This window comes from Corvus cornix, chromosome 1 (genome assembly GCF_000738735.6).
Source record: "Corvus cornix cornix isolate S_Up_H32 chromosome 1, ASM73873v5, whole genome shotgun sequence".
Lineage (NCBI taxonomy): Eukaryota > Metazoa > Chordata > Aves > Passeriformes > Corvidae > Corvus > Corvus cornix.
Window position 1 is genome coordinate 73,316,692 of NC_046332.1, and position 72,089 is coordinate 73,388,780.

The window sequence follows — 72,089 nt, forward strand, 5'->3', positions numbered from 1 at the left end:
TTTTCATTTATTTCATAGCAGGGGCAAATATAGTTCTGTGATTTGGAGAACAGATCATGTAAGAAAAGGAAGGAGACAAGATGGGCCAACACAGTTGCAGAACAGTGCTTCACCAACAAACTCAAGTTTATATACTTATGTTTCCAAACTGCTATACCTAAAACTGGAGAGCAACATTCATTTTCTGGTGTTTAAAACAGTGTTATGATTTTGAAGGACTAACCTAACCGATTTGAGCAATATTACATGGACTTCTTTTTCCTATTCTACACACAAACTCATCAGTGATAAATTGTAACAGCCAATGATGCCTTGGCATTTTTATCTGAATTTCTTGACAATAAGAGATGTACAGGATGGCTCAGGATGGTTTTCAAGTTCAGTAGGATCTTTTTTTTTTTTTTTTCCAAAAAAGCTGTTCTGTGACAACCCCAGGGAGCAGACACATCACATGAAAAACATTTATGAAATTGCTCATTGATTTCTTTCTCAGAGGTAAAATGTTCTGTACTCACTTCCCTGCACTCTTCAATTCAAAGCTTTATGCAGAAGTTAGGAGTAAGAGGACTTTTTTCTCTTCTCACCCATCAAGAATTAATTTGAATGACTATAACTACTGTTTCCAGTAGGCACCTTGCTATTACCAATCCACTTTAATTCTTTCTTTTTTATTATGAAAGGATTAGCATTGTTCCTCAAGATATTTCCCACATGATTCAAATTCCTTTGAGTCTACCACTTATGTCCTCCCATTGCACCTTCTTTCATTTCTCTTCATCCTGGAGCACACTCCAAGTCAGCTTGTTTCATCATGTGAAAGAAATATCATCCACCCCATTGTAAGCAGACTCTAAAATGATGTGAACCGATTTGGTTAGTTCCTCAGAAAAGACTGCAACAACTCCCCTAAAATAAAACTCACTCTGCTTTAATGTCTTCTAGACCCAATGGAAGTTCCCATGATCCTGTTCCCATTTGTCATAGCCAAAGACAGACAAAAGGTTGCTTTACCTTTGAAACATGAGCAGCTAGAATATCAATTTTTTTTTTTTTTAATAAACCTTTACATTGTTTTGTTGACTTCCAAAGGTATTTGGAATAAACTACAAAGCAACTGTCCCATGCTAAAGCAGATTATATCCTTTAAGTAACATGATCTAAACTCTCTATAGGATGAAAAATTCCATAACCTCACAAATTATTGGATGCTTCTTCCTCATTGCCGTTCTGACTTCTTCAAATACATGCCTTCCCAGTTTCCTCTATATGTCATTTTTCTTGTGATGATCATTAACTACTTTCTTTGCAATTTGATAATTTTCTTTGTGATTTTCCTTTGAATGACTGCAGCTTTAATATAATGCTCAGTCTCACTGCAGCTGCCCTTCACAATTTCTCACCCTGAAGAGGGAGGACACACCAGATACCTGTCATCAGATATAATGCTGATTTGGGGATTGGTGTTGCTATGATGACCTCACAATGCACAGCTGGACATTTTCCTTATAGTTTCTCTGCTTTTCTATGAGTTAACCATGGCCTAATCTTGTTCTGTGTAGCCTTCTAAAAGCAAGACAACACAAAGAATTCATTTGCACAAAATCTACTTGTCTGGACAGAAAACATAGGAAACTTTTTCTGTTTCAATCTCACGTCGTTTCAGTTTACTGTATTTCATCATTTCCAAAATGTTCTATGACCCCCATTTTCTTCAAGACAAGGGTTGTTAATTCTGTATTTTATGTAATTCATCTTTGCTTTCCATATCACATTGTTGAGGAAAGCTATAAACATTATATTTCTATTAGGGACTTACAGCATGTCAATTTCTGCTGTGTCATGATTAACATATTTTTGTGCCTTTAGAATTTTAATTAACACTTTAATTATGTTTTTCATTTAAGCAATACTGGTTTAATAGCTGCTGACTATTGAACCAGTATTGCTTCTTTACAAGTATTGCTGAAAAGCACCACTTGGTTATGCCATCTGACTTTGTGGGTATGACAAACTGTTATGATTCGATTATAAGAGATGCCTCTGCCTCATTTAAGGTGTAAACAAGACCATATGCCTAAGCCAATAGTATGGCTTTTATTTAACAGTAATGTGACCTAGAGAGATAGAAACAGGAAGGCAGGCAGAGCCCAAGAAGAAGGGTGGGTGCAGAGAAGGAGGTTTAAGATTTGGATTTATTTCTCATTATCCTACTCAACTTCTGATGGGCAATTAATTAGATTATTTCTCCAAGTGGAGTCTTTTTTGCCTGTGGTGGTACTTGCTGAGTGATCTCTCCCTGCCTTTATCTGAAGCCTTTCATCATATTTTCTCATTCCTATCCAGTTGAGGGGAGAAGTGATAGAGTGGCTTGGTGGGCACTTGGTGTCCAGCCAAGGTCAACCCACCGCAAATGGAAACATTTTCTACGGCAGAGATTTCTCCAGATTATTTCTCCTCTCCCTGACATACTTTTCTAGTCATCCCTAGTCAAATATTCAGCAAGGAAAAGTGCCTTGCTATGCCTCATAGTTATCTATTAGAACTGTTTGTCCTTTCTTCCTATAATGATTCTCTGATGACTTTGAATAGTATTATTTCAGTTTTATCTCCTTGTGCCATTTTTCTTTATGTGTTTAAGTGTCCATGATGCTGCAAATAGCTTTGCTGCTCCTGACATGAATATTGAAGAGTGTTCCATAAAAGCTATTAGATCATATCTTTTCTGAGGCACAGAGCTGATCTGGAATTCTACGTTGATATTTTTTAGCATGACTAGACAGGAGTTTATGTTGCTTTCCAAGCACTGAAGACCTCAGGGTTTAAGATATGTTTTGATAATGTCTTTTCTGTCTTCTCTGGTCTGTAATTTCCATAGCTATGAATGCCTGCTGAAATGAAAGCAAATATTATATGCTGTCTGAAGTCAATTGCATCTTCTTTCTATGAATTCATGCAGCAGAATATAGATATGCTGCAGAAGTAAAAATGTGCTGTAATTAGAAGCCCTCTTTACCATCTCTGAAATGTAGAGCAGAATTCAGAGTAACTGGAACTTATCCTCATTAAAACTTATGATAATTGATTAAAGAAGCAATTCAGTTTTTTCTCTTGAAATGTGACAGTATTTTGCTTTTGGATTATTGTGCTGTTGACCTAATTTACTTGGGATGACAAGTCTAAAATTTGTGATGTCCAGCAGTCAGCAATAAATTATCTAGTAATTTCTTCAGGTATTTGGAGGGAATGGAAAATTAAAAGTCCTCAGTAGTGAAATAAATATCCAGTGGATATAATGGATAGAACCCATCTACAATAAAATATAATAAAATAACTTAAAACCTCTCCTCCATCTGCATATTCTCTCCTGATTTTTGAAGTTCTGTCCTCAGGCATAACCAAGAAAACTTGCTTCTGATTTACAGAAGCTTGACGATCATAGGTTGCTATGCAGGGGTAAAATATGTGCTATTCCTCTGTTTCTTAAACAATTTAGTGGAAACTCATATAAATTTATGTTAAAGACTACAAGAACCACTTAAATTTATGTCAGATTCAGGTCATCACTTCAAGGATTTCACAGTTAATTCACAATCTCTCTCTGACATGAATACAGAAAGTAAAAATCTCTCCGAATCAGATGATAACAAAAACACATTATGGTATAACTGATGCAATCATCTTGCATGCTCTTGGAATAAAATACACATTAGAGGGAAGAACTGAAAGTATTTTGATTAGCTGTAGGAAAAATACAAACTGTTGGAAACCCAAATAATTATAGCACCTTCTTGCTTGTATCAAAATGTTTCATCACCGGTTGTTAGGATGTTGATGACATGAATGTGTGGTATATAGGTATTGCTATTGCATATGCAAGGCTGATATAAAAATATGTTTAGCCTATGATCTTGAACTTCTCTTTATGTTCTTTACATAGTAAATAACAGAAATTTATTTTATGTTACAAAATAAATATTTGCAAATATTTTGTAATAAATTATTTGCAGAGTAAATTATGTGAAGTTTAAAGCACAGCATACTTATCATCTTCAATGTTAATGGCAAATGAGCACTTAATGAAACTTGCAGAATTCAGTTGTCTCTACAGTGTGCAATGGAAAAAATATTTTGGTAATCATATGCATATTTTAAAAAATCTTATACTGTGTAGACATTACTATGTTGAGTCAGTACAGAGAAACTCATTAATATATGAATTACTGAAGTTACACATTTTACAGATTTCTTTAAACAACTCTCTCCCTTCTATAACTTTCTTACAAATATTACATCAGAATCACATTATTCTAAAATATTTTCTTAACACTTAATTTCAAGTACTTCTTATAGCAAAGCCAGATGATCATTTGAGAAAAGCCATTTAATATCATCCTTTGAATTTACCTCAGTTATAGGTAAGGTAATAGGTTATAGGTTAAGGCTGTAGGAATAGGTAAGGCCCAATATCTGAGGGTATTAAAATAAATAAATAACAAGGTACAAGATATACTCACAAAGTACATGCATTGAATATAGATAATAATTTATCTGTATATGTGTTCTGGAGTGTATGTTATGTCAAGACCGTAGGCATGACTGTTTTACTCTTAAACATTTTCACCTCTCTGAAGCAAGCACAGTTTGACATCCTCCAATAGAGAAAGAGTGATCTTTGTAAGAGAACTAGAGTTAAGATAACAAATTATACCTGCAGGAGAGTGTTTTGCTACTTTTTTTCATCAATGTGCTGCTGCCCTTCAGTTGTTGGTACAGAAATCCAGCAGACAGGGAGACTATCAGGGCTTTATAGATAGGAAGTTTGCTTAAGCCAATCTGTGCTCTGCCCATTTAGACTTATCATGGTTGCCTCCATGTCATTAATAAAAAGAGACAACAATGGAAGTGCTGCCACATGAAAGTTTAAGAACCCATTGCTTTCCTTCACCTCTACAAGGCAGCTTGCCTACTGTCCAGACACAATAGAATTTCTAATCAAACTTTTAAGTAGATTATATAGCTCACTGAACCTGACTGTGCTATGGTATCCTTTTCTTCCTCTGAATCTCTAAATCCCCACTGCTTTCTTAACAGCCACGTAGCATAAACTAGTTGTCTCTGAAACTTACCCATTTTATTTCATTCAAAGACCTGCTATCTCTCTCTCTCATGCACTCTCCTATTTTTCTTCCTCCCTTTTTTTTTTTTTGTTAACAGTCAAGTTTTCCCTACATGAAGAAATTTCCCAAATAAATTAGGAAAATGCAAGATCCATCTTAATTTGATCCTTTAGATATAGGAGGGGGGAAAAACTGCATAAAAAAAGTTTTTCTTCATCTAGCATCTAGAGAGCCATTTTTATTTCAACATATAAAGTTAGAGGGTATGCATGTTTGCAGTAATCTTTCCTACATAGAATGTCAATTTATTGATACAGAAAATCTAGGAGTTATATAAAAAAAAAAAATAGAGATAAATAGCTGAGAAAAATACATATTCTTTTGACATAATGATAATACAGCATTCTTATTGATTGCTGGCTGGATTATCCTTCACATTTATTTGTATCTGTAATATATTCATATGTATTTAGATCCCTCAATTTTATTTATATCAGCATAGTCTCCTATAGAGAAACACTTAAAGGTTAGTTGTGAAGCTATGTCACAGAAAACACAAATGTATTCCACCTCTGACTTGTGACATAGTTAAAACCTTCAGACCTGAGGCTTAAGTCAGTGTCTGTTGATGCAATTGGAAAGATTTACACCAATTTTAATAGAAACAGTACTTTGCTTACAAAACCAAACATGCACAAAACTTGATGCAAAGCCATAGTCCCTGTCTCTGATTTATCAATTGACATTTACTACTTTTCTCTGGCCATTTTGTGCATCATAACACAGAGTTATTGCTTCAATGTTTCATATCAGCTTCATACTTACATATAAACTTTACCATTCACAATATAATATTATGGTTTCAAAAGTAAACTACATAGTATTTTTAGGAAAATGGTGTGTGTAATGTCAAAAAAGTATCTTCTTTCAGGAGTCCTTCTTATTTCTTTAAGGAAAAAAAAAAGATAATATCTTGTTACTTTCCAGGAGATTTTCAGTAAATGGTCTAATTATGCATCAGTAAGGATTTTTTTTCCTTTTTTGATAGAAATTCTCTTTGTTGAAGGAGCTTCTCTTTTCTTTTGGCAGGGGGAGCTGTTGCAAGCATCAAAGATTTGCATGTTTATGCTTCTTTCTTTGAAATAGATTTTATTGCACAATCTGATCCTGGAAAATATAAATGGGCTAGGAACTCCCTTCCCATTGGAAATATTAGCAAAAAAAAAGTGTGCGAAAAGTAACATAATTCAGGGGAAAAAAAGGATATGCTTAATATCAATACATCCGCTAATCGCTGTAAAAAATACACGTCAAGTTATTAACTTAATTTCCATAGGTCTACAGGTCTAATTTATGCTATTTCTTATATTGGATCTGTCGAGCGGGATTATGCCAAGCACTGAACACTAAATGGGAAGAAATAATCTTTTGAGGGGATGGGGAGGAGGTTGTAGGTTTTTTTGGGTTTTGGGGATTTTTTTTTTTTAAGCTAGTGTATCATTTGTGTGATCAGTGGGAGAGAAGCAGCAGTATTTGAAAGACCCTGGAGCATTTTTAAATTCTTCAAATTCTTCTGACACCACTCAGTGGCAGATGTTTAATTTAATAATATAGGAAATATGACATGTACTATATAAATCTTCCATGGGTTACCATCCCAAAGCCAGCCTATGACTAAATTTTGTCAAGTTAAATGTGTACCCAAGCCATATTCCTATGATAAATAATCACAGCTAATTATACACAGAAGTACTTCTATGTTCATGCTTAAACCAGTTTATCAGTTGCTGGATAATTTCATTAGGTATTAGCTATTTTTTGGATAATGAGAAAAGGTGAATATCCACTTGCTCCATTAAATCATAATTTTAACTCTTTCTACTAAAGTGTCCCTGACCTAGCTTATTTTCATAAGTTGAAATGCTAGCATCCCCATGCCCCAAAGTAGGAAATACTTTTGAAGGGAAAATGTCTTCTGTTTCTTTTAAAGTCTTTTTTAATAATGAAGATACAGGTCAAAAGAACTGCACATAGCACTGAAACTACCTGCAAACCATACAATAATTAATATCTATAATATATATAATATAATTATGATTCTTAATTATGTATCATCTACTAAATTATTTACTGTATTGTTCGTCTCTTTGATGCTGAACACTGAGTTGAAATTTTCAGAGAACTGTCAACAGTAGCTTCAGGATCACTTTCACGAGAAGTAGCAACTAACTTCCCGTCATATTTTCCCTCAGGCATATTACCTTGCACTTATCAACACTGAATTTCATCTGCTGATCCATCAGCAGATGTTACTCGTATAACATTTTAAAATCCTTCTGCAAGTCTGTACCATCAGCTTCAGATTTGTCCAACTGGAAAAATTACAAGTTTTTTCCCTTCTCCAAATCATTTTGGTTAAAAAAAGAACAACTAACACTGTTTCTTGGGCAAGGCTGTCATATACCTTGTTTGCCCTTTTTGTTCTTGGATCTCAGTTTCTGTGCTGTTGCTTGCATCCAGGTGGATTTTGGCAAGTATCTTGTTAGGGTAAATCCCTCCCACAGCAGCCAAGTCTGTGTTCCTGACCACGTAGGGTGTACGGAAGATGGGGAAGAAAAGCAAGCTTCCATGATCAGTGGGAGAGCAACAGCAGAAGTCATAAGACCATGAAGCATTTTTAAATTATGTAGAAAGTGTGGGAGTTGACTGTGTTAGTCTTGGAGTGCAAGAAAGATGAGGTTTGTGAACACATAAACTTCAGGGCAGGATACATAGATGGGGCGGCACAGTGGTACTGTGTAGTTAAGGATGGCGTCCAGAGGGTTGGAGAGTTGAAAGGGAGCTTAGAGTGGTAGCAAAACTAAGACACTACTTAGAACAGAAAAGAGTGGACATGTTTGAAAGGTTATGAATGAAGTACTTGGGAAATTAGATTTTGATGACTAGGAGGGGAGATCAGCCATTCAGAACCTTTCTGAGGGTGGTAGGAAGAAAGAAAATGGAGCTGTGAGATTAGTCAGAGAAGCTTTAGAATGAATACCTTGTTGTAAATCTCTTCATACTCTGATTTTTTGGCTGAAATAGCACAGATAACACTGCTGGAAACCACCCTGAATTACTAACCATAACCTTTATTTATTTTATACTTTTCAACTGGTGTTTAACTTATTCACAGAACTCACAGAATGTCTGGGTTGGAAGAGACCTTCAAGATCATCGAGTCCAACCCATGTCCTAGCACCTCAACTAGATCACGGCATCGAGTGCCATATCCAGTCTTTTTTAAACACATCCAGGGATGGTGATTCCACCACCTCCCCAGGCATTCCATTCCAGCACTTTATCACCCTTTCTACCTATATTTTTCCTAATATCCAACCTATATTTCCCTTGATGCAGCTTGAGACTGTGCCCTCTTGTTCTGTCAGTTGCTGCCTGGTGAAAGAGGTCAACCCCCACCTGACTACAACCACCCTTCAGGAAGTTGTACAGAGTGATAAGGTCACCTCTGAGTCTTCTTTTGTCCAGGCTAAACACCCCCAGCTCCCTCAGTTGTTCCTCACAGTGCTTGTGCTCCAAGCCCTTCACCAGCCTCTTTGCCCTTCTCTGAACGCACTCAAGCACCTCAACGTCCTTCCTGAACTGAGGGGCCCAGAGCTGGACACAGCACTCGAGGTGTGGCCTCACCAGTGCCGAGTACAGGGGAAGAATGACCTCCCTGCTCCTGCTGGCCACACTATTCCTGATACAGGCCAGGATGCCATTGGCCTTCTTGGCCACCAGGGCACACTGCTGGCTCATGTTCAGCCAGCTATCGACCAGTAACCCCAGTTCTCTTTCCGCCTGGGCACTGTCCAGCCACACCGTCCCCAGCCTATAATGCTGCAGGGGATTATTGTGGCCAAAATGCAGTACCTGGCACCTGGACTTGTTAAACTTCACCTTATCGTACTCTGCCCATCTATCCAACTGTTCCAGGTCTCTTTGCAGAGCCCTCCTACCTTCCAACAGATCAACACATGCTCCCAGCTTAGTGTCATCTGAAAATTTACTAATGAAGGACTCAATTCCCTCATCCATGTCATCAATAAAAATATTGAACAGAACTGGCCCCAGGACACACCCCTGTGGGACACCACTGGTGGCTGGCTGCCAACTGGATGCTGCTCCATTCACCAGCACTCTCTGGGCCTGGCCATCCAGCTAGTTCCTAACCCAGCGAAGAATGCTCCTATGCAAGCCATGTGCTGCCAGCTTTTCCAGGAGTATGCTGTGGGAGTCAGTGTCAAAGGCCTTGCTGAAGTCCAAATAGACAACATCAACAGCCCTCCCTGCATCTACCAGGCGGGTCACCTGGCCATAAAAGTAGGTCAGGTTGGTCAAACTAGCGTCTTTTTTACACATCATTCATCACCCTAAACTCCCATGACTTCAAAAACCCTTATACAGATAATTTATGAAACTGTCTGTGTTGGATTGACCCTGACTGGATGCCAAGTATACACCAAAGCCTATTACTCCCTTCCACAAGAGGACAGAGAAGAAAAAATATAATTAAAGGCTTATTTGTTAAGGACAGAGAGAGCTCACTCATCAATTACTATTACAGGCTAAACAGACTTGACTTGGGGATATCAATTTAATTTATTATGAAACAGAATCAGAGCAGGATAATGAGAAGTGAAACAAACCTTAAAAATACCTTCCCTGAACCCCTCTTTCCTTCCCAGCCATTTTCTCTCCCCTTCTGTCTCCCCCCCCCCCGCCCCGAGGTACAGGGAGATGAGGGAATGGTGGTTACAGTCAGTTCACCACGTTGTCCTGGCTGCTGCTCAAGAAGTCAGGAAGAGGAGTTCTTGCCCTGCTCCAGCATGTGGTCCATCCCACAGACTACAGCTCTTCATGAACTGCTCCAGTGTGAGTTGCTCCCAGGGTCAAAAGTCTCACCAGGAAACCTGCTCTGGCATGGGTTCCTCTCTCTACAGGTCTTCAGGTCCTTTCCAGGAGCCTGCTACAGCATGGGCTTCCCACTGGTTCCCAGTCTTGTTTTGGGCATCCACATGCTCTGGCATGGATCTCCTCGACAGGCTGAGGGTGGACCTCTGCATCTCTGTGACCCTCCATGGGCTGCAGGGGCACAGCTGCCTCACCATGGTCTGCACCACAGGCTGCAGGGAATCTCAGATCTGGCACCTGGAGCACCTCCTGCGCTCCTTCACTGACCTTGGTGTCTGCAGAGTTTTCTTTTAACACATTATCACTTTTCTCTTCTCTGGACACAATTAGTTCAGGTATTATCTCTGATGGGCTCAGCCTTGGACTGTGGCAGTTCTGTCCTGGAGCCGGCATTGGGTCTGCCTGACATGAAGGAAGCTTCTGGCCTCTTCTCACAGAAGTCACCCCTGTAGCCCCACCACTACGAAAACCTGGCCATGCAAGCCCAATACAGTCTTTAATTAGGTAAACTTTGATTTTATCTCTCCATTTAACAAATTGGTAAATGAGGGAAGTGAAATTATTTGCTTGGGGTCACAAACTTAAGTCTATCAGTCTAAGACTTACCAAGATGTTTTATTTCTCAGTTTCACTCACCAAACAGAATAATTAAAGCAAATGTATAAGTCAGCAAAGCAAAATTAAATTAGACTGAAAATAATTGAGTGACAAGCTCTTAAACCAATCCAGGAATGCTAAGTCGCTCTTACTGTTCAAAAACATACATGAAAATTAAATGTATGCTTATGTCAGAGAATCTCAATAGAGTGTAAGATTACCCACTGAACTAGAAAGATCTACTGTCCTATATTTTTTTTTAGTAATATTCTTAGGAAAATGCAAAACTTTCATCAAACCAACAGAAAAAAAAGGTAGAATTTTTTATTCTTATAAATTATTTTTAGTTTCAAGACCCTTAGATTTCTAATAAGTATTTTAAAAACACATTCCAAGAGTTTCCTTAATTGTAACAATATTATCATTTAATTTACTTTCTGTGAATGCAGGTGTATGGAGTTAAATCCAGCTGGTGGATGGTCATAAGTGCTGTTTCCCAGGACTCAGTTAGCGGGCAAATTCTGTTTAATATCTTTATTGAATGTCTGGATGAGGGGATTGAGTGCACCCTCAGAGAGTTTGAAGATGACCTCAAGTTCGACAGGATCTTCTGGAGGGTAGGAAGTCTCTGCAGAGGGATCTGAACAGTTTGGATTAATGGCCAAGGCCCACTGTAGGTGGTTCAACAATCACCATCCCTGAAAATGTTCAAAAGGCTTGTGGATGCAGCACATGGATACATGGTTTAGTTGGAAACATTGTGATGCTGAGTTAATGATTGAACTCAATGATCTTAGAGGCCTTTTCCAGTCCTAATGATTCTAAGATTCTATGATTTTATTTTTTGCTACAGTACTGAAGTCTTAAATTATCAATTTGTTTTATTAGTAACATCCTTTAGAAAAATAAATTAAAATCTGTTTTATGAACTAAAATATTATCTTATTTTTTCTTTCCTAATGAGGGTAGACTTAAGTAAATTACTGTTTTACATTCCTTTTTCTTTCCCAGAAAATTACTAGGAGCTTGGAGTTTGGGATTTACATTATAAAAAATATAGCACCAAGCCTCAGACAGCTGAAACAGAAGAAAATGTCCATGGAAGCTAAACTCTGAAAATTTCGAAAGTTTCAGAAGACTGTTCTGTCAAAAAGACAGATAGATCTGCAGACTTGGGGATGAGGATGAAGAGCTGTATTTAATGAAAGAGAGAGACAAAGAGCCTGAGCAAGAAAGATCACTTTTTTACAAATTATAAGCTTCTGAGTTTTCATGAACCAACAAGATGGGGTTTTCATATATTTTTACAGTAGTTTTGTCTTGGAGATTAGAAAACTGAAACATGGCTTGACCCTGAAAACAATATTGGCTGGCATTGTTAATGAAGTCCCACAACCCTGAGGGAGAATAATATGTACTGTTATCACTATGTTTGCTTGTATGTCACTGTGGCTAAAACTGTTGAGGACCCTGAACCAAAGGACAGAAGATAAGTCAAGTGTCCCCGACCAATTTCTCTCATTCTCTTAACTGGCATAATCCCACTGACTTGGTTTACATCAGCCAAAAATCTGAATTTTAAAAATGTGCTGTCAAGGGTATCCATTTTAAACCATAAATGTGAAAAACTTCGGAAATTATATTTAAAGCCTTAGTCCCACAAACAACTCACCTGAGCTACATTTTCCTAGTTTTAAAAAGATTTGGTTTGGATTTGATTGGCTTCAGATCTTCTAATGGTCTTTTGTGGGGAAAAATAAGGAAACTTAGGGTGTATTTAATTTGTTTTCACCGGCACTACTCACTATACTGTGGAATATAGAGCACTGAATGAGTGGAAAATTTTGCCAGAAAGTATCTGAGTGTACAGTCAGAGTAATTTGACATCTGTGGTTTAGCATTTTTATGAGTCATTTATTAAGTGCATTTAAAAATATGCTTTCCTTCTAATCTACCTTGTTTGTGTCATTATCTGTTCTCTGTAATTCACTCACTAGAAAGGGATCTAAATAAAAGCAAACCAAAACACCTGAGTTCAGCACCCCTGTGTTGATCAAGAAGCAAGAGCAATGCGCATCCTGAAACAGTGATGTCTGATTAGGATTACTGCCTTTGTGACTTACTTCCAAATTTATTTGTGCAAGACGCCACAATAAAAATCTCTGAAATCCAGGAGTAGTGAGATTCCATTGAGGGACTTTTGCTCTGACCTCTTCATCATTACTAGACATGACAGCATGATTTTCTTAAAAATTAATTAGGATGAAAGGCAGAATGATTCCACAATGAAATGGGGAGCTAAACCAAAGATTTTGCAGCATATGAATGATGTAAACACCATTCAAGCATGACAAAATAATATCAGTAAAAATAATAAATACTTCCTTTAGTTTCTATAGTCATTCTATAGTCATCATTTCTATAGGTCATCTGTGGTTTTATAACTGGCATATCAATTATAGGTGGGGGAATTTAGTTGCTAGATATAAAATATATCTAAGTTGAACCAAACATTTACTTCGAAGACTTTTCAACTTTTTTCAGTTCTTCCTTTTTTTTTGCAGGTAGACAATATGAACATATTACAAAAGCCTTTGTTCTACCAAAATAGACAAACTTGGCATTTTTTTACCAGAGAAGGGGACAATTACTGGGAAGGTATTTACTGTATAACTGCTTGAAATGTATTATTATTAAGACTTTTCTGTATTAACTAGTTGATTGGGACCCTAAGACTGAAAAATATTAATTCCATTAATATTTAATGGAATTAAATTCCATTAATAATTTAATATTAATTAACAGTGAATAATTTGCTTTGTACATCTGGTTTGTTCCTTTTTGTTTATTAGAAGATTTTGATGCAAGAGTGGCAACATAAAAAGTGTATGTGTAAAGTCTGTGTAAGGTTTGCAAGAATCATTTTGGCAAAAAATACCTTACAAAAATTAGACTTTTTCAGTATCCTTCCTTATGAACTAAGCAGTCTTCCCAGTGTTTCATTCAGCTTAGTTGTGGAAATAGAAATTCTGTTAGTTTTCCTGAGTAACTAAGTAAGATGAGGAAAATCTTCCAAGAAGAAACTTTTTCAGAAGCTCATTTTGAGCTGAAAATTGACAGACAGATGTATACTTTGTTACTGAAGAGAATTCTGATTCTTCAGGTGCATGAGCAGTCACACTGAAATCACTCTTAGAAGAGCTGAAGTGCAGGGAAGAAATCAGTGAACCCTCTGTACACAGTGTAGAGTTACCAAGTTTGAAAGAATGTGCAGAAATACCAGAGTCTAGGAGAAAGAATAAGATTGGGCTGGCTTTTTTCAGGAATTCAGTCTTAAAAGAGAAGCTGTCTGTAGCTAAGTTTGGTAAACTAAAAAGCTATTCTAAAATGTTAACAATTCTTAGGCTAGGTGTGTGGTGATAATAACTTTGTGTAAGTCTTGCTGTAGTGCCTTCCTTAGAGTAGCAGAATTTTATCCTGAAGTTCCCAAGAAACCAAGAGACCTTTTCTCCTAAACTGTTGTGTTTCCTGATGCAAATTGTCTACCGTACTTCTACAGTAGTAAAATATACAAGAAAATCTCATATGTAACAGTAATTTATTTTCTTCACAAGCTTGCTTACCTGTTTTCTTTCCTATGTCACAAGGCTATTTCTTACTGAACAGAACATTAGCAGTTCAATTTATTTCAAAGGATGGGACACTATGTACATGGATAAAGGTTTTAAAAATGGATCCAGATTAATGTGTAGTGCTTCTCTTATCATTACCACACATGACTCAGAGTCCATGACTCACTGGAGTAGGAAGCACAAAAACCATTAGCTAAAGTTGCTCTGGTTTTTATCTCCTCAAACCTTAGTGTTCATGATGAGTAGGAATAGACAGGGGCATGAACATTTCTATTCAATGCTAGCATGGCATCAAAATATGTCTAGAAAGATATTGAGGCTGCCTGTACCTTTTCCTTAGCACCCTCTGAAGTGTTAGACCTCACAGAAAAGTTATGGATTCATTGCATTCTACTGCCAAGTATAGGGTTTTACATATTGTCCTGACATATCATGGTAAAAGTTGATACAGATACATTGCTGCTGATAAAGTAGCAATTATGTTGCATATATTTGTCTGCTAAAAAAGAAAACAGTATTCAGCCTGCCAAGATTTCTCACTAAAAGTTTAAAAAATTAGAAATACTTGTTACTAATTAGATAATTAGGAAGTAGATTAGAAACCTCAAAAGAGACATGCACTTAAGCCTACTAGTATGTTACAATATATCTGTTTGAATTAATTTCTGTGGTATCATTAGCATTACGTATTAACTTCACAGTTTTGATTAAAATGTGCAATCTGAGGTACCATTAAGTCTAACACTTTGCATCTCACTGGATTTTTCATATAACTAATTAGCACAGGGTTCATGTTCACGTTTTTTCAATATGAACACAGCATTAAAGAAACATATCACTGATTATATTAATATACATGGCAGAACACCACAGAGATGAATTTTTCAATTTTCTAAAGGGTAAACAAAATAACAAATTTAGCAAAGCAAAAAAAATCTGTGATTTAGTACATTACCTTTGGACAATTGTGTCAATAAGAAAGAATTTTGATTGTTACACAAATTAAAAACCCTGCTCTGATGCAAGAATTAAAATAAAAGTCTCTTTACATGTCATTTATGAATAGTTTAAGAAGTTCAATAATCAGCTATTACTGAATATTACTTATTAACATTTTCAGTAAGCAAGAATAAAGTAAGTGGATACTTAGAAGGACAATGCAAAATGAAATGATACTTTTGTGGTTTTAAAGAGGTGAAAACCCCCAAATTTGATGACACAAAACCTGAAAATTAATATGAATAAAAATGTTGAATCCAGTCTAATATTTTTTCCTCCTCCCCATCTTCTTATGTATGTTACATTTCTTTTAATCCCAGCGTTTCCTGATTCCTAGCCCTCTGAACCTTGTGACATCCTACCATTTATCCCCATCATTCTGCCTTCTCCCATCTTGTACTTAATTTGATTTTCTGTCTATCCACTTATACGTATATCTGAATATGACTTACTCTACTGATTCCATCTGTTTTCTCTTCAAAAGTTGTAAATGAAGGTCATTTTTAAGTTAACATATCCATAAGGAAATAATAAAAAGAATTTACCTCCATTATTCATCTGTTATAGACACATGATGGTTAGTTAACAAATAGCATTTTTCCCTCTAAATCCTATGAAATTGAACTTATAAAATGAAATTGGTTTCCCCAGAAGTCAGTCACACAGCAACCATGCTCTTTTCTGGAGAAAATGAACTGTTTCCTGAGAGCAAACCTCAGAAATCAATTACAGTTTATGAGTTAAACACCTAAATGTTTTCTCGATTCTTTTAGTTTGAAATGCAGAAGACAGCTTTTTCTTAAACAGTTATTGACCTCAGAAGGAGCTAAGTCTCCTAAATACAAGTTAGACACCCAACAATCATTATAGAAATGGCCACAAGGGCCATTTTCTAAGACAATAATGTTTCAGATTTTATGTTCCTAATTAGGAAAGCTTGAAAAATTAACTAAATCCCCTTTCCCAACAAAAGGAGACATAAAAAAATTATAGAAAGCTGGAAGCTAGAAACATCTTGGGATGGGATTAATTTATCTGGGAGGGACAGCAGCATTTGGAACTGATCTCCAGAGGGATGGAAGATAGACTAATGAGCACTAAATATTCATAAATTTGTGAATATAGCCAATGTAGTCAATGAGTGTCCATGTATTTTACATATAATTAAGCTCGCATGTAAACAGATGCTAGGAAAACATCCCAGATTTAGTGTTCCTCTACTATCCAGGATGTATAGAAAAAAAGCCGAGCCTTATGAAAGAACACAAGCTGTTAGAGCTTGTGTAGTTAGAAATTACCTTTGCGTAACAGCAGGTTCTATTTCTGGGGCAGGAACTTCAAACCATGGAGAGATAGGATGTTGGTTTTCTTTTTGTTTTACATATGCATTGTTTGCTTCCCTGCCCTTAGGTACCCATCCATTTCAACCGCTATTGTTTGTCTAGATTTAGAACTCCCTCCTTAGCCTACAAATAGGTAGGAAAAGATGTGAGAAAGTAACATTCTGAAGGGAATGTCTGTTGGGTTGCTTCCATTTTTGTTTTACTTACACTGTATTAGGGCAGTTTCCTGTCCTGAAATACTGATGTATTTGGAACACTTCTGTTTATTCTTAAAGGGACACTGAAGATATTCAGTGCCCTTTAGGATACATTCTTACTAGTGGTCTAAATTGCTTACTAAATGTTATATATATAAATTCAAATCATAAGTGCATTCTGAATTCTGTTCTTTTTGACATTGACTGAATCTGTTCCAGTTCTTCTTGGCAACTGACTGGATTATGTTGTTTAAATGTGGTTTTCTTCCTATCCCTGTATCAAAACCTTGTTCATCCTGGCCCTCATTTGTGCTTCTTTGTGCCACAGCACATCTTTCATCATTTCACTTACAAAAAAAGATTAAACTATTCCAGGAAGTGGGAGAGTAATGCAATTGAATGGATATTTAGGAGGCCTGGATGTGCATGAATTGGCCCTCAGTAAATAGTTTGGCCCTACGCCTTTAGTCTTTAAAGCAAATTAAATCCTGAATGGCATTTGTCCAGGAAGCATGCTTGATGGAATCCAAATCCCAAATATTAAACATAGGCTGAATCTCTGAAGCAATTTTTTCCCTTCATAAATAATTTTAGGAGGTATAACCATTCTTTTCAATAGACAACTAAGGTTTCAGTGCTCTCCTAGCCCAGAAATCTAAAATGCTAAAAAGCTAAACTAAAAATTGATGATACAGAACTGTAAGGAATTAGTTACTATGTTCATCACTGGCTGGTGATGGTATTAGGCTTCTCTAGTTGAAACACAAACAAGCAGAATAGACAGAAAATATGAAACAAAATATGTTCTTGTAAATGAATCCATACCTTTAAATCATCTTAAAATTTATCACGGATTTCTCAGCACATATGGGTTTAAATGTTCTAAACAATTTTTTAGAGAAGCAGGAGTCAAGAGCTTTTATGTAAGAGACCTGCTGTAAGACACCTGCCCTAACATCATTTTGTCATAGGGTTGGAATTACTTGCTAAAGGGCTCAAAATATTCGATGTCTTTTATGAACTTGAGTGGTGAACAAACCCTGTTGTTATTTGACTTTCCTCTATTGAATATGTAACCTTTTAAATACGAGGGGTTGGTTGGCCCACATCTTAGTTGGAGCCATTTTCAGGAAATTTGTGTAATATTTTGACTTTATAATAATGCTGAGTGTTTATATAGGTATAAGTCAGGCAGGAGCTCTGGACTAGGAAAAAATCATAAGTACCTAAGGACATATTAAATATCAGAAAATAATTTGACAGCTAATTTCATTTAGTCAGTACACTTGAAAACAGTAGACTAAAGGTTAAATTAACATATAATTTCTTAGACAAGCAAAGTAATATTTCCTAATATTACTGACTAGTTTGTAAGTGGAGCTTATTTTTTTTCTGAGACCAAAAGACTAAGATTCAGAGACATAAATGGAAAAACAAATATACATTTTAAAGTTTATAAGACCAGCACCTCAAAAGAAGTAATGGAATTGTTTTGATTTTTTTTCTCTAAAACATTTTACCTGTAGATGCAATTCAGCAGAGCAAGCAAACACTTCTCTTACCTCTTAAAATAGTACAGTCTTCCACAAAATTTACAAGAAAAATAATGATTTGTTTTTTCTGCCATGTAAAACTCAGATGACAGCTTTGTTTAACACTCATTAGAAATCTGTTCCTTATCCCACTGTTGTTAGTGGAATAGAAGTGTAGCTGAACAAACTAAACTAAGAGTAGAGTGTTCCCAAAGATGACAGAATCAAAAACTTGGAGATGGAGGAAATGGAGAATGTGAAACACCTTTTTTGGGGGCATTCAGCAATTACATCAGGTCAATATAAAGGTATCTGCACCCTGAATTAAGGTGCTTATTGTACGAGTAAGGAGAGTGCCTGCTCCTCTAACAGCACCTGGTCAAAGGAACCATAAAACAAGAACATACAGAGAGAAACCTGGATAAAACACAGTAATGGAGATGGTGAAGAGACCAAACCTGATCAATCCCACAAATTGGGAAGGATATGTAGGTTGTGAAGGTGTTTATTTTTTTCACTTGGGAGGATAAAGAAAGGGAGGGAGACAAAACACAGAGAGACATAAACCCTGGCCAATTAGTGTCAACAAAGAGTCAGGAACAAGCTTGGTCTGTCACTCTAATTGATGGACTATCAAGAAACAGCAGACAAACCAGGAACTTGCAAAGAGGCTAAGCCACTATCCTTCATGTGTGATAAGTTGTGGCAGAAAAGGGGAAACATAACTCTTGTTTTTAGAAGAGGAAAACAGGAATACCTGAGGAACTGTAGTCCAGTCAGTCTCACCTCTGCAACCAGCAAGATCATGGTGCAGATTCTCAAGGAAATTGTGCTGACACATGGAAATTGAGGAGGGGACAGCCAACATGGCTTCACTAAGTACAAATCACACCTGACAAATTTGGTGGCCTTCTATAATAGGGTTATGGCATTAGAGCATAAAGGAAGAATAACTGAAGTCATCTACCTGGAGTCATGCAAAGCATTTGACACTGTCCCAGATGACATCCTTGTCTCTAACCTGAAGAGACATGGATTTGATGGATGGATCACTCAGTATCTAGAGAATTGGCTGGATTGTGTCACCCAAAATGTTGCAGTCAACAACACAATATATGAATGGAGAGCAATGAGTGCTGACCCTCAGGGGTCCACAATGGGACCAGTGTTACTGGAAGCTTTCCAGTACCTAAAGGTGGCCTATGAGAAAGCTGGAGAGGGACTTTTACGAGGACATCTAGTGACAGGACAAGACGTAACGGCTTTAGACTGAAAGAGGGTAGACTTAGATTAGATATTAGGAAAAAATTCTTTACTGTGAAGGTAATGGGATACTGGAATGGGTTGCCCAGAGAGGTAGTAGTAGGTACCCTGTCCCAGGAAGCATTTAAGGCCAGTTTGGAGGGGACTTTGAGCAACCTGGCCTCATGAGAAGAATTCTTGCCCATGGCAGTGGGGGTTGAAACTAGATTATCTTTAAAGGTCCCTTCCAGTGCAGAACATTCTATGATTCTATGCAGTCTATGGCTTTACGACTGAAACAGACAATGTCTGGGGCTGTTTTCTTCTTTCTTTCTTTGTCGTATTACCATCGTTACAGGAAACCAGTGTAAATTTACCCATTGTGCAGGTTCTTAGGTTGGTTTTCTGCTTTTCACTTCAATTCCTGAAGAAAAGAACATCTGGGGAGTTACAGACCCAGGTGTCTCATCTCAGTGCTAGTACAAAATTGATTTAGAGTGTAATTAAATTAAGGTTGGCATAATATCTGACTCAGTATCACATAGGTACAAATTCATACATGTGAAATTTATGCCTTTTTAACCCATAAGAGGTTACTAAAAAATTAATAAACAATAGATTTATGTCACCCTAATTGATGTAATTTATGTATTTTTTTCTGACAACGAGGTACATAAAAGTTCATTACAATTAAGGAATATCTAGAAGATAAAAGGCTAAGTCTTGTCACAGACTTTTAAACTGGTTAATCAGTAAGAAAGGAATCACAATGAAGTACTGTTCCCAGGGCTATCAGGTACAATATTTGATCCTGATCAGGCAAGAAACTAACGATTTATATTTAACACATTCTTTAAAGTTAGTAAGTGTTCTTATTCATATTTCACAATCAAGAAACTGAAATAGAGTGCTATGTCAAATTCAGCTCTTGATAGCTATGAAAGATGTGACAAGTCACACTTTTACAGTTTTCTCTCTCTGACAATAGAGATCGAGCTGAGACAGAGAAAATTTGTGAAATCATCCCACCATAAGATTATTTTGATAATGAAAAGGGAAATATGCATCTTTTCTCTCATCGTGCTACAAATCTAAGTAAATAAAAGAAATACATTGAGATTCTTTTAACCAAGAGTAGGAAAAAAGCTGAAATATTTCAGAAACAATCTGAAAATTACATCAAAATTGAACAATGGTGTGATATTAATATGTGTTTTATTTTATTAGAAATATGGTCTGCCCAGAAAAAAAAACCCAAACAGAAATATTTTTAGTGATTAAAAGTCAATAACAAAATGTATGTCTGATTTAGATTCAAAGCTCAGCATTTTTTATTGGAGTTAGAATATTACACAACATGAACCAATCTGAGCCACACATGCCAACTTAGAAATTTGCTGTGTCCAGTATGCCTTTGGAGTTAAACCTATGGGATTCCTTTTGTATATAGTTTCTTGGTAAATCCCAATTATAGTTCTGCCACATAATCTTTATTTGGCAAATAATTATAATTTTTATTAGTGCAAAGCACTAGCCTCCAAGCTTACATCTGGCCATAACAGGTCACGCTGGAGCCTTTGCTGATTTGAAATTATCCTGGAAAGCACTTTGCAGATGAAGAGGAAAGGCTCAGCTGCTAGCACTCTAGTTATACAACCTTCATCAGGTCTGGTATTTGAAAAATATAGAGTAGTTATTTTCATTTTTTTTTATGATGGACTTTGCTATTATCCAGAAATGCTGCTAGCATTTTCTGTAGTAGTATATCTACTGTCAGCTCATGATCTGTGAAAATATTTTTTACAGACTTTATAGAGGGTGATAAATGGCTTCCAAAAGGTTTGAAACTCTACAATATTTGTCCACCTTTTGATCCCAGGTTTCTTTAACAGTTTATTGCCAAATATTAATCTGTAAATAAAAAAGACTTTGATTAGTTCTCTCAAATATAAATCCATCACTTCTTCTTGATTCCAACAAAGAAAAATGCCATAATGCATTTCTGAAATGAGTGTTCTTCGGTGCTGTGATTTTTCTGATTGCGATTTTTATTTCAGCAGGCTGTGTCCTTAAAAAGGCTAGCATAGGTAACAAATACCTTCTTGGTCCCTTGTGCTGAGTTATTTGAATTTCATGGATTAAATAGGTCTGAATACTTTAGTACTTGAAAGCAGTTCACACAAATGTATTCTGTCTGCTGAAAAAAAAAGGACTATGATTGCCTTGGACGTTTACAATTTGATTTTACTGCCAGGGAATTTGTGGAGGGTACTACTCATTAAGACACCTGTTACTGGACATAAAACAAATAAAATTTATTCATAGTAAATGAGAAAGGTTATGCTGGAAAATTCTCACTGTATAAGAATATTTTATCTGTATCTCTATAGTCAGGATATTTGATGCAAGATGGGAAGGTCAGCTCTTCTGTTGTTACTGGTCCTGAATTTGCTATGTTGTTTCTTCATATGGTGTATGTTTGTTTCATTCACAAATTGTTTATAGTCCTGGGGTCTCCAGTGTAATCCTGTGACGTTTTTGTTATTGTCTCACACCATTACTTTTTACTCTGCATCCCAGGGCTCCATTTTCAAGGCCCTTTCTAGCATACCAGACCTATTTACATCTAAACCACACTTTTAAGTCAACAGTGAATGTTTCTGTCCACATAAATCATCAATATATTACTACTACTATTCATATAAAAATTGGGGTTATGCCACAAAATTATACAAAGCTGACCAAAGTGAAACAAATGAGGTAATAACAACCTGGTCATTAGAAAACTGTCATTAGAGTTCAACAAGCTAAAAAATACTCCAGGCAAGCCAAGAGAAGCTCAGATGCAGCCTGATGAGCCTCAGCCCAGTTGGTGCAAAGTTCTTGGCTTGTAATTAGCAATGGCAGTGCTGTATCTATGTAGCTAAATGGCTCCAAGGCAAGGTGACATCCTCTGGTTTTCTTCCTCTCTACACAAGGGCTAGCTTGTTGGCTAGTTCTGAATGCATAACACTTGATTCTGAGTCTAATCATGGTGCCCAGTGGTAATGTACTGGAAGAACACATTGCCATTGTGCTTGAGTGTAACTTTCAACTCAAATGATGCAAAAGAAATTGAGACAGTTGTGTGAAGGTCCAACAGAGACGTCACTTCTTTAGTTCACAATTCAGTGTGCATGTTGCTCTGTGCCATGGGGTGTGACCTTGAGGGAGAACACTTTGAAGACTTGCTTGTGCAAAGCCTAAATATGGGAGGACAGAAGAGAATGAAGGGAGTTCATGGACTCTCCATTAATGTATTCATGTTGTAACTGCTGGACTCTGCCTAGCAGGCTGCTGCAGCCTGAAAGCTCAGCGAGGGTTTCCTAGGGCCATGCGGTTGATCACATCCCGGAGCCCATTTCGGACAGCCCTGCGATTTGGCTCGGGCAGCCAGCAGCATTACAATGCAGTGGATGGTAAAGAAGGTAGAGAAGGGTCTCTCATGAGGGTTTGAGGTGGCTTTAATCACATCTTGTCCCCGTGATGTTCAGAGGTAGAGAGACAGTGTGATCTGGGTGTGGGGTGGTTTTGTCAGGGGCCCAGGGGCAGTCCCTGGGCGGGTTGGGGTCCAGGAGCAAATAGGGAGTAACCAAGGGAGTGGCCAAGGCTAGGGCAGGGAACAGGGGGAACATACAAAATCATGGGGTTAACAGGCCACCACATATTCATGCCTGATTCGTGAAAGAATTATTTTGAGAAGGGGTGGTTAGCTAAGAAATCAGGAAGCAAATTAATGTTCAATCAGTGTTGATGATAAGGGGATGAATGCTCAAGCTTGTTTGACTGTGTAGATGTATCCATAGGTCTCAATATAAGTCCGTGTCTTTTCACGTCATCAAGAACTCTGAAGTTTTGAAAGTGTCTGAGACACATAGTCAACACTTTGTTGCTCTTTCCACCTTTTAACGCCTTTGTCAGACAAGCAGTGCCAGACATTTTATATATTTAGTGTATCAAATGTAACAGTGTTATTAAAATTATCCATACATTCCTATCCAGAGGTCCATAAATAATTTCAATTATTGATTTTAATGGTATACCTGCTCCAACTGCTGCATTTCCATTAATGATTCATTAATGTTCTTGGATTTCCTGCTGATACCAGCTGAATGAAGAATATTTCCTGTAACATTGCAAAATAATCAGGAAGACAGAAAAAAGTGTGTATATTTTTTTCTATTTTAATGAATGTAGTCTTGTTAAATACATTTTATTAGAGGAACTGAAAGGACTATCAAATGTGTATGTGCATTGTCTTTCACTATTTCATTAATTTTAATTGTGGTAAGACAATCTGCTTTAAAGGAATGGCATTGGTGAGCACTTTGAAAGAAAGATCATTTGTTTAGAATTGCTTGATTAAGAACATTTGAAAGAGCACAGAGGCTTAGTGATGATAAAAAAAAAATTAAATGAGGGAGAGTCCTGAGGTGTATATCTTGAAGAATTTGAAAGATAAAAATTTCTTAGCAGTTAAGGACAATAGCACTGCAGGAAATGCTAGGATAAATATCCACAAACAACTATTCTAAGGAAACACTAAGAACTGGGTTACCTTTTGCAGTATCCTAATTCTCCCACCACCCAGATTTAATCATGTTTGCCATCTCTCCCACATCTTTTGTAGATATGTAATTATGAATTTTCCACCAAGAGCAGGAAAGGATGGTCTAGATGTACAAGATAGCTCTTGGGTAGCGTGCAATAGTCATTATGAGGCACTAGGAAGGAATACATTCCCTCTCATCTGCCCCTGCTTCTAAAAAGGCAGGTGAGATAAAAATTACACTAGCATATGGAGGTAAAAACAAGACCATGAATCTGTCATGTGCTTGGAAGCCAGTGAAAATCTGAAGATTTGAAAGCCAAGAGAGGGGAACTGAGGAATTTGGGAATAGATTTGACACAATCATTTTAATTGGGATGCCTTAAGACCAACATTTCTGAAGTATACGCGGAATAGCTGTCTTACATCATCATTCAGTATTAAATCAAACTACTCACAAATCCCTAATGACATTTGTCATTTTTGTAGTGTGGACAGTTAGTTATTATCACAAAGAATGTCAATCTACACAGGAAAAGCAATTTCCTTATTGAAGGAATCAATGTTCAAAACTTATTGGCCTATTTTATATAGGAATTTCAGTTAGATTAACAAAATGGTTTGACATGTAAGGCTATCAAACTATCTTCCAGAAAATTATTTCAGGAGTTGCTTTTCCTCTTTATTGAACCAAATAGTATGTACAAACTGGCTGCTTTTCTGTACTCTACTACAAATATTGATGCCAAAATGATTTTTGCTTTTATATTTTCTTCACATATATTTGTAGCACTGTGGACTATTGTTGTATAGTTACATAGTTCCTAGGTAACTTCAGTATTTTTCCTTCCCTGATAGACAGAAAGACAGAACACATTCCAAAAGGCTGCTATCCCATCTTGCTGCTTCTAGGAACCAAGGTTAAAACAGCTTCTCGAGATACTTTCTCATAAAGAAATTTCAAGTAGTACAGCTAGTAGCAAGAAAGGGGGGTTCCAGAAGAGGTAGAATCAAGGGGAGAATTACCTTATTACTTGTGCTTCTAATTGGGAATTCCTGCCAATTATGCTAATTTGCTAAACTTATAAAACTGTATTCTCCCTGTGTGGGGTGGGGATTTCTCAGTATATGCTCCTGGAGGCCTCCAATTAAAGACCAGCTTTTATATTACCTCCTATACTAATATTGTCTCGAAAGTGTGTTGTTTTACTTCTAGATCTTTAAGGAAACAATATGATTGTTCATCCCATGAAGTAGAATTAAAATACAATTCATTTGTGAAATTTATTTTTTATATTTCAGAAAACAAAGGCACTTTAAATCTGGAATTCATTCTTTTCAATAAATTCTATGGTATGGTTTTTGGTATAATTATTTATCATGTACACCATATAGAACACAACAGCCATCAATCTTTTCCCTAATACTTTAGCACATTTACCCAAAAGTCATGCCCAAAATAGTAAGGCTAATTTTAGGATACAGGAAATTAATTTACATAAAATCTAACAGTACAAGAAGCATAGTGTAATATACTACCAACAGAGATCTTATTGATTTACTATTTTGGTAATATATTTTTAAGATTTAAATTCTGACAGTTCTTCCTCTCATATATTTCCTATGAAGTAGTGAGTTTGCCACTGATGAATAGATGAAATAGATGAAATAGATGAAAGATACTTTTCCCCTAAGCTGGTCATTCACACAAGTAAAAATTCTTATTTAGTAGACGCAGTATTTCTTTTCCCGCTATAGCTTGTTATTTAAAACAATGCAGATTCTAGTGATTTCTATTGCAATGCGGTACAGGTAGCGGTATGTGAGGACATTTGAGTAATGAACATCATGAAGACCTTTCACTGAAAGAAAGGAGACTATCAGGAAGCTGTCTCTGACCATCATTAGACTGAATCAAGTTTGCATTTAGTGTCAAGAAAAAAATGTATTTAATCCACTAATTCAGCATAAAAATTTCTATTAACTAATCCTCTCAAACTGTAGCAAATGCCATGTTCTACGACTTCATAACATCATGCATTCCATTCTCAGGATAATACTTCTGATTTGGAGAAAGTTTTAGCCTCTATCCCTACCATTCACTGGAGTGTCTTGCAATGCTTTTGGAGGTACTAAAATATACCTGGTTTTTTTTGGTTGTTGGAGTTTGGGAGGGACAGTTGTTGGTGGGTTTTTTGAGGTGCTAGGTCCCCTTCCTCCCTATAACTTGGTACAATTTTGCTTGACTTATCTAAACCCTATCTCATTGTTTTTCATGTGACTTAGATCCTGGCAAATTCTAAATATTGATCAATCTGAACTTGTTGAAATATATGCAAGACATTTGGAAGTCGTTGCACTTCTCAGTATTTCCACAACTCTGTAAATGACGTTATTTTATATATTGTTTTTCATAATGCATGTATTGAAATGATTCACAGTTTTATATCTTATGGTCAATAAAGGTAGTATTCTATGAAAAATTTAGTTAATATGTGACATGAGCAACAGTATTTATATAAACCCAGTTGGTGCCGGTGTTGCAGTTCCAAGTCATTGCTGTGTTGCAGAGAGGAAGAAACAGTCCTGCTGAGCACTGCAAAGATGTCACCCCACATGAGGTGGTCCCAAAGGGACCCCAGGCCCCTCCTTTCCTTGAACCAGGGTAAAACACTCTAATTCTGTTTCCTGGGTTGCAGATGATGTACAGAAAATATGGAATATAATACACACATTTTTTGGGTCATCTAGGTCTCCTAAGACAAGGGCAAACTATGTCCTGGGGTGCGTCAGGCACAGCATCACGAGCTGGACAAAGGAGGTAGCTGTGCTGATCTACTCTGCACTGGTGTGACCTCACCTCAAGTCCTGTGGCAGTTGTGGGCACCACAACATAAGAAGGATGTCAAAGTATTAGAGTGTGTCCACAGGAAAATTATCAAGGTGTTGAAAGGCCTCGAGGGAAAGAATTATGAGCAGCAACTGAAGTCCCTAGTCTTGTTCAGCTTAGGGGAGAGAAGGCTGAGGGCTGACCTCATCACAGACTACAGTTTCCTGAAGGAGGGCAGTGGAGAGTAAGGTGCTGATCTACTTTCTTTGGTCATTGGTCATAGGACACAAAGAAATTAAATTAAGCTGCCTCAGAGGAAGTTCAGATTTGACATTAAGAAAAGATTCCTCCTTGAGAGGGTGGTCAGTCATTATAACAGGCTTCCCTGGGAAGAGATTGGTCATGGTACCAACAATGTCAGAGCCCAAGGAGCATCTGGACAATGCTCTGAGTCATAAGATTTATTTTTAGGTAGCCCTGTGATGAGCTGGGAGCTAGGCTAGAAGATCCTTGTAGTCTTTCCAACTTAAGATCTTTAATGATTTTATGAAACTTATCATGAACTAAGGACCATTCTAAACAGATATTCTTCATACACATCCCTTGCTCTGGAGACAGTTTAGTAGCCTGTGTGCAGACCAGTCCATGGTGAAAGAGAGAAAGATCTGTTCTGAACAAATTTAATTTATTATCAGAGACTCAGCCCTTCACTTAGCTTGTCTATTACAGACATTCTAGCCGAGATAATTCTATCCATACACAGACTACATAATTATAACAGTTAAAGTCTTCTCAGCTAATATTAGTCAGCCAAAATTCAGTTTTATAGGATGGGATTTCTATACCTAAAGATAAATATGTAGTGCAATTTGAGAAGCCCTACCACGTCCTGTGTGGTCTTCCACTGTCACTTCAGAAAGATGTAGTTCTTCTGTTTTGTGTCTCATCTCTCCCGTACGGGTGTCTCAGATAATCACAACTTCTAAGTTTTTTCTAGCATAGTGTGGGAAGGAATTATGTACAAAATCCAATTGGTAGTCTTGGTAATTACCTTTTATGTTCTTTACATAAACTAAAAGTATTTTCATTTTTGAATTTGATTTAATTCTATTTATTAATTAGTAACAGAAAATTCTTTTGTGATTAGTTATGACATTTCTCATTATCCTCTTCCTTGTTCCCTCCCTCCTTCCCTCCCTCCCTCACCCTTTCCTCCTTCCTTTCTTTCTTCCCTCCCTTCTTCAAAGATCTGTCCTTAAACGTTCTAGTGACATGACATAAGAACAGAGCTGTGACTCTTTTGCCAATTTTCTTTTTATTTGAAATAAAAGAAAGTGGTCTCTTTTTCCTTTTTTCCTCTTTTTTTTTTTTTTTTTTAGTTAGAGAAAATAATCATTGCAGAATGTCCCTTCATCTAACATGGGGGCATGTGTAATACCACAAACAGCTAATAAAGGATGTCAAGGCAACAGGAATAAAAGCAATAGAAAAATCAATTGAGATTGCTTCTGCATCTTCACACAGAACCTGCAGGACAGAACATTCTTTTTAAAAATAGCTTGGTGAAGTTAACTTTCAGGTTTACTTAAAAAGCCTTAACAACTCTTTCCATAAAAGTTTTAATGCTATTCCTTTTAGAGCAGGAAAATAAGCATTATATTCTATTATCTGCACTATGGATTCATTTCAGTATACAAATTCTTGTATATCTATGTTTTATCCAAACATAGACACATGCAAAAAAACCAGTGAACATGGAAATTCCCCCATTATGACTGTTTTCTATACTCTGTAAACAGTTCAAAAGTAGCACCTTACTCCTTTCATGCATTATTCTCACAATGTTCCTTTCTAAATATTATTCTGGAATGTTTTGAAGTGTATAGAACCTCTATCCATCCATCTATCTATCTATCTATCTATCTATCTACCTATCTAAAAATACATGCAAGATAAGTGGGAATATTGTAATACTGCTTAGCCTGTCTTTGAATATAGCACTCTATTTACTTCCATAAACTTCCTTCTCTCTTAATCATGAACTGCTGATGTCAACTGAAGTGCCACAAGAACAGCTGACACAAGGATTGAACATGGAATAGATTTCCAAACTGTTGTGTTTTATGATTCAGGATACAATATTGCACACATAGCAGCCCACGAGTGATCATTCCTAAGAAAATTTGGCCTTTTTAATTAGTTAGTCATTTCAGGTTAATGCAGTGATAAGAAGTTTTTTCAGTTTACCATAGACATTATGATCACTCTTAAAGAATTTGGAAATACAAGGCCACTTTTTAAATTTTGGCGTGGAGATATAGCATAACTAGTGATGCCTCTAAGACTACTAGGATAATATAGCTCAGGATTGTCTAGCTGTGTTCCGTATTTTTAGTTTTGTTGTCCCCTCAAATCATCAAAACATTATTTGTATTTTCTATACTACAGAGTAGTCATTTGTTAAAACAGATAATAGCTCATGTCATTTTCAGCTAATTTTTCTGGTGAAAGTGTTATAGCAGAAGCACTATGGCAAAATTTGCATAGGTTTTTCTCTCCTCCTAGAACAGGAAAATAATGTTTTTTATGCATGAAATTTCAGAAGGGCTAACTTACAAAATTTACTAATAATGACATATCAAGTTCTCTTTTCCAGTCATCAGACCAAAGAACAGAACTGTGTAGCACAATGAGACACAAACACTGTGAATAAGCTCTTTTTTGGCTGTTTTTCAAACTGACAATTGCCTAAAAACTGGAAACATGTTCTACATTTGACTCATTCATCACACAAGAGTGAATTCTTGTAAAATTGTACCTAATAGACAAGAATACCACAGCTCACAGTCAGAAGCCTGTTACAAACAAGGCTTTTTAGGCGATATCAAACACTTGTTTGTAACAATTCCTTACAGAATTCACTCTGGTTTTAGACATTTATGTAGGAGGCCATATTGAGAAAATATAATATTTTTATAATTTGTATCAAAACTACTTCAAAGCTCTTGTTTCTGCAATTTATCCTCTACATTAGGCTACATAAAGATGAACATTTCCTAGGCCTGTAAGATTTAACTATCCTAGGCTCAGGAGATAACTGACCTCACAGAGATGAACTCTAATTGATATTTGTTGCATGCAGGAGACACATAATTTTCTAAACTCTGCATACCTTTTATCAGCCAAAAGCAGTCAAAAGTAAGTATATAATTTCTTTGTATATTAACATACAGAGGGCAGACCCACCACACTTTTTCTCAAAAATGCAATTTTAGTAATCCAAAGTGCATCATTGCATCTTAGTTATTTGTATGGAAGACCTATATTTCCACTAAGATTTTGAGAATTCATAGTTCCCTTCTGATTTATTTCTTTTGTGTGTTTGTACAGAGAACAGTTTATCCGTGACATTCAGATCTTGATTCACTAGAGATTTTGTCTGTGCTCATCTCTGGTTTTGTAGACAGCGACAGAATAAGAAAGTACATGTTTCAGTGCAAAAATGATGAGCTTGAGTTTTGCCATCGTTTTACAAGTTGGTAAGAAGTTATGAAATATAAATTAACAAATTCAGATGATCACAGCCAAACAACTCTGCCTCCGAGTTTCAGTGTGTACAAGTTCCTCATGCAAACAAATTCTCACTTTGTGAAGAAAGCAAGTTTCATAAGGTACTTACTGTCAGATAGGTCAATCAAGGCACAATTACCTCTAATTAGCAATCCCACAGGCTATTAAAATTGTTTACCTTCTGTTGAGATAGGCACAAAAAGGTACATAATTTTTTCCACTTGTGAAAACATCAAAGAAAAATATTTCCGATCTGAACCATGAAACCAATTATAAATGAGGACAAGCACAGCAGTGATATCAACAGAATTTAGGAAACCATTTGTATTGCTAATTGCAGCATTTGGGCTAGCTGAGGGAGTATATAATGCTCTTCCTATGAGGCTCAAAATAAAGGGTCCCGAATAATTTCTGGGTCTTTACATATAAAATTTCACAAGGACAGAGGAATCAAATGACAAATCTCAGGACTTTTTACGAGTTCTATAACTCTTTCAATTCTTATCTCAATGCCTGAGTAAAGAGGTAGAATGGTAATAATTTTTTGCTCTTATTCAAGTACATGAATTAATACCCTTGTTTTCAAAAGGAAAGGAGTCTAGAATAGATCAATGCCTAGATCTTGTTCATTTTTAAAAAAGCTAACATATAATAGAAAATTCAAATAGGAAATGAAAAGGCTAGAGAAATCCATAGTTTTCTCATCTCAGTTTTTTGAAATTATATTGTCTATAGAGGGGAAAGCAAGCGTCATGAAAAGCAATTAGCATGGATTTTACAAGTTAAAAGCTTACACAATACGTTGCATTCGAATTGAATTTAGGGAGAAAAAAAGTTTTAGCTTCTTTACTGAATGAGGAAGAAATTGTTGCACTAAAACCTGCTTTAAGTGAAGTTCCTGCTCTGATAGACCTTTCTTAGTTAAGGACAAACAAGAATGTACTTTGTAACAAGGTCTTTGCCCAAAAATGAGGCAGCATGCCACAAAAATTTTTTTGTTTATCTGACCTGCTAAATGGGCTTAGATGCTACTGGCAAGAAAGAATTATTTAAGCAATGATTTTAAACATATCCATGAAACCATTTAAATTATACTTAAACAGAAAACCATATAAATAGCATTCCTCTGGATGCATTTAATGTACTTGAGTATGTTCAGAGGAGGATAAGAAATCTGGTGAAATAGCGGGAAGGCCTGTCCAGTGAGGAGCATCTGCAAACTCTGGCTTTATCTAGTTTGGAGAAAAGGACGCTGAGGGATAGAAGTGGAATTGGAGGTGCTGATCTCCCCTCTCCGGAATCCAGTGATAGGAAATCTAGGAAAGGCTCAAAGCTGCACCAGGAGAGGTTCAGACCAGGTATTAAAAGCATTTCTTTATCAAACTCTGCAACAGGCTTCCTAGAGGGGTGATAGGTGCTCCAAACCTGCCAGTGTTTAAGAGGCATTTGGACAATGCCCTTAACAATATGCTTTAAATTTTGGTCATCTCTGAAGTGTTCAGGCAGTTGGGCTAGACGACCATTGTACGTTTCTTTCAACTGAAATATTCTATTTTATTCTAGTCTAGTCTAGTCTAGTCTATTGTAATTTTAATATTTTTTCAGGTAAGTTTGCAATCACCTACTCCATGTTCATGATAATAGATTAGATTAACCAGGAAGTTTATTATTGTTTATAATTGTTTTAATTCAAATAAATGCAATGAAAACTGCTAGCAATCCATTATAGCTACAATGGGAAACTGTAATTTTAATTAAGTTCATAATTTGGCTTTCAGTATTCAAATAAGGTAAAGGCATATATTTGTTGTAATTTTAATGAAGTTCATAATTTGGCTTTCAATATTCAAATAAGGTAAAGAAATATATTTGTTTTTTCATTACATGTTGCTCTCGAAGAATGAAAACTATGAATGGCATCTCTAGTTATCATACAAAAGTTATTGATTTGAGTTTTTAAATTATTATTATTTGAGAAATAAATATGCATAAAATTTCACCAATATTTAGATCACCCCAGTATACATGTAGAAAACATTATTGAAGCCACTACATTTCATCCTTTGCATAACAATATCTTGGCTGGTTGGCACTTGCTAACAGAATTGTTAGGCTTCATCTAACATGATGTATGACTGATTATTTCTTTTTAATTAAAATAATATAATCCAAAGGATTCTAATCCCTTATACCTCTGACAGAAATGAGATTACCCATACATTTGCCACACAGTGGATTAACCTGCCTTTCTAAATGTATGCTCACCAAAAAAGAGCAATCATGTTAATATATTTCATCCAACCTCTCTAAAGCTGCACAGGAAAAGATGGGGCTTATAATGAGACCATGAGATTTACAGATATGAGCTACAGCAGACCAAGGAGGTGGTAAAAAAAAAAAAAAAAGGAAATCCTGAATCCAGTATTTCTAAATCAAGTAGCCTGACAGATGATTACATAGAGGAAGCTGTAGGTCAAGAATTTCTGGTTATCACAGCTCAGGCAATATGGTACAAGAAAAGAAATAGCCTAGACAGAACAGTTTAGGCTTTTGAAGACGAACTCCTAATCCATTAATTCTACACAGAAGCTCATGGGAAGTTAATGAAACTCAAAGGCATTCACTCCTGGCATAAAAGTGCAAATCCTGCTGTTTAGACTGCTGACTGAAGTGGAATGCAACACTGTTATTTTCATCTATATGTAGGTTTTGTGTTGGTGAAGACTTAAAAGCTTGGAGTAGACCTAACCCCAAATAATTTTGTTTTCAAAATTATCATCAAAACAACTATGTTTAGCTTACTGTCCTCTGAAGTTATATTTTTGGGGTATGAACAGTAAGAACATTAAATAATCTTCTCCTTCTCTCAAGAAAAAACAGTTCTGGAAAGAATTTACAATGTGTTTATTTAATACATGTTCTGGAATTCTTTGTAAAAAAATCCTGTATGTGTCATACAACCAGACTGAATTGCACAAAATTTCTTCCTGCCTTGTATCAAAGCACTATATTTAAAGATGCTGTAAAAAGCACTTGCTGGACACAGTCAACATTTCTGTAATACAAGTAGGAAAGTTATCATTATTCTCCTTCTGTAATTCTGAGAAAAATAAAGAAAACATGACTATTCAAATCTCTGGCTATTGTCATGGTCAAATGATGTTCAAGCTTCACAAATGTTGAATCCTTCCTTAATTCTGACTTATTCAAGTTAAAATTAGTCTAAATAAAATCTGTATAATTACCACAAAGAGGGGAGTAGAGGGGCATTTTTTTTTTTTTTAGCTGAAAGACCTGTTTGAAGAAATAAGGCAAAGAAAAGACAAAGGAAAAGCTTCAGATTTCTCACCTTATTTATTTTCAAAAGTAATTTTTTTTTTTTCCCCACCTTCTCCTTACTTCAGTAGAGACTGTTATGCTGAGTTTACTTCTGGTACTAATGTACTTTGCACCAGGCTCTCTTAGTATGGTCAATAAATAGTTCAAATCTTGTAATCCAATTCAAAAATATTAATATATACATGTATATTAACATTTATATGTTATATAATTATAACATAATTAGAACTATTACCTATTCTCTGTAGTCTAATACTGAATTCCAAATATAAATCTTAGTTTCATACCCTATAATGAGCTGTTGAGGTAACCTTGATTTATGACTTTCAAAAAGAACTCTCAAAATATAATTGTAAAATATAATAAAAATCAATTCCATATGAAATTAGCAGATCTAGGAGCTTCAGCTGAACTGTCTTATAATTAAGTTGAGAAACTGGTTAATCTAATGAAAAAATTCTTACTCATTGTAGGAGTATGGAAATGAGGCTTGCTGGGTGGAAAAGACAAAAGCTGGAGCAGTTGCAAGATTTCCATCAAAACTGTCTTGAGAGTAATAGGCAGGGGGAATCTATGTAAGTCATCATAGTAATAAAAACATTCTTAGAAACAGTATTTATTTTTTCATTTTGATCTAGAAAGGTATTTTTTTGCAATTTTTTAAAAGAAGAATTTCATATCACATGGGATGACTAAGGTGTTAAATCACAAAAAAGGACAAAAAATTGAAACACTGAAAGATTTGGGAGCTCCAGCATTACAACTGAGACTAGTTACTGCATAATTAATCTGAAAATGAGATAATGCAGCTAGCATCACTATTTTTCTTTTTACTGTCAGTTTATCAAGTTTTATCTTAAATGGAAATTGCATGTACTATATAATTCCACTACACAGTTTAGATGGTAACATTGCAATACAAAAGTATACAGTAAAATTCATTAAAGTTATCTTTACAGCGAATAAATTTTTACTACTCATTGTTTCCAGATATTTAATTTATTTCATTTAGATTTAGTTTCTTTTCTTAAGTTGTTACTATGACATACCTTTTTTTCTATTACAGTAAAAAATACTAGTCATTAACTCTTCTAAATGGAAGACACGGTTTTTGTGGAATACAACCATGATTTACTTCTGTGTTAAGAAAAGTAGACTTCCTTCCACCCATGAGATTCCTTCATTCTTCAGCTGAAGAAAACTGATGCATTTATAATCCTTAATTATAGTTTTATGGTGGGTACATCCATGGATTATAGCCACAGGTAAGAAAATTTGTTTCTCTTGGTAAAAACAGTTTTATCTGAACACTTAATGTAATGCAGCTTTCAATCCCCAGAGCAGGAAAATTCTGGTGGTGTTACTAAGAAAATGCAAAAATTATTAATTGGTTTAAACAACTCCTTTTTATCAGCTAATGTTACTCCAGGGAGAAGACAAACCAAGAAATGTGCTATTTGTATTTAATTCCATAAACACTTTTGTAATCTATGTTCTTTGGAGAGAGTTAACAAAATATTGTGGTGGATATTGAGAAGAAGAGGATAAAATTCAAAGAACAGTTATTCAATATCTGGTTTAGTTGCCTAAAATTAGACTGCAGCCAAGGAGAAGGTAGATTTGTACTGCTACCCACACTATCAATGAAGTATTCCCTCCCTGTGTTGAAAAAGGAAACAAGATCATCACTGCAACGTGTTTCCATGTCTTGTTTGAACATTCAGGTTTGTTCAACTTTAGGTGACTCATCATAGTCATTAATGAATAAGCAGCTCCATAATTTGCTATCCAGATCTAGCACATACATATATTTTGGGGCAGTTGGGAAGAGAGAAGGGAGGCTTTCAAGTTTTAAATGCTACTGTTTAGTTCTGTTGTCACTTGGGGACATGTTTTAGTGGCAAACATGGCAGTGGGAGGCTAAAGGCTGGACTCAACGATCTTAGTGTACTAAGTAAGGCTTTTCCAAGCTTAAAAATTCTATGATTTTATCTTTCTGCTCTCAAGTGTTTGTCATAATAATATTTTTCATACATTGAACCAGGAAGAGTAAGAACTCTTATGACAGAACATCCTTTTGGATTACGCTCCATATAGACACAAAATATCCCATCAAATTTTATTCTATTAATCTACTTATCCGAAATAAGTAAAATTTCTTAAACTGACTTCCTAATGCTGTACATAATAAATAGTGCTTCAAAATGCATTGAGTGTTTGAGGAAATAAATCATTTATTTGAACATCAGCTATGCACTTAAAAGTAGTTACAGAAATCTCCTTAGTCAAATGTTTGTCAAAAATAGGAAATTGTTCCATTTTACAAGATTGATGGATAATTGAACTATAAAAGTCTGCCTATTGCAATGTATCATTATTTTTGCATTGAAACTAATCTTTAATCTCTAGAAACAAAACTCTCTTAATCATTCCATTTAAATCTAAATAATCTTGCCTTAAGAAGATATTCCGCTTAAAAAAAGGCATGGGTTATACTGTCACTAACTTCAGTATTCAATAATCAAATTTTGGCATTAAAACATCACTATCGCTATTTAATATACATTAAATATACATGAGACATAACATATTTAGCTTTTTTACATCTTTGCAGTTCTCACACCTCAAGATTTGTGGTTGATGACTTACATTTCCTTAGTTGATACCATCCAGCTTTATTTTCCTACTATAGGAGTTTATTCTTAAGCATCAGTTTCTTTATGAACATTTTATTTTCAGGCTGTTTCCCCCACCTTCTCCAAAATGTCATGTTTTGCAAGTGAATGTACTTACAAGTTTTGACTTTTGCACAGAACTACAAGTCTTCAGTGTCCTTTGAATGTAATTACTGGGTGGGTTGGTAGCATAAGATAATACATCCCTTTTACTAACATGAATTGTAGATGATAAAAAAATTCCTCCTCAGAGAATTTCTTTCTAAATTACTTTCAGTTCATTCATTACATAGGATCTTTGTTCAGGAGATGTGTATGAGAGCTGATTAAAAAAAACCCCTCCCAATTCCTTCTTATTTAATTTCAATAACATTAGATTCAGAAAGGGGCAATAATTATTTCAGCTGAACATGAATAGATTTCAAATCTTAATTACAGACGATGGTACACATCCTTGTCTCTCAGACAAATGAGGAACACGACTATTTTGAAAACCCATTGCCAATCTATTTTTTTCTATTTACTGACATAGTAGATACTATGACCACCTTTCTGAATATTTAAGTTATAATTTATCCAATGTTTATAACGTAAAGCATGCATGCCATCTGGGTGTTTTCATGCCATCCTTGAAGCTGAATCAATATTATTTGCTTAGAGCAGTTGCCTCAGCATACAGATCACTTGAAATGTGAATGGTAGAAGTGTAGGAAATTACAGCTTTGCATCATGTAGCTCAGCTGCTCCAGACTTCGAGCACATCCTGTCTGATTTTTTTTGTTCCAAATTTTTTTTATTTTAAAGTAAAAATAAAATGTTTTCTGAATTCAATGGGAAGGAATATTGTTACCCATTTACTGTTTGAAAAGAAAAGAGAAATAAGGTCACATGCCCTAACAATTTGAGTCTGGGGTTAGGCCAATCTCCTAATTGTTGTAATGCAAGTTTGCCTGAGTGGGAAACTCTGAATTTAGCATTAATAATTTACTTATTTCTCCATTACAGATCTTTGTAAAATGACTTAAATGTAGAGAATTCCTCTTAGACTTTTCAGAAGAATCCACAAATCTGTGCAGTATTCAAGAACTTAAGGTATTTTACTAGGCCTACCACTTAGTAGCAAGGGCAATTCTTTGAAAATAATAATTCAATCTCACTTCTAACTAATAGGCCCATAAACTAATCAGCTGGTCTGCATCTGTGAATATCATATTACTGGTTTGCCTTTGAGAAGAGTAGAGGATATTTGAAAAATCAATCATCTGGAGTACTGTATTTGTCCATTAATAACAGTATCACATTTTGATGAGGTTACAGACTTTTTGTACTAACTGAAAATGATCATAAGTGAGGCCATTCAAAGGAGATAATTCTTGAGTTTCATTTAGGGAAGTGGTACTCAGCTTTTAACAGCTGAGGAGCATGCAGCTGCTTAGGCAGGTTTCTCTATGAATTCTTTCACACTTTTAAGCTCCTATGCCAAATTGATTCCTTTGTGGTTTTGTTTCCTCTTCACTCATTAATTGATAATATTTTTCTCAGCAGATAACACTCTTTCTGATGTTTAACACCAGAGGCACTGAATGTACTGCAAATGATTTTTCCAGAGATCTTATGTGGCACTAGGAGAGTTGCAACAACACAAGTCTTCTTTTCATTTTACCTTTTTTTTTTTCTTTTTGATGCTTATCTAGCCCTAAAACTCTGTTATAAACAAAAAACTGTTTCCTGAGTTATCTTATGTTTATGAAGCAGATAGCTGAGACCATGGCTGGAGTACTGCATCCAGGTCTGAGCTCCGCAGTACAAGACAGACATGCACATACTGGAGAGAGTCCAACAAAGGGCCATAAAGACTATGAAGAAAGTGAAGAAAGGCTGAAGGAGCTGAGACTTTTCAGCCTAGAAAAGGAAAGGCTCAGGGAGATCTCATCAATGAATGTATATAAATACCTGAAGGAAAGTTGCAAAGAAGATCATGGAATCATAGAATGGTTTTAGTTGGAAGGGATTTTAGAGGTCATCTAGTCCAATTCCCCTGCAATGAGCAGGGACATCTTCAACTAGATTAGGCTGCTCAGAGCCCTGTCCAACCTGACCTTCAGTGTTTCCAGGGATAGAGCATCTACTGTCTCTCTTGTCAACCTGTTCCAGTCACTCACCACCCTCATTCATCCCCATGTCTACTCTTGTTTAGTTTAAAATCGGAATCTTTTATCTTATTGCTACAGGTCCCATTAAAAATTCTGACCCACTCTTTCTTATAAGCCCCCTTTAAGTATTGAAAGGCCACAGTAAGGTCTTCCCAGGGCCTTCTCTTCTCCAGTATCCAGTTGAGAACAACCCCAACTCAGTCTGTCTTCATAGGAGACATTTTCCATCTCTCTGATCATTTTTGTGACCTGCTGCAATAGGTCCTCATCTTGCCTGTACTGAGGGCTCCAGAGCTGGATGCAGGGTGGGGTCTCATGAGAGAGGCATAGTGGGGGAGAATCACCTCCCCTGACATCTTGGCCAGCCTTCTTTTGCTGCAGTCCACAATACGGCTGGCTTTTTGAGATGAAAGCACACATTGCTGGCTCACATCCAGCTTTTCATCCACAAGTAGCCTCAAGTCTTTCTCCACAGTACTGCTCTCAAACCCTTCATCCTCTGGACCCTACTGATACCAGGGGTTGTCTGAACCCAGGTGCAGGACCTTGCACTTGGTCTCATGAGGTTCACATAAGCCAATCTCTGAAGCTTATCCAGGTCCCCTGGATGGCATTCTTTCCCTCAGATGTGTCAATGACACAAATCAGCTTGATGTCATCTGCAAACTTGCTGAGGATGCATAGATTCCAGTGTCTCTGCTGTTGATGAAGGTAGTAAACTGTACTGATCCCAAAGATGGAGCCAGTCTCTGATGCTTAGTGACAAGACCACAGGTAGTGGCAATAAACCAAAACAGTAGACGTTCCCTCTGAACATCAGGAAATAGTTTTTTTGCTGTGAGGGTGACTGAGGTCTAGTGCAGGTTGCCCAGAGAGGTCGTGGAATTTCCATTCTTGGAGATATCTAAAAGCTGTATAGACATGGTCCTGAGTAATTGGCTGTAAGTGGCCTTGCTGGGGTTGGACCAGATTATCTCCAGAGGTCCTTTCCAACGTCAACCACTCTGTGACTGTATGATTCTGGAACTCAGTGATAGTCCTTTCTTCCCTCTGAAATGCTGTTAATTGCAAATGTTCATGTGTAACATTCCTACTGGCCTCTGGTCCTTTCTAAAACTCTTCCATTCATTTTCAGACCTGGCAAAAACTCAGTCTTCCAACACAACTATTATTTGTCAAATCTATACATGTCCTCAAATCTTCAGAGCACAAGTTTTGCCTTTTGATGATACCCAGTTCTTTATTTAATCTGTTTTGAGGGTAGTACTGCTTCTGCATTTCTTTCCTTCCCTGCTCTATTAACAAGGAAAAGGAGCAGTGTTGTATGTCTCAGAACTGGTTCTTGAATTTTCTTAAAGCCTGGTTTTCTTCAGGCATCAGCCCCATGCAGACCTCATGTCACCTGTACAACAATGGGCAAAGGCTTCCCAATAGAAGTCAAGATTCCAGGCAGGCAGGCCTGTACTGTAGTGGAAGTTTTCACAGAAAGTTATGTAGGATGAACTGTATTTGGAATAATGATCTAGAGAGATGCTTTTGTGTGGGATATGCCCAGCCACTGCCCTGGAGGGATGTCTGCTGAGATAAGAGATTTCGCAATCGACCAGCAGGACTCCCTGGAAAGGACTTTTGAGTCATGGTGAGGAAAAGTAGACCCACAATCCTTTGGGAGACCCTATGCAGATCGTTCTGTAACCCATTGGTCTATCCCAGACCCTCTGTAATCCATTGGTCCCCTTGCTGATCCCCTGTATCCCTATAAAAGACCAATTCGCCTCTGTAGAAGGAGAGAGCTCTCGTCCCTGGCCTTCCCTTTGCCGGAGGGAACCCACAATAAAGCTACCTTCGTGCGGAACCAGCCATACGGGTCCTCTCGTCTCTCTCTCCGGTCTGGTTTGGCCTAGAGGCTGCCCTGCAGAGCTGAGCTGAAATCACGAGCTGATAATCACTAAAGAGCTGACAGCTTCTGCAAGGGCTCCTCTGCCAGCAGCTGAGAGGAAGACACCGGACCCCGGGCAGGCGATTCCTTTTGGGACCATCTCCCCGGACCGGTCACCTCTTCCTGGGTCACAGCCTCGGACCCCACCACCAGCTGTAATACTTTTGTGTGACAGCTGGATCATAAAACTTTACATAGGAAATCTGACCACAGAAAAGAATTTAAGTAAGTATCTATTACCTTAATAACTGTCTTCCATTCTGTTCCATAGGTCATCAGGTAATCAGGAGGATTCTATAGAAATTTACATATGACTGTCACATAAATTCCCTCCAAGGCAGCCATTTAAACACATTCTGTTAAAAAAAGTTTCTAACAAGTATTCTGCACGGTAACAATAGTTGCTAGAGCTATCATGGATTGCCGTGGGTTTCGCACCCAGACTGCATCCCCTTTTATTCTCATTTCCTGCTTCACAGAAGGAATGAGCAGGAGGTCAAGAACACGGATGGAGACAGAACTGTAGCTATTAGCAGTCAGATCTGTGTTAAAATTGCAGGGTAAGGTATTTGCAATGTACGGTCAGAGTTATTCCCAGCACTATTTTTAAGTGTGAATGTGAATATATAGGAAGGAAGTGCTGTCAAATATGTTAGGGTTTCTATCTTACTATTGCCAGTTATATTCTATCTAGAGAGAGTTATATACAGTGTTCACACACACAAGATACTATATAAATATATAACATATTTTTGTCTATTATATACACAGAAGACAAAACCTACAAGCTATGGCTTGTAGGCTTTGTTTAAGAATAAAATAGGTTTAAATGCTCTGCAGGTTTAAAGGGGAAGGTCCCTCTATCTCTAACATTTTGGAATCCAGTGAGTACTACTTTAATCTTACTTTTATTTCTTCATTAACTGCTTGAAGAGTTTAAAACAATGATGTATTCTGATCCCCTTTCTATTTTATTATCAAAAGAATGAATTTTTTCTTGAGATGCTAAAGAAAACAATCCACTCTTTACAAGTTCCATCACTTGATAGAGAGTGTAAATATTTGAAAGCAAATATTTTAATTTACTTTTGAATCATAGCCAAACAAATTTCTTAATTTCCTCTGGGGACCTTTTCATTACTCTGAAATCTCAATTATAATATGCTTCCTTTCTTTCTTACTTTTTTCCTTTCTTCCTTCATTTCTTTATCTTTTTCTGTAGTTCAAAGTGCCTGGAATAACATGCAGTGGTGTAACAGCTTAGCAGAATGATTTTTAGAAGACAAGGAGCATCCACATTGTATACCCTGGGACGTAGCATAAAAGCATGTGGGAACATTTAAGGGTGAAAAGCCTGCCAGAAGAGTGGAGGGGACTGCAGAGGGTAGAGAAAACTAAAGTTGGTGTAATCACATTAATAACTACCCTTCTGCTGCAGTGCTTGAACCAAATTATTCTTGTGACCATATTAAAACAAACTTGGACTTTCAAAGTCCCAAACAGAGGCAAGGAGAGCAAAAAGAACCATTACAGATGGGTTAGAGCCTAGAATTTAAGGTTTCATTGATTTTCTAAAAGATAGTAGTGTAACTGTGCCACAAAATCTTTTCTTTATTGTCTTGGTTTAAGACAATTTAAGTGGTGGACACTCCAAAATGAGTTACCTCCCCTTTAGTTTTAATCAATCCATTTCCACCAATAATGAGAAAAAAATATAAGTAGATATAAGTGAAAAATTAACAGTTTACTAAAAAAGCCCTGAAATAGCAACAGAAAAGAAAAACAACAGTAATAATCACAAGTTACAAAGTTGCTGAAATGTCCATGACTCCTCTGGAACAAAGAGAAACTCAAAATGGCGAAGAAACCCCTCACCCAAGATGGCGCCCCCTGCAGAAAACTGTGTGTGGGGAGACAAAGACAAAGATGGTGGAGGCCTTCCTGCCTCTCATCCCTCAGCAGCGGCAGCTCGGATGGCAAAGACAGCTGGCACACTGCAGCAGCTGGAATTCAGTCAACGGCTGAAACACATGGAGGGACTTCATCTTGTCCCTAGCAGAAGCAGCAGGCAGCCAGCTTGGGCCACTCAGACTCTGTCCTTTCCAGTTCCACTGGGCACTGCTGGCGGGATGGGGTGACCATGTGGAGCAGAGCTGTTCCCCACAATGCTGCAGCTGTAGACAGGCACTCACGGAATTCGCTGTCCAGCAGTCCAGGACTGCAAAACGCAACCTCTTGGAAAAACCTGCCCAAAGCAACCACCTCAAAAAAAAAAACCAAAAAAAACCCAAAACAAAAGAAAGCCAAAGGGAAGCCTCTACCCACACTGCCTCAGCTTTCTCTCCCTACAGAATGAAAGGGAAAGAGCAAGAGCCAAGGCAAAAGAGAGACTCTGCCTTGAGTGCCCAAGCCTTAAAAGGAGTTGTATCACCCAGCCCCACAGTTCTGTTCATGTCTTCACTGCCACATCTTAACAAGATACTAACGGAGGGCACAGATAATAATAATTTTGGGCACAAATAGAAATGGAATAGAATAACATTTTGGGTTACCCAGGACATTTATAATATTTTTAATTAAAAGATAAGATTTTTTACCTTTGAAACGAAAATGTTATTCCAAATAGAATTAACCACAGATGGTGCATTACTTTAATTCTTCTACCTTCTGAAAATACAGCAGTAACACATGTGTCTTTTCTTTATAACCAATGGAAAGGAAAATTCCTGTCACTTTACTTCCTGAGCAATCTTAGAAACCTCTCAGTGGAAAAGCTTTTTTTTTTCCCTACTCAGTGAAAATGCAGCATGGACTTCTGAATTCCTTGTAAAAGCCAAGGTAAGATGTAAGCAAACTCATCCTTACCGGGTGGTAGGACTGACCAAAAATGTAGAATAACTTAGTACCAGTAGAGTAGTAAGGGTGTGCCTACCTGCCCTCTCATGAAGTGGTCTGTGCAGCTATGTGTAAAAATCAGATCCTTTATTTAAAGCTGTTACTAAGATGGCATATATTAATTGATGCCAACTGAATTAAAGAATTGCAAATATCACAGAACAAAAGTTTCCAGTTGCTAATGCACTTTTGGCTAATATTGCCTTAATAAAGAAAATTATTAAATTAGAATTATGCATATTCTTTCAAAAATATCATGCCATTCAATTCATATCACAAGTTTCATCAGAAGCAAGGCTTGATTATGAAGCTAATTAAAGTCTCACTGGGTACATGGAGAGACTGTCTTTGACTACAGACCTGTATTAGAGCAACTGCTTATATTGCTGTCTAGTGTACTTGAAACATCATGTCATCTTTGCCTTATCTTGCATGTCTTTAGCACTTAAACATCTGAGTATGGTACCTTTAAACATTATATTTTGAAAAGAAAAAAAATCTTAACAATTCTGTGATCAAATTACTGCAAAATCCAGTTATTTTACATTAAATATTTATTAGGATATCTGAGCTTTCTCATTATTTTTTGGGGGGAGTTTAAGATGTGAAAAAAGGGGAAAGCTAATTTGATAAGACAGAGCCCAATAACTCTAAGAATTAAGTACCTTATTGGAGTTCAAGCATTTCCTCATTTTCAGAGGTAACATTCCAATATAACTGTATTTTATGCACTCTTTTATGGAAAACACACAGAAAAGAGGAGGTATATAAAAATATGCAGATCCAATCTCTCAGTGACATTAGCAGAGAGTGGGTCAGATAGTTACGTTCAAAGGGCTGATTTATTGTTCTGTCCATTCAGATTGACTTTTTGCAAGAAACAAACTTTGTTAAAAAGTATGCATCTAATTTTTTTTAAACTAATCAACATTAGAAATGTCAATTTATGAAGAATTCAAGTTAGAAAAAGTATAGCTGGCAAACTGGTGAATGTACTCTTTAGACATTAATAAATCTCAGATAAAAAAATCAGTGGATTGACAGTGTTTACCGTGAGTAGTGCAGGTGCAAAGTTGAGCTATGTCAGCTTAGGCTCATGATCCTTCCACGACTCTCTAGTTTGAAAAGAGCACAATGGGGCCTCGCTGTGTTTTTTTTACCCACAGAGCTGTGGTGAGTTAGACAACTTTTGAGCGACTTCTGTTTCAGGGCAAAAGCCCACCATAAACTTACATTACTGAATGTTTAGCTGCTATTAAAGTGAAATTGTGAATTCAAGCAGTGGTTTCCTACCCAGCAAGGGCTACAATAAAATGTAGTGCGTGATCTGAACCATTCTACAGCCCTAGGGAGTCAGTGACATTTGTACAGGCACAGGAGTCATGGAGAGAGACTATAAATAGCATCCAATAGCAAAGGTGAGTTTGACTGAACTTTGTAAATTAGATATTATTGCCTTTGTTAAGTTCAGTAGGTGAAGGGAAGGAAGAACAATAATGTTTCTATTAAATTTTACTTACCCTGTCCCTTGCACAAAATAATGTCATTGAATTAATCTTTCTTAACAGAAGCCTGATAAGACATTATATCCCTTTTAGGAAACATAAATCCCTTCCAAACTTTAGATCTTTGCTTTTCCTAAAATAACTCTTATTCCTTGTTTGTTTGTTTGTTCCACTTCATTTCTCAGAACATCAATTAATTTAAAATCTATTTTTTTCTTATAACTTGGCTAAATTTTAATATGGCTGGGTACTCTGTGGATCTAGATTGCATCATAACAAATGAACAAGAACACCATGAGAGAAGCATTTTAAATATAACTGCAAATTCATAAAATTCATAAATAGCTGTGTTCAAATGCCTTCTCTTTCTCTTCTTTTTTTTGTATTATTTTTTTAGCAGCTTCTGAAGATCCAAGAGGTCGAACAGGTATGCTGTTTTTCCAGTCTTTTACACAGCTGAATATCTGGGATTCATTAATCAATAGCTCATTCTTTTTTCCTTGTTTATTTTAATTTCTGACACTATAATCCAGTATCGTTGCACATTTGCTGCTGGATAAATTATGGAACTTATCTAAATTACTAAACTATATTTGCAATAAAATAAATCACATAATGAAATTATATTTACAATCATGAAATTATGTTTGCAAACTCACCACATCACTAAATTATAATAACAGTAGGTACCAGAATGAATATCCTGATTTGTAATAGATGATATTATGCCAGGATTTGTACTAAAATTTTCTTATTCTCCTTCTTTCAATCTTTTCTTCTAGGAATTGCTTGAAGTGGAAGTTTTATATTGTTAAGTTTAGATTATGTAACAAGTTACAATATTTAAAAATGTATGCCTTATGATATATCTATTGATTTTTTTCCCTATGCTACAATCTGTTCCTCTCCTTCTTGGGCTCCAAGTCTTTGTGCTTAGATCTAATCTCTATAGGCACTGTGGTGACATAACATTTATTTAGGATTATTTATAGACTTGCACTATTGGAATTCTGCAGAAAATATGATTTAAAATTCTCTGGTAAGTTCTGGTTAGGCAGCTGATAACAGAACAGCTGCAAAGTAGCCAAAAGATTGAGAAAAATGCCAACTTGGAAACTAAGTCTCAGATAACCTAGAGCCCTTCAAATATTTAATTATTTGAACCGCACTCACAGAATCAAGGCATGCTTTAGCAGCTGAGTTGTTGCTCAGAGAGCATGAGTAGTATCAGTGCTGCAGCAGGAAAGCTGGGTGTGAGGCATAACATGTTGGCTAAAATTTCTTCCTTCTTCCTTTCTCCTCCATCAATCTCACACATAGTTCTTCATTCTTCTATTTCTACATTACACACAATGCTAGGAACATATATATTTAATTTTAATGCTAAACATGTCAAAATACTATAAAATACTACAAACCCAGTAAGCTGAATGACATGGATATGTCTTGGTTTCACAGATGACATGGAAATGCAGACCCTTTTCTAAAATCTGAGAGGAAGTGAAAGACAGAAACAAGTGACTATGAAGCAATCAGTGTTTGGCATGTGCTAATTCTGAAAAGAGAGCATAAAGAGCTTAGATTAGGCACGAGGCCAAAATGTAGGAGGTAATTAAAAAATAGAGAAATTATCTGGCATCATATCTGGTATGTGAAAATCTCTGACGGGCTCTATTAAAATTATTTTTGAGAATACTTTTTTATAATTAGATGGATATTTTATTTCAGAGGAGGTCTATTATGTTGCCTGAAGACAGCTGAATGGGTTCATATTTATTATACATGACCACATGAAATAAAATATATCCAATAAAAAGAAGTACAGTGAGAAAGAGTGAAATTGTGCATTTAAAAAGTAATTAATTAATTCTAACCATGTTTGCAATGTTTTTGTTTCACTTGCTTTGAATATTTCAGCAAAAGAACTTCACTAGCAATACAGAGCACAAAAACAGACTGCAAATGTTGATGCTGGGCAAATAAAGACTGATAGGAAGAGTTTGTAGAACTGCATACAAACCCAGTGAATAGGATTTTGAGATTACAATACAGCTGTTGCCAACTGGTTAGCTGAGTTGACAAATCAAGGAACACAGTCTGCACTACCTAGTATGTGTGGCAGATTGCAAATTTTAAATATACTCAATGAGTCGTTCAGAAGTAATTTCAGGCTATTCCATAAATTTGATCTGTTTCTGCAGATTAAATGTCTACATGGTAAATTCTTTAACTTTCATGAAAGACTTGATTAACTAAGTATTAAGAATTATTCTCCCAGTTCAGATTTCTGTGTCCTTTGAAGTATTTTATCTAGACTATTTGTCCTGGTTTGAGACAAATTTGGAGGAAAACATCTTCTGATAAAAGGCAGGTTTAAGCGGCCCCTCCCCCACCAGGTTTGGAAAGAAATTCCTCAGAGGAAAGTGAAAAAACCTATTTATTTAACAAGAGAAGAGCACGCAGGCATGGAAAAAAGAATGAATAATGTTAAATAATGAAACCTCTTGCTGTAAAGAAAACCTGGGTTTCCCCAAGATAGTTATATAACTATTGATGGTATTGATCAACCGCCTTTTGACTCTCTCTTGAATTCTTTGAAAATGAAGAGGATATATGGGTGGTCAAGGAGCACCACATCTAGGAGATGTTTTAGTCTTTTACTGCATCATTTTATTGATTTATTTCAGTAGGACTATAAATCCTGTGGGTAACTTTCCTAACTTGGGAAAAAAGAGGGGAAAAACCCCACAGGTTCTTGTCATAAATAATAATTTATTTTATCCTACATCTTGACAATTTCACCACAAGAAGGACTATCCAAGAAGACAAATGGGGTAGTCCAGTGGTTTGATCTTGGCTTGATGCTAGGTGCCCACCAAAGCTGTCCTATCACTTCTCTCCTGAGCTGGACAGGGAAGAGAAAATATAATGGAAAGATTGTGAGTCAAGATAAGAACAGGGAAGGATCAGTTATCAATTACTGTAACAGGCAAAACAGACTCAGCTTGGGAAAATAGGTTTAATTTATAGCCAATAAAATCAGAGTAGGCTAATGTGAAGTAAACCCAAATATGCAAACATCTTCCTCTCTGCTTCTTAGGCTTAATTTTATTACCAATTGCCTATCTCTTCCCCCCCAGTGGCACAAGGAAACAGGGAGTGGGGCTGCAGTCAATTCTTCACCTGTTGCTTCTGCTGATCCTTCTTGCAAATTTATACAACATAAACCAGCTAACATCTTTGCTTCAGAGTCCCACATGTCAATAAAATTAATGTGAATTATGCAAACTCCTAAACACAAAAACCTTTGTTATTTCAGTGACTTACAGAATACAAAATTGTTGTTGGTACTAAGAAAAGCTGCATACATTGTCTTGATTTTTTTTGAATTTGGATCTTACGATCAATCATGATCATAAGTTTCATATAGAATTATTTTTCAAATATAATTTCTAAATAAGATAATTGTGAAGAAAAGTTATGCAATTATGTATAACCTTGGTCTTTTGTGCTTTACATTTAAACTCTTGAAATTAAATATAAATTGTTTTAAGGTACTGTACACATTATTTTAGTCTTATAATTCAGAAAAAAAGAGAAAAAAAACCAGAAAGTAACAAATGCAGAGTTATTAGATATTACTGTGAAGTTCCTGAGCTTAATTCAGGGAAAATTAAATTTCTTCAGAAACTACAGATGGAGATAAGAATCACTGGTTAATGCATACCTTGAAAAGCTTTAATTTATAAAGAATGTAATAGACATTACTGTACACATGAAAAGTATAGTGGGTATAGAGGTTAGTTTAAAACACAGCTTTCAGTGGCTTAAAAACAGTCTCATATCTCTGAGATTTCAATTTACTAGGGTAGACTTCAATCTACAAGAAGCACTGGTGTTGCTGGATCAAAATTTCAGAACTCTATCACTGTGAAAGCAGGATGGATGATTGCCAAATAACGTCAAGCATATTTACTGGAGCAGTTGGCACTGATTTTCTGTGATATAAATATTTACCTAAAGTACAGAACCATAAAGGAATCTCCCAATTATTCTTTAACTAATCTAGAAAATATATAATCATTTTTAAATTTTATTTTTCCTCAGGCTCAACCTACTTCTTAATTAAAACTTCTGTTTACCAAGCAGCACTATTGACACAGTAGGATCAGAAAAAAAAGTATATTTCCATAGAGTATTTTAGAGTACTTTATGTACAAACTGAGCAACGTTAGCAGAATTTTGTCTAGACTGCACTGATTTGTTTTTTAAATGGGTATACACATTTATTTAAATTGGTTTTCATACCACGAAAAAAAGATTCTTTGAACATTCAGGTTGAAATCAGACTAGTTAATAGTTTTTCTTGGCCCTGTAAAAGGCACAGCACAAAGTTCTGGTCACTTCATAAAATGTTATTCATGCAGTTTCCCTGTGGCTTAAATGAAAAACCAAAAAAACCATGTGCAGAGACAAGAATCTGAGACTCCCTTATCCTAATATACCCCTAAACTACAGATAAATCTGACTTGCTTTTTCTCTGCTAAACCAAATCCTAGCTAAACAGTTGTTCAGCTTGGTGGCTAGGGAAAGGAAATCATTCCATCCTGATTTCAGCCTTTATCAGCTGTATGTCTTGCAATGTCACTACCTAATGTACAAGGCAGCAGACTCCATCAAAAAAAGTCTCAGATGCAGGTCCTGAAAGGAACACTCTAACTAGCTGGTGATAATACAGAAGGATATAATGAGTGCCAGTGTTTGCCATGGCAACAATGAAGGACTGTTATCTTACTTAGCAAAGAATATTTTTCCTATGAACCTAAAATTTTTTGCAGTTTACCATTAATCAACATTTTGATTCTACAGATGTACAAGATCAATTAGTATTCTAAATTTCTTAAATTCTAAATTCTTAAATTTCTGTTCCAGGTATTTGGTTTTCTTTATTCTCAGAATTACCTCTTTTTACAACAGCAATCTTTTTAATAGTATTCTCATATGCACTGTTCTTAAATGATTGTTGTTTTTCTTCAAAAAAAGGTTATATGAAAACATGTCATCATTTGCACTACATAAATTTATTGATTTGTTCTTTTTTATTACATAACGCTATCATGAAAATTATTTTTATTCATGGGGATATTTACTTTTGGACCACAATTGCTGTATCAACTTTGCTGTTTTGTTTGTCTTGGTTTTTGGTGGAAGGTTTTTTTATTTGCTTGTTTGTTCTAAAAAAGCAGCTGGATTTCACTTAGGCTACATAATACATTTTACCATCAATAGTTGTTGTTCTTCTTCTTAATATTATTATCATCATTATTTAAAACTCATTACATTGTTAACTACTTTATTCTCCATGTCAGACATCAGCAGGGAAGGAATTTTGCTCACATATGTACTTCAAGATCTGTCCCTACTGCCAAATACCAACAAAAACCAGTCCATATTACACTATTCTAATTCTCATTTTTGCTCTTCCAGTTCTCCCCCAATCCTGCTGTGAGTCAGTGGGTAAGCAGCATTAGCTGTCTATTGGTGTTTACCCACTACAACTTTCCAATACTTAAGATCTTTTGGCAACTGCCTCTAGAGACTTTCTTGTGTCTATAAAGATTTAACCTCAGATAATTCATGTACTTTTAATGGAATAACTATATGGTTGAGCTAATTTTTTTGGATGACCTATTCGATTATGAACACAGCTATTTTTGTTCAAAGTACTTCTGCTATGATAAATTATGCCAATTCTCTGATTGAAATAACATATGAATACAAATGAGAGCAAATATTTCTACAGTACTTTACACACAGATATGCCTTTTAAGAGTGTCAGGGTGTCATGGGTTAGCAAACGTAGTCCTGGAAGTGATGTTCTTGCTACGGGGTGCTTACAGCTTCCTCTGTGACCTGACAGAACCTATCAGCTGGCCAGTTTGAATATGGACAATTCTTTAAGCCACTGGAAGTTGTGACCACCTCTGTGATCCACACTTAAGAATAGAACCCCTCCCCCCCCAGCTCTCTCTCATTTCTGGCGCTGGGACAGGTGGCTGCGGGCCCCATGCAGGGGCCAGTGGGCCTGCTCAGGCCCTGCTCAGGCCAGGCTGGGCTGGGCCACGGCCATCCTGGAGCCGATGGGCCCTGTTCCACCTGCGGAACAAGCCCCCCCTTCTCCCACCCCAGCTCTGCTGTGGGCAGCCAGAGCGGCTCGGCTCTCCCCCCCACCCCCCCAGTGCTGCCAAGATTCAGCTAAAGCTGCACCGATGCCCGGCAAAGATCATGTGACCAACAGCGATAAGCTTCATTCCAGCTGCAAGGCCGAGGTGAGATTAACCCTTTTAGTGCTATGAAGAGCTGAAAACCTGAGGGAAGAGAAAGAGGAGATGCTTAAAGCTGAAATTCTGTTGTAAAGCTATGACATATCAGAGTACCCGTTGTAATTTCATGAAGATATGGGGGGTGGAGCGTTCAACTTGTACTTGTGAGCAAAAGCACCTGCACTGAGATAAGCAGATGCTGATGCAGCTGTAATTTCATGAGAAATTTGAACAGGGAGAGATGGAAGCGATGAGGACTTCTGCTCCAAATGGAAAAGGAGAAAACCTCAGTTCCTAGAGATGCTCCCAGAGATAGTCCTAAAGATGAAGATGAGGAAGACCCTTTGTTCCAAGGGAAGGAGAAGTGCCTCTATTCTTAGAGATGAAATGCTCCCAGAGATGGGTGAAGAGAACTTTTGTTTCTGAATGGCTCAGCCTTAAAATTGTACCCCAAAAAACTTCAAGAGTGGACCCTCGAAAGCAGTTGTGGGAAAAGCTGCAAGTCGGGGAAGGGACTCACATGTGAGCAGAGAACCAACCTGGGCAGCTGTCTCGTTGTGATAATGTTTTCATAGCATGGGCAAGAGAGACTCCTCTTCCTGAATGGACTGAACAAGGTTTTTATGGAAGTGGTAAACAGACTGAACATCTCAAGGGTTGTCTTTTTACATTGGCAGTGGGAGAAGGGAGAAAGGTGGGGGAGGAGAAGAGTTCTGAAGGTGTGGTATAATTTTTTTTTTCTCCTTCTTTTAGGTCTGTTAATAAACTTCTTTATATTCTTTCAAGTTTGGTGCCTGCTTTGCGTTTCTCCTAATTCTTATCTCACAGAAAGGTAAAGAGTAATGAGTATTTTGGACCAAACCACTACACTAAATTGGTATTTCTGCCCGGTTACAAACCCAACCTGCTACACAGGGTTTTGTTTGTATTTCATTTAAATAGTCCTTCAAGAGGGGAAAAGCTTCAGTATTGGCACTGGCATGAGTTCCATTCAGTAGATGATAAAAATGCTAAATTTGTTGTAGGATGCTCCTTACTAACACATCTTAAGAATAATAAAAGCGCTACCACCACACCAAATGTTAAGGAAGGTAGATCAGAATGATGTTATATAAGGATTTCAGAATTAAATGAAAGGACAGCCTAGATATTTTACAGTGTTCCTGAAATAAACAAAGCATGCAATATCATGTCAAGATAAGACACACCAAGGCAAATAACATTGGCAAACCATACACAATGCATTCTATATATACATGTTAAAATAAATCTGAGGACACGCTTTAAATATAAGCCCAAATGCTGATAAATATAGAAGGCATTTTACCTTCCTACATGAAACACTTTCAAAGCAATAGAACCAATTACCTACTAAGTACTACTAAAATACTACTAAGACTGAAGAATGGAATAATAACTGCTGTATTTTTTTATTTTTACTATTTAATTATTTATAAAATAGTTATTATTAATTTCTATTGTGTTATTTTTTACAAATTGCTAACTATACTGTTAGTTTATATTGTCTTAGTCTGAATAGGTTACTCGGTATACTGGCTAATTTTAAAACCTGTAACCCCTGAAGAAATGGGATTCCATCATTAAGATGGAGATCATATTTCTTTCTCTCACAAATCAAACTAACTTTATAAGTCAGTAGGGAAAAAAACATAATCTTAGACCTTTTATAAGGGCCTTGCATTAGGTTGAAAGTTGTTGTTTTTCAAATAATAGTCACTTGGAAATAAGGTATTGTAGAAAACTGGGGACATAAAATCTTTGGTGTTTTCTCCTTTCAAAGAAAAACTAGTATCTATTAGATATTAATAGATATTATATGACATTATCAGATATTATCAGACCTGACAGATACTCTTTGCAAAGAATAAACACATAAAGTAGTTAAATAAAGAGTAGAACCAAAAAAACAAGCGATTTCCTTAAGGTTTTCATGTTCACAAGCAAAGGAAAACATTTACTTACATTGTTATAACAGAGAAAAAGGTTTTACGTGGTAAAAAAAAAAGAAAAAATAAGACATGCAATTTTTCCTGCTTTTTTCAGAACTCATTGGAGAACAGAGGATCTGGGATAACTTGACATTACCCTTCAAATGGATTTTATAAGAAGTGAAAATATGTGGCTAAAGCATGATGTACTAAATCTATTGCCAACAAGAAGACAAAGAGACCAAGAGAGAAGGGTCAATACCACTGCTACAACATGGAGAATTCAAAGAACCTGGAGATGTTATGACACAGCAGTGTCCTTGATCACAAACCTGACATTCTTCAGAAAAATAAATAGACAAGAAAATGGGGACTTTATTCTTTGGATAAGAATTATCTCAGTAAAATGTATGTGTCTTCAGTATATATGACGGCTGTGTGATATGGTCCACCTTGGTTACATTTGTAGTTAATACAAAGAAGAATGTTTTCTCTTCATTGGAAAATAGGGTATTAGCACCTTATCTAATGTATTTTAGGATAAAGTGAACTACATTTAAGAACTGTCTGTTCTTCTCTATCACCAGTAAGTGAATTCACACACTTGGAGATTGAAGAATTATTGCAGAAACTTCATGAGACAGGAAAAGCAATTTTTTATTGTCTAAACAAACCCTAAAACAAATATTTTTGTCAAAGTGCAGAAAAAGGAGTGCTGGAAATAAAAACTTCTTTCATTTGACTTAATTACAGTTCTGGTACAGGTATTTCCAGAGAAGGTAGAGCTGGGTCTTACAGAAGTGTTGCATTACAGTCTAAGAAATAGACTTGTCCCATAGTCCCTTTGCATATTGTACTTAAGATACATTATGCATTGTATGAGGTTTCTATGGCAAGGTATTGAGAGTGAGGGGGAGTAAGATGCCAGAAGCTTACCCCATGTCCGATAAAGCCAGTGCCAGCCAGCTCCAAGATGGACCTGTCGCTGTCCAAAGCCAAGCCAGTCAGCAACGATGGTAGCAGTTCCGTGATGACATGGTTATGAAGGGAAAAAAACCTGCTGTGCAACAGCCAGAGAGAGGCGTGAGAACATATGACAGAAGCCACTCTGCAGACACCAAACTCAGCAAAGAAGGAATGGGGAAAGATGCTGGAGCAGGGATTCCCCATCAGCCCATGGTGAAGACCCGGCTGGAGCACTGGTCCCTCTGTAACCCATGTAGTTCCCATGGAACCTGCAGCCTCTGAAGGACCCCTTGCTGGAGGAGGTGGATGCCTGAAGGCTGTGATCTGATGGGAAGCCCATAGTGGACCAGGCCCTGGGTGGGACCTGTGACCCTGTGGGAAACCCATGCTGGAGCAGTTTGTTCCTCAAGAACTGTACCTTATGGAAAGGAGCCAAGTTGGAGTCATTCCTGAAGAGCTGTAGCTCAAGGGAAGGACACATGTTGGAGATATTTGTGAAGGACTGTCTCCCATGTGTGGGACTGCACAATGCATCAGGGGAAGACATTGAAGAGGAAGGAGCAGCAAAGACAACACAATCAACTGCTCTGTTCCCCATCCCCTTGAGCTGCAGCTGGGGAGGAAGTAGAGAATTTGAAGGTGAAGTTGAACCCAATAAGAAGGGGGAGTTGGAGGGAAGATATTTTAAGGTTTGGCTTTCTTTCTCATTACCCTACTCTGAATTGATTGGTAAACAATTAAAATAATTTTCCCCAAGCGAGTCGCTTTTGCCCATGTTGGTAAGTGATGAGAGAAATCTCCCTGTCCCTAACTCAACTCAAGAGCCTTTTGTTATATTTTTTCTTCCCCTGTCCTGAGGAGGAGGACGATTGATAGAACAGTTTTGGTTTTTACTTGGTGTCCAGCCAAATTCAGCCCACCCCACCTATATAAAATTCTCAGTCATTCAAAACTAGTACAAGCTGATTTTCAAAGGCAATCAAAAGACGTCTTATCAATGACTCCAGGTTAATTGAAAGTCAAGTCAAATGAAATTCCTTCATAGATAGAAATAAACTCTCAGTTACTCCCTTGATAATTGTGCCAAGAGCAACATTTACAAAAAGAATGATAAGATCTGATAGTTAGAAGCTGGCCCTGTTTTGAGTGGGGAGTTGGAAGAGATGACCTCCAAAGGTCCCTTTTGACTTAACCTACTTTATGAGCCTATGTTTCTATGATTTGAACATCACCACTAACTCAGTCTGGTCTTTCCAAATGCCATGTGTAAACTGAAACTGGAATGAGAAAAATAGTCTTTCATAAAATATTTCTGAAAAGAGCTTTGATTAAATAAGCCCCTAACCTCTAAAATCAGCCTAAATTTCACAATGGAAAAATCCCATTTATTGATTATAATTTTTAGCCACATCACAACAGATGACCTGAAAATAGATCAGTAGGTGGATAAGTAAATGTCCTCATAAGTGTTTTCCAAGATCATAACCAATAAACTTAGAAAAATTAATAAATAGCATTTTTAATTAAATTGTATTCTTGTATTATTAAAAAGGAAAAGGTGTAAAACAGCCTTGATATTTATCTTTGAAAAGAGAAAGGGGTACAAAAGTTGTCTTGTGACTGGTTAAAAAAAAAGATTAGTCAAAATAGCACACAGTATTATATGTAGTCCTGAAAAGACAAGACTTTGTCAATACATAAAGACACTCAAACACTAGGTGAGTGAAAATGGTCTGAATTTTACATTATATTTTTCTCTCTCAATTTTTTTTAAATAACATTTGATGGAACAACCTCCTACTGACATAAAAAATTGAAGACATAATATTTGTATATTAACTATATCCAGTGGAGATAATCAGGCATTTTACACTTAAAAACAATTTATAATCTTTTGTTTGGCTGTTTGACAGAGTTCTCAGTTTTTGCTTTGATACAACTTTGTGGAAAAATTATAGATGCATACTACAGGCACACGTATGTAGCCCAGAAAGGTTGTGAAACCTCTTGAACATATTCAAAAGCCATCTGGAAATCTTGTTGGACTATCTGTTCTAGATAGCCCTGCTTGAGCAGAGGAGGTGGACAGGGTGACCTCTTGAGGCTCCTGACAACCTCAGATATGCTGTGATTTTGTGATATATTGGTGGTCAAATGTGTGTGACTATACATAGATATTAATATATCCATACATATTTGTTCATCTGTTTAGGGACACACTTGCTAAAATATGGTGTATAAATTACTGGAAGCCATCGTCTTCCAGTTTACAAAGGAACATATTGAAATAAAGACAAAACTTTCTGAGTGTATGTTTTGATGAATATTTTCTAATTTCAGTCCTTGATGATGATTCTCTGAACATATTTATTATGCTTGCACTTGGGTAAATCTTATGCAAATTTTGGTGAAACTGTTTATGACTCCCTGCTCTCAAAAGAGGATAATTTAAAATTTTACTTAAAACTTAAAATTACAACTGATTTTCAACAATTTAGCTAATTTTTACTCTCTTTCCCTGATATTTAATTTTCTTAAAAGAGTTTACAACACAAACATCTAGTCTGCTTTCCCACAATTAGTTCTGTGGAATTGTGAGTTAGGAAACTAACAATCGTCATACAGTATCAACCCAGGAGAGTACACCTAGTCTAGCGCCATGTCCCTGATAGTAGTTACAATCAGCTCTTTTACAAAAATACTGCAAGAATTTAAACTTTGATGTTAAAAGAAATTGACGTATTGTAATGAGTCTGGCTGGGATGGAGTCAATCCTTTTCACAGCAGCCCACATGGTGCCCTTTCAGATTAGTGATCTAAATGGTGTTGATAGCACACTTTAACTACTGCTGAACAGTGCCTGCACAGCACTAAGAACTTCTCTGTTTCTTACTGTCTATATCCCTGAAGGTATTTGGCCTAGGGGTGGGCAAGAGGCTGGTGAGGGACACAGCCATGACAGCTTACTCAAACAACTAAAGGGATACTCAATACCATATAACACCATACTGGGCAATAAAAAGTAGAAAGGAGGGAAGGTCTGAAGCAGGGATAGTTTTTTGAAGGTAGGCATTGCTTGGAAATTGTCTGGACATCAGTCTGGTAGTAGGAGGTGGTGATTGACTGCCTCTGCGTTATTTGTTTTGCTTTGTTCTGTTTCTCTTCATTTATTAAATTGTTTTGTTTTGGCTGATGAGATTTTGTCACTTTTTGTCTTGCTAATTCTCTCCCTCATCCCACTTATCATATCCATTCCAAAAAGTCTTGGCTGTTCTAACAGTTCAACTCCAAATTTTTGCATTATGCATATAAAATTTAACTCTTGAAACTTGATAAAAATATTGCTCAAGGGCTAAAAAATTCTAACAAGTTCCCTGTACTAATCAGACATTAATAAAAAATGTTTCCACCATCGAGTTTTCTGCTATTAACCATAACTGAGTGACAGTTTATTATTGTGTTAGAAAACAGAGTACAAGGATGGGTTTCACAGAGAAACAGCAATAACATATCAAGATTTATGCTTTTTTCCTGAGCATTTCACTTTTATTGCATAAACAGCGGCCAAAGTGGAATATAGAATCCAAACAATGAAAAATATCTGCTCTTTCATAACCCCCTTGGAAGCCAAGTCTTTTGACAACTTGCAAGTTCTGAGATGATGAAAGGTGACTCCATTTGAGTACTTTTCTACCCAAAATGGGCATGTCAAATTTCATGAGATAAAGAGTTCCCAATGGCTTAGGAAGTGATTGCCTCAAGGCTGCTTAGAAACCTTGGGCAACATGATGGCGATACAATAATAATGTGCTATTTGCTTTAAAGATTGTCTTGGACTCCACAGGGTAGAGCTATGAACACATCTATCAACATGGATTTTCTCTCCATCTTTCAGGGATATGAAGAAAATATACCTACTACAATACCTTTTGAAATAAAATTATTTTTTGATTCCCTTTGGATGCTGATTTTCACAGCCTTTTTCAACAGTGTTTTTTGCATATTTCTTTCAATATCATGGAGGTAGTTTCACCCACCTATATATATGTTACAGTGCTTAGAGAGATTTGATAACGGTGAATAATTAAAATATGGTGATTTGGATCTGGCTTCAAAAATATTGAAGAGGAAAAACCATAGTACAAATATAAAACTAACCAAACCTACTATGTGAAATGGACAAGTAATGGCAACACAGACGGAAAGTAATTTTCACTGAGTGGCATCCTGATGCACAGTTAAATATAGCAAGGCAGCACTACTCAAAATATGGAAACATATTCAAATCCAAAAGATTTCTTCCTGAAGAAATCTTATGTGTCATAAGTCACAGACTCACTGAGACATCCGAAATCACTGGCCTGTGGCATCTGCTTATTACTGCACAAGTAAAAGGAACTGAAAAAAAATGTTCCTTTAAGAAGATCAAAACTAATGACAGCATACATTTACAGGTCATTTCCTTTTCCATTAATATAAGTTGGTGTTTTTGTCATTGTTTGTTTGTTTGTTTGTTGTTTTTTGTTTTTGTTTGTTGGTTGGTTGGTTTGGGTTGGGTTTTTTTGTTTGTTTTGTTGGTTTGGTTTGGTTTTTCGTTGTTGGTTTGGGTTTGTTTTTTTTTCTGGAAATTAGAACAGTAACTCGGGAGATTTTAAAGAAAGAATCACTGTATTCAGAGAAACTGGATATCTAGAAATGCTCCCACTGAACAACAGTCAGTTTCTGTGTTGCCCCCAGCACAGCAGCTTGACAGACAGATACAACCAGTCCTGATTGCAGAGGGATTTTCACTACAGCTCCTCAGGAGCTGTATTTCATATTTCTACACTACAAGGTCAGCCTCAATAAGGTAATAAAGTTAGAAGTTATACAGAACACCCAAGTAAGGTGGATCAGGGTCCGGAATAACACAAAAAATGGAAGCCATGATTCATAAAATGTCATCCCCCTTTATATTCCCCTTCTTCTTTTTAACAGTGATTCCCTGGATGAACTGGCAAACTCTTTCAGCTATTTCCAACTAACACAAAGTAAAAAAAAAAGAGTTGGGGCAAGGTTCCTTGTCTAGGTTTGTAAGCCCCCTCATCATTGACATCAAAAATTTTCAGTAAAATGAAAGCTTGAGAACAATGAGATTTACCCTTAATGGAAAAAAAAAAAGGAAAAAACTTGGCAAAAATAGAATTTTGAAGCTGCTTTAGGTGTAAAATACATGCCATAAAAATAATCCTGATTTTAATTCTTGACCCAGGTCAAATCTCTGGCTTCACTGTAGGTTTTTTCCCCTGTGTTTTTATATTTGAAATATTCTTTAAGATGACATTCTGTGATACAATTCAAAAAAATGTTAGTGTTTATACTGCTTTATATGTGTACCATGTACTTCATGGAAGAAATAAGAACGTATGGTTTCTGTTCACAATTGCTTTTCATTTCCTTGCTATAATTATGCAAACTTTTAAGGAGACAAAGAGAGAAGGGGATTAGAAAAAGACTCTCATAACTCAAACATTTTGTCTCTGGTGACTGTATTTCTGAGAAATGCACTTGCGCTTTACACTGCATTATATCACAATATGTTTGTTTCTCTGAATATTCAATAAGAACTGAAAATGAGGAACACTTAAGGGTGTCTACAGAAGAAATGGAGCTGTAGATACCATCCTTACTGAGGTAAAAAGAGGAGGATATACATCTGACTTTACCAAAATTGGGAGGATACACTCCCATGACTCCTGTTTAGTTTAAATATTGCTGCTGCTTCTTCTTCATAAAGGCTACAGATACAATCATACTTGTTTCAGAAAAACAAAAAAACAGAGTTTAATGTTTTCTGTTCATTCTGGAAGCTTAGAAATAAAACCCAGAAGCCCTGGAGATAAGAAGCATATAATTTCAGAAGTTCATATCTTATAATTTCCTAACTTTAGAAAAATAATTCAGTAAGTCACGGAATACAAAACAAAACAAAAATACAGAAGTGGAATATATAGGCATTGGGCATTGACAATTTTTTTGATAAAGCTTCAGAAATCCCAGTACTAGTGAAAGACTCTGGTTGCCACAGACGTTGTCAGTATTCTGGAAAAACTGCAGCTGTACTTTGAGTCCCACAGACAGCTAACTTCTGACAGCTGTGAATGGTTCTTTGTAAATGTAGACTTCTTTCTTTGACTCCAAGCAGAGCTTCTGGAAAAGCTCCAAAACAGTCACTCTTGTGTGGCTGAAAAATGCTCCAACTGCATGCTAGGAGACGACACGACAGACTAGGCACATCTAAACGTGTGTAAAATCTGCTGATGCTCTATTTTTCTTTCCCCATATCAGGACTGCAAGTTGTCCGTTTTGCACTTCCTGTATACTTAAAACTAGGGAACATCAGTAGGCAGAAGGAGTACTATAGAAATGCAGGCTCAAAACACGTGGCAACAGGCTGCTATTGAGTTAATGTAAATGGTAACCTAGGTTTCAAGGACTCAAGCACCCCATCAGACAAATAACTCAAAATGTTTAAAGATGTTAGAAACAAAAATTAATTTTTTAACAGCATGACCAACACAGATGAAACAGGATTTGTTTCAACTGTATCTTTTCAATCAGTGTTAATTCAATTTCTATTAAAATTTGTGAGATTTCAACAGTATTCATGATAAGGAATGTAATTTAAAAGACTGTCCTTTATCATGAATTTTCCTTTTTTAACCCCACAACCTTTCAGGTTCAGGAAGCCTATTGATCATATTCTTGATTTATTTTTCCCTATCATGGGAATGACGCAGTTCAAGCATGTGCAAACATCTCATCTAGAAGGGCAGGTTCTTCTTTACTGTTCTGGGGACAAATTAGTAGTAGGGAGTGTAGAGAAATTACCCTTATATTCACATACCCTGCTTGTAGGCAAAGAGCTAATGCAGCCTCTGTGCCTTGGGAACGATTTGATCGCTTTTCCTGTGTGGTTTGCAGCATCTTAAAGAAGGCAGATCAGTGAGGAATGATGCATTACCACTAGGTAGCAAGGCAGACACTTCCCCCCCACCACCCCCAAAAGTCATACTTGTAGATACAATCTAGGAGAGACATAGGAGATATATTTTTATATGCTCTCCTATACATACGCGCACACACATGCACGCACATAAATATAAGCATATAGAAGAGTCACACCCCTCGGACCTTCATTCGCACTCTGCCGTCTGCAGATCCACCTTCTTGATGTTTGTCTTGAACTGATGCTGCAAGCATCTTCTTCTCTTATCACAAAGCTATCAATTTTCAGTGGAGAAGAACCTTATTCAAGGGTCAGGCTGACCATAAATATCTTTGAGAGGAGCAGACTCAATACTGCCTTTGAAATATGATGTGACCATAGGCTATATAAAGCAAGGCAATTGTGTGTATTTGCCTTGTATTGGTTATATCTCATATCTGCAATACAGAAAAAATTGAAATATAATAGAAGGGTATACCCCAGGAAAAAAAAAATGCATTTAAGAATAAAAATTGTCCTGCTTTAGTACAATTTATTAAGAAAATACCATTTTTAAGTATTTTTCACTAGGCAGTAGATGTTTTAGAATGTATTCCGATTTTTTTCAGTACGTATTAACTGGCTGATTTTAAAAATCTAAATTATCCTCATCACAAAGTTAATTCCAGAGAAGTAGCAAATGCCATGCTGTGAAACAGAATCTTAAAGTCTTACTCAGTTAAAAGTTTTGGCAATTATACTCTGGTGCATTTATGAATCCTGAAGTTTTAATGGTGAACACCTTGCATAACAAGTGATCAGCTGGAAACCTTTAATGCCACACAATAGAATTCATCTGGATCTCAAAGTTCATCTCACATTAATCTTCAGAGTTTCTGGAACTGGTTCCTATTTACATGAGAATGTTCAAGAGTCTGATAATTATGATCACTTATTCTCAACTGAAAATGTAAGATAGGCATGTGGAGTGGAAGGGAAGGAAATAATATCTGCATGCTCTGTTCTGATAGAACCAAAGAGGACTTTCCTCTTGATTGCAAAACTCTCTTTTCAAGTTCTTTGCAAACAATGTATTCTTTAAAAATGTATTTTTTAAACTGAAGATATAACTGCAAGCACTTACCTTTAGTTATTGAATAGTTTAATATCTTTGGTAAAAAAGTCACCACAAGAAACTATAACCTTGTCGGTCAGTGTCGCCAGTCTGTGAAGGGTCTGTCCAACATTCATAACACTATGCCAAGCATCACAACTTCATATAGCTCTTTTTATATTGGTTAATTTATATCACTGAAAAAGTAACCCTGCTCTTGTTTAGAGATTGGAATGGTCATATGGAGCTACTATATAACCAAATTGATACTACAAACACTGAGGCTAAAAAGGCATTCCTGGAGTCAAATTCTGAGTTTAAGCTGCATTTGAAAGATTGTCAACTGACTACTATAAATGAAAAAAGCCAAATAAAAGAGAGGAAAACTATTAAATGTTTAGATCCATAATTGGCTTTATAGGATATAAAAGCCTAGCCTGCTACATGCAGTGCTTCCTCTGAGTAAGAAGAAATGTGATTTAGAAACCTGTGAATTTGAAGGGAGTCATGTTATCAAGTTCCTTGGTCATAATTTCTTACCACTGAACTTCCGTACGAAAGGAGTAGTCTCACCACATTTTACAACAAACTAGCAAGATGTGAGAAGTATATTCTTCCTGGAATATTCCTTGAATGAGATACATGTGACAGATGAGCCAAATACTCTGTTTTTAATGACCTGTAAAACCAGTAATTTAGTATCAAATTACAGTGGAACTCAGAAACACAGAGTTGGAGAAAAACAAAAACAAAACCAAAAAAAGATAAACCCCAAGATACTATTTAAGCATAGAAAATATGTTCTATTTAATAACATAAATATAGGATTTATGGCAGAATCATGTCTTATTAGATGCTTTATGAAGAAACCAGAATAATGCCACAATCAACAGACTAGCAACAACAGAGTAACAAGACGAAACAAAATAAAATTCCTGTCAGCAGTTTTCAGAAAGTATCAAAAAGTATCAAAAGTATAAAAAATAATCAGAAGTATTTTAAAAAAGCTAGAATTTTACAGGCCAAAGCTCCTTGATATTAATTTAAAGCATTTAGACTGAATATGCTGTGGGCCAGTATTAAAGTCAGTGCCTTTTTATAGCAGTTGTTTTTAATCACTGTTCAATAATCAGTTTTGTAACTGATAAAACCATAGAGTTAACCTTACATTAGGTGTTTCCACCATCCTCAGAATTAATAGAAGTGCCATTATCTGGTTAAGATGTAAAGGGTTGAGACCAGGACAAGTAGGGTGTGATGAGTCATAATGTTAAGGCTGTCAAGAGGAGATATTCCTCACTCTCTGAATTGCTATAAGCATCATAATGGCTATGACTTTCTGCTTAGAGCATATATGTCGAAGGGCATGACAAGAAAAGACCTCTTACAAGATCTTTCTGTGGTATCTATTAGGCTGTAGATAATACATGAAAGTATGGCACGTCACTCACGCTAAAGAGTTAAGTATTTGACACGAGATGGTCTCTGATTCTGCACACTCCAAAAAGAAATCGACTGCAGAAAAGTTAGCAGGTCAAAAACAGCACTGGGAAAAATCTCAGCAGAGGAATGGAGAGATTGGAAGTCAAGAGCTGCTTCTAAGACATACAACTTCTCAGCAACCAAACGTGAACTTCCCATGGGCATTGTATTTCCTCTGGGAGATGTGAAGGAGCAATGTAAGGCTAATTAACTCTTAAACAGACTTGTTCTGAATTATAACACATCATGGAACATTTTGATATGGGTTAAGAAAAAATTTCTTTTAGCAGACTGACTCAGTCAAACATAATTTTTGTCTGTCTCAGAATCTTTTGTCCCTCAGAGTTGTTAATTTATCTGCTTATGATTAAAGACTTCCCACAGACACAACCTCAAACTCATTTTTTTTAATACTAACCTTTAAGGAACATAACATAATAGTGCATAAGTTTCATGTAAGCTGCTTCTCTTAATTTCCAGAACTGAGGTTAGCAGCATGGATGCTTACTCACTTTAAGTGAGTTCTGGCATAGCCAAAAATAGATTCTTGAACCTGAGTTTTTCCCATCTAGCTTTCAGCCCCTAAATGAGCCTGTAAATTATTTTAGATACTTACTTTCCCTGAGGGACAAAGGGACATAGCCAACTGAAAGAAATAGTTTTCTTGAGAGGATCATTCAACTCCTAAGGAGGCTTTTAACACCTGTTTACCATTAAGTACAGAGACGGCCTAGAGCAGATAAGCCTCCTTTAAATTATGCTCCAGTAACTTTTGCTGTGCTTGAATTTTTCCAGTAAGAACAGCTCATCTCCCACAGGAACAGTTTCTTCCCTCTTCAGGATTAGGTGTCACAGAAGGCTCTTCTGAGTGGAACTGCCTTCATTTATATTCCGAGATACCTGAAATCCACCTCAGCCCCCTTTAAGCATTCAAGTCCCTGAACTTATCCACCAGTAGAATTCAAGACATTATTTCATATATGAGTTCACTGAAGCTCTAACCTTTGAATCTGTTGTTATCAACAAACTTCTACTGCAAGTTACATAAAAAAAGAATAAATGACAATGACAACAATAAACACTATATGATGCATTTTCTTAGGTGATAATTTATCTAGTGTACATGTCAGATCTTTAAGCAAACAATCTTTAAAGCTTTGGCAGTCTGTAAACTAGCAGCTTGAATTAACAGTTTCATTTCTGAAAACAATCAAAAGAGTTCTATCCTTAGTGGAAGAGTATTCAAGACAATAAATAAATAAATTTTTCAGGTGTGCAAAGGATGGATAAAAATTGTATGGCATTACCAGAGCTATTTCTTATGGGTATATTTCTAGCATGCAAATCTTATTCCTACTTGCAAAAAAAAAAAAAAAACAAAAACAGTTATATATTAAATAATGATAAATTTGAATAATAGGGGTTTTTTTGCAAAGTGAGAAGATTAATTACTTTTTACACTACATAAGTAATATATTTGGTATTTAAAAATACACTGTATTTGAGAAAGTATGCTGTAAGCAGCAGCATATGTTGAAAGGCTAGAGATAATATACTTGTCACATCCAGAAGGGTCAGAAGGTTTTTCACAATTCTACTATATTCTTCCAGCTACGAATTTGGAGTGAAGATAACAGATGAGACACAGAAGTCAATTAAATCAGTTTTTGTCAAAAGGAGGAATGCAAAACAAAAGAATCTGTGTTTCCAGTAGCATTTTGGGTGTTAGTGTAGCAAACTAAACTGTGGTAGTCAGCAGTCAGTACTGATAAATCACATGCAATTATTGTTCTGGATATCCCATCACATCTGCAAATTTCATGGGCAAGAGATGACAGCATTTTTCTGTATTTTTTTTATGCTTTCCCTTCAGTGTAACAAAGACACTTTTCCATTTCATCTTGGATGTGAAGGTTAACCACGGAACTTTACTAAGTGTATGCAAACAAAAAAATGATGGTTAAAAATATTATTAATAACAACAGAATATGTAATGAAAGAAAATAAAATACAAATTAATAGAAAGCTCTTTTAATCAAATACAATCTGTTGAATAAACAGGAATTCCTATTATAAGAAAATATAAGCAAAAAGCAAGGAAACTGAGTTCCTGTTAGGGCATCTACATGAGATTTTAATCAATGCTACAGCAAAAAATGAAATAGACAAAAAACCCTATCTGATACAAAGATCTGCTACACATCAATCCTAACAGCTGTTTCATAATCCATATATTCATCCATGCCAATCTAACAGAAAAACAAACAGGAAATGCATATTATTACAGATATAACTAGATAAAATGAACTTGAAACTGTTTGTACAGAATTGTACAGAAATTTTCATGTGCACTTGCTAGTAACAGTATGAAATAATTTTTGAAAGAGAACTTAGGGTTTTTCCTGTAATATTAAGTTTTGAAAAGAAATTTGCTAACGCCAGTCTGAATTTTGACACAATATCCACCCCATGATTAGTAGCACCATATTTCCCAGAAAGACCCATCTGTGTCAGCAAGACTACAGTTGACATAAAGTATAAACGTATTTTTTTCTCTTTACAGTTATATTCAGGTGTCTCTGGTTTTATTCATTGCCTGACCATTCACCAAGTATGTATTAAGCCCATTTGATTTTAGGCAACAGGCACTAAGCTAAATGCATTACATCCCCACAATTAGTAGAGAGGGCATGTATTTAGAGAAGACGTCAGGTAATTAGAATAATCCTTGAGAGATGACCATCTCACATCACTACCTATAGGACAGTATTTAAGATGAATTGGCCCTGATTTAGACACCATGCATGGTTGCCTAGTAAGACTATGTCAAAATATCGTACTCATCTGCCTTTAAAAAGTAAGTTTCATTTCATAAAGCTATGTAAAATATTTCTTGCTTTTCCTACAATAGTTGGGAAATTGTTCAAGTGGAAGGAATTAATTTAATTTAATTTAGTACTGCATAGATGCATTTCAGAAGTAGGTTACATTTTGTAAATGTAGACAGCTTCTTAACTAATCTTGAAGCTTGCAGAACCTATATAGGCTTCAAATGCTAAAGTTCATCCTAAGCAAGGCAGACTTCATGATTTAGGCACTGATACTCTTATTTATCAAAATTCTCTGTTGCCACAATTTTCAGCAATAAATTTGCATTAAAAAAAAAAAAAGACTGAAGCAAGATATAAAAGGACATCAAATATTTCCAACATTTTACTATATTGGGATTCAGATTCATTTTCTGGATGAGATACTGGAAAGGGAGCTCTGAGAAATTATTTTATTTAATAAGGTATTTGATATTCCATAATGCAACATTTCAGTTAACTGATCTCATTTTCCTTCCACTCCTGAAATGAAGACTGGGGATAATATTCCCTTTCACCTCTCTTTCATCTGCTATTTCTACCACGGCTTCAAATTTACAGGTAGCCAAGTAGAGTTAAGTGATTTCCCACTATTTGTGTGTTACCCCTGGATCTCACTAAGACCGACACTCTCACTCCAAATTATTTTCTTTAAGTCACAGGTTATAGAACAGCACTATGGATTGATAACTACCTGATCAGGTATGTCTAGTGGAGAATGCCATTTGCAACTGCTGGGTACCATCATAAGAGCAATAAACATAGTAAAATCCCATGTGGCTTTCTAGTTGTTTTGTAGGATGTTTATGTTCCACAGGGATATGTATAGAACTCTAGGGCTGAAACTACATTAAGACATAACTTTCACACCACCTCTATGCAGAAATAAACTGCTCTTCAGAATTTTTTCCTCTGAAGATTCTAACTCTATATTGCTCTTTACCAGAGAGTGTGAGAAGGTTCTTGGTTTGTATTATATAAACAATGCTTGCAGGGCATTTTGATATTCTTAACTAAGGTGTATCATATAGTTGTGATGACTTCGCTTGCTTTTTATTCAATATAATGTATCCTTAGTGTCTTGCAAGATATCTTTATGCTTTATATAGGGAGTATATGCAATATAGAAGTTTTATGACATATATCACTACCATTTTTCACTTAAACTCATAACTTCAGTGGTAATCTAATAAAACACTTGTATTATTCAGTTATTTCACTGATTATAAAACACAGATTCTTATTTGTGTTTTCCACTTGTCTACAATAATGTTTAATATCCCTTGCTCACCAATCTCATGCTCTATTTCTTCATATTGAATGAAAGCACCAGTTCTTCTCCTTCCACTGCCTACAGTAAAAAAGTTGTAAGCAATAGACACTCAAAGTAGTCTAATCCCAGCCTGTGCTACAAAGACTATGGGAACCCACCACAGTATTTTTAAAGACAGATTTTAATTTTTTTTAATAAATTTGTCTCATAACTTTCTTGGTCTGTCAAGACTCAGTCTTGTCAACTGAGATATATTTAAATTTAATTTAAAATAGACAAGTGGAAATCTAAACCAAATACCAGATTGTCATATCTGTGTTGAAATACACAAGGCTAATGAAGAATAATAAGCTATGATTCATTAATGTATTCATCAATGCATAAGTTTCCAGTGCAGTGGACTTGCAACTCTCTCACTCTTGTGTTAGAAGCCTATGAGCTCAGATATTAAACCAAGACCATGACTCCCTTAAAACCAGTAGAGACATTCCAACAAAATTATGCTGATAGTAAATACCTTTAAAATAAAACCTCCTTCACTAATTCCAAATTCTTAGACTTCAAACTCTTTGTATGTGCGATACAGAAGTCCAGAAGTAAAATGTTTAACAGTGCTGACATCTCTAAAAGAGAGCTATTGTTCTCTACAAGTTCAAAAGAAGTAAGCACAGAATCACGGGTTCAGAAAAGTTGTTTTTCTCTAGTCATGTTTTGAATGGTATTGAGAATGATGAAAGCTTGCTTTTTTGCTTACTTGTTTTTTAAGTAAAGGTTTGTATTTCGAAAAAGCGAACACACTACTCAACAACTCTGTTTTCCAGACAATACCAGTATAATCCTGCTCTCATTGTACATGCAGCCTTTTGATGTCAGAGAAAGTGATTATTTAATACTCTGAAGTGTCTGTTCAAGTATCCTATTTATTATAACTGAAAGAACATATATTTTAATTTTTACTTTTATTTTTATTGTTGTTATTATTATTAGGTAATAATAATAATAATAATTTCAAAAGCTTTCATGTCATAATGGCTGCTGACTTTGATTAAAGAAGAGTCCCACTAGAAGAATGTTTGCATAACATTTAGTAGACACTTGATTATGAAAAGAATTGTGGTCTAAACCACATTATTTTCCATTATTAGCGATCTATTTAAACATTAATTGTAAGGGTTAGATGACTGTACAATCCATCAAAGACTCTTAATCCTTGAAACACCCCATTTATCAAGATGTTCTAGAGAAGCTAATCACAGTACACGTTTCTTCATTGCTCTTTGACATATATAATTAATTGTGTTTACTATGTGAAAATCCATTTTTGATACCGAATGGTATGAATAATTTAAAAAGTATAATAAACTTACCAAATATAAAACAAGCTGTCAAGATTTAGAAGTTTTATATATATATGTATATATATACATAATATCAAAAAGATTACGTAACATCAAAAAGACTGTAATATCTAAGAGCACATTACTATCCATTTCTCTTTTTAAAAAAGTTTGTTTTGAAATATAACTGCACAATCATTAATCCATTCATATTTCTCTTCAGTAATATGCAAGATAGTTGTCAAACAAAACTCAAAATCAAGAAGGAAGTTTACTATCAGCTTTTCTACTACTCCCACTCAATTTCTCCTCTTCTGCTCCTTCAGTTAATGTTTCCATCAGGATTTTCCTGCACACAAACAGGGACACCTAGTGGCAGAAACTGACGAAAACGCCCCTCTAGGGAGACCAGGAGGAGCCACCAGTGGTATGAAATTGAGGTCACGCCGAGTAGCCAAAACACGCGATTTCAGTTCATTCTGAGGCTTTTGCACTTTCACTGGAGCAAGCCTACTTACTGAAAAATACAAAGCAAAACAAGATATTCCTCGCTTACCCTTAATACATCATAACACAGTTATAGTGCCTCTTGGGTAGAATGGTAAAATAATAGATTGATTTTTGATTATCACTTTGTAAATAAATTTTCATATTTATTTTAAAGAAAGAGAAAGCAGTCTCATTAAGAATCAGCCTGTGAATGTATGTACAAAAATATGTGAAACAGACATGTAATATGCTTATATTTTGTAAATATGTGTTTAAACATGATGTAGAAATGCATAGGAGTAGCTTTGTTTTATTGAAAAATTCAGATTAAGGATTTTTCTTTTTATTGTATTAATTACTGCGTGTTCAAGTAGGTTCCAAAAAATTTATTTAAATGGCAAAACATAAAGCTAAGCACCTATATACACTTATAGTTATGCAGGGTGACATTTACCTATGTATATATGTGTGTATATATATATATATATATATATATACTCTTACCTATAATTTACAGAGCCTAGATCCAGTATTTGGAAACCATTAGGACTGCCAAAGTTCTTGCTAGGTACCTTCATGTGCCTCAAGAATCAGCATTCCTCGCTGTATTTCTTGCAGCAATCATTTTTGAAGACATTAGGAATTACATTAGTGCTGTTACTACTGAATTACTTAGAAGTCTAATTTATACATAATCCCTGATTTTCAATTTCTGACTTCCCCTGCTTGTGTCGCTTGTGAGGAACAGTTCATTAGAAATTCTCATGGGATGCTTAACTTCCCCAAAGTGAACAGGGATGAGACAGGTCAGTCTCTGTGTTTGAGGGATAGTATACTGATCATATTCAAATTTCTGCTAAGTAATGTGGTGTAGAAATTTTAAGCCTGCTCCTTCTATTGAATGTTTAACCCATTAAGGCAGAAAACACGTGGTAATTCTCTGAGTTTCTCCTGTTAAATATGTTTTGCTTAGTGTAAGAAAATTAAAGCAGAAAGAAAAGAATAACCTAACAGATTTGTACCTTAAGGTTACCTCTGTATGTAAGGATATTAATAAACCTCTTTTCCCACTCTACAACTTCCATCAGAAAAAGTAAGAAGCTATCCCAGAGGAAGTGTTCAGATCCAGAAGAAATCAAAATCCTTTTATTTCAGTTATTATGGATAGATTTAGATACCTTACATTAAACATATTTGACATGAAATAATTTTAATTATTTGATAATCCTAAGTATAGCAAGGAGATAAGAGAAATGAAAAGTCAGAACTAATGTATAATGACAGAACAGTTTATGAATTTTCAGAGAGATTTTTTGCAGAATGTCACCTAATCCATGCCATGTCCTATTGAAAATGCTGAAAATTTAGCTAGGAGTTTTGAGATAATGGAACTGAGTTGAATTTGATTTTCATAAGAAGTAGTAATAGAAGCAATACTGCTGAAAGGGATTATCTACATTTCTACATTCTCACAATTGAGACAATTGAGAGTTACAATATACCAAATATTTAGTTAAAAGAAAAAAAAAAAGGAGAGATCTACAGAACTTTTAGTCTAGATGGTACTACCCACTGACTCAAAACCTTTAATTTGCAGTGAAGACCAAAAGTCAAACCTCAAATCTTCCTTGGGAAAAAAAAAAAAAAAGGGTGGAAGAAGAGAAAAAAGGGCACTGCCAATGGTCTGTGGAGACCCCCTCAATAGGAAGAAATATGTTAGAAATTCTTTGCAGAATGTTCCAGGAGTTAAAACATGTCCCACTATACAAAGCAGAACAGAAGAAAGACAGAAATTAACATAGCTCAGAATCTAAATTATACAATAAAGGGAGAAAACATCCTACCTGACCCAAGAGTCTACAGTAAGCCCTGAGGCAGTGAAGAGACACAGTGTAAGTGTAGAAAAAACATATTCCAACTTCTTCAAAAGGCTCTTTCCTTTCCAACTTGCCAAAATGTCCCTTTTCTAACAGGAAATGTCCCATTCAATTGCAAAATTTTGTTCTCTTCAAGTTCTATTTCAAAAACTTTGTTGGCCTGATTACCTATATGGAAGACCTTTCCAGTCTCAGACAGTCCGTAAACTTCTTCCCTTTCCTAGGTCTTATAATCAACATATAAGTATTTGATGGCATGCCAAAATCACTCTTCAGTTCAAATAGGTTATGGTTTTTTGGTTTTCTTTAAAAATTTAACTAAAAATGCATTTGAAA